Here is a 60,291-nt window from a genome sequence, read left to right on the forward strand (position 1 = left end):
TGTACAAAATGAGAGGCCTTCCAGGTACTGGTGGCATAAGCACAGGAGGATTCATTAGGCACTTTTTGATCCTTCCAAAAGCCTCTTGGCAATCCTCATTCCACCGATCAGTTTGGTTTTTGCGCAAGAGTTTAAACAACGGCTCACAAATGGCTGTGAGCTGCGATATGAATCTGGCAATATAATTCAAGCGCCCCAGGAAACCTCGGACTTGCCTCTCTGTACGGGGTTCCGGCATCTCAAGGATAGCCTTCACTTTTTCGGGGTCTACCTCTATCCCTTTCTGGCTTACAACGAAACCAAGCAATTTCCCTGATTTGACCCCAAAGGTGCACTTAGCGGGGTTCAACCTTAATTGATATTTCTTAAGCCTTTCGAACAACTTCCGCAGGTTGACAAGGTGTTCTTCCTCAGATTTAGATTTAGCAATTATGTCGTCCACGTAGACCTCGATCTCTTGATGCATCATATCATGGAACAAAGCTACCATGGCCCGCTGATAAGTTGCCCCGGCATTCTTGAGTCCAAAGGACATCACCTTGTAACAGAACGTTCCCCACAGGGTGACGAAAGTAGTCTTTTCCATATCCTCGGGTGCCATCTTTATCTGATTGTAACCAGAGAAACCATCCATGAAGGAAAATAAAGCGAAATTGGCCGTGTTATCTACGAGGATATCGATGTGTGGTAACGGAAAATTGTCCTTGGGACTGGCCCGATTCAGGTCCCGGTAATCTACACACATTCGTACTTTCCCACCCTTTTTAGGAACTGGTACGATGTTGGCAACCCATTCTGGATACCGAGCGACGGCCAGAAATCCAGCGTCAAACTGCTTCTTCACTTCTTCTTTTATCTTCAAGGACGTTTCGGGTTTCATCCTCCTCAATTTCTGTTTTACTGGGGAACACCCGGGATTCAGAGGCAATCGGTGCTGCACAATGTCAGAACTCAAACCGGGCATATCTTGGTATGACCAAGCAAAGATGTCTTGGTAGTCTTTTAGCAGGGTTATTAATTCTTCACGGATAGGTGCGGTAATGCCTGCACCTATCTTTACTTCCCTCTTTCCACTGCCAATTCCCAAGTCTACTAGCTCTGTTTCTTCTTGATGAGGCCCCATTTCTTGGTCCTCATGGGCAACCATCCTTTCTAGTTCCGAAGGAAGTCCCACCCCCTCATCTCCTTCATCTTCCGTTTGGTTCATTTCTTGCTCGAAATTGATAGACGGGTCCCAGGTATTAGTACCTTCGGGGGACTCGTCATCGGATCTGCCGTTTCAGAAAAAGAAGTAAACATGCAAATGAATGAGAATGGGTAGAGACTAGGAACAGATGAAGAAAGATCCTTGTATTATAAATTCAAAGACAAAAGACACAAAGCCTTAACAAAATGAAAAATCTAAAGCCTAGGCCCAACTATAGAGCTTTTAAAACCGTAAAGGTTTACATTATGCTTGTTGCGTAAATGCCGGGGCATTCCTCCACCCGCCAATTTCCCAGCTGGAAATCAGGAGGGCACGGTCGGACCAAATCCGAAGTACTTGGAACATCATCTTCACATATCGCGAACACTTGACCTTCGTCTCCCAGACCCGCACTTATAAAGCTTCTACTTATGTGGCAGGGCGGGCTTCCTTCACTTTCTTGTCTCCAACGCGAGCTCTGACCACTGTCCTTCCTTCCCGCGGTGCTTCTTTTCATGTCCGCCTGAGTGGGCTTATAGCCTAAACCATATTTCCCACGATTTCCTTGGGTTTTTATCAGGCTAGTTATGCCGCCATTGTCTTTGCCTAAACCCATCCCGGGTTCATAACCGTTCCCCAACATAACTCGGGCCATCATTACCGCCGCATCGGACAGACAAGGTTGCCCAAAGAGGGAGTCCACGGAGGAAATGCTGACCACCTCAAAAGACTGGAAAGCGGTTTCTAACGATTCTTCTGCGGCTTCCACATAAGGCATGGAGGATGGGCAGCTTACCAAGATATCTTCCTCGCCTGATACGATGACCAAGTGCCCCTCCACTACGAATTTCAGCTTTTGGTGGAGTGTAGAAGGCACAACTCCCACTGAGTGGATCCACGGGCGCCCCAACAGGCAGCTGTAGGGGGGGTTAATGTCCATTATCTGGAAAGTGACTTGACAGGTGTGAGGGCCTATTTGTACTGGGAGATCGATCTCTCCCCTAACCTCTCGGCGAGTGCCGTCGAAGGCCCGAACCACCATTGAACTTGGTTTTAAATGGGAAGCATTGAATGGTAACTTGTCCAAAGTGCTCTTAGGCATCACGTTTAAACTGGAACCATTATCGATGAGTACCTTGGCCACGATATGGTCCATACACTTGACTGATACGTGTAAAGCCTTATTATGCCCTCTCCCCTCGGCGGGGATTTCTTCTTCGGCGAAGGCAAGATAGTTGTTGGCAGTGATATTGTTGACCAGCCCTCCGAAACCTTCTACCGAAATATCTTGGGCCACGTGAGCCTCGTTCAGCACTTTTACTAGCAGAGCCCGATGAGGCTCGGAGCTCATAAGTAACTCTAGCAGCGAGACCCTAGCCGGGGTTTTGTTGAGCTGTTTGATAACCTTGAATTCGCTCTGCTGAATTATCCGAAGGAACTCGCTGGCTTCCTCTAGCGACACCTCCTTTCTACCATCCCTTTTCTCTGGGGGCCCCTTTGCCGGCATATCTTTACTCGAAGCGTGGGGTGCTTCGCCATCTTGTTCCTCCACCACTTTTCCTTTTCCTTTGACGTCGGCGGGTTGGACTGGTAGGTCCGGAGGTGCGAACACACGACCACTACGGGTCACACCGCTCAGCCCCGTGATATTTGTTACTTTAGCTGACAGCGAGCTGACGTCAGTGACTTCTTCTTCCTTCTTCCCCGGAGGTGTATATCTCCACGGGACCGCGTGACTATTTTGATACGGGAAAGGAACAGGTTTGGCCATTAAGGGGTGCCCGGGCTTTTGCGAGGCTGCACTTTTAGTGAAGTATATCACCAAGGGTTTGGGCTTCGCAATACCGATCCCCTCCGTAGATTGCATGCATATATGCGGCTCTTCTTTTCCTTTAATGCCGACTTCTAGTCGACCCTGGTCTATCATCCGTTGTAACAATTCCTCTACTTCCAAACACGTCTCCATGTCATGCATCTCGCCGGGATGTAGCAGACAGGAATCCTCCTTACACCCACTATGGGGAATTACACCTCCCTTTTGTAGGGCCTCAAAGATAAACCTCCTAGGGGTTGCCACATCTCTTAAAGGTTTAGACCTGTGGGGCCTATCGGATTCAACTGCATTAACTGCCCCCCCTCCATGATTGGCGAGCGGGTTGGTCCTCACATTGGGCCGATCCTCTTGGAAAGTCAGCCATCTGGCATCCATTAGATGTTGGACCTTGTATTTAAGGGCCAAGCATTTTTCGATGGAATGCCCCGGGGCACCCCCATGATACTTGCAAGTTGCATTAGGGTCATACCACCTCGGGAAAGGGGGTTCGAAGACCCTTCCGGGAGTTACCACGGCCAAATGATTGGCGATGAGGGATGGTAGAAGATCTTCGTACGTCATTGGGAGCGGGGTGAATTCCGGCAACGGCCTCGGAGGGAAGTTCTTTGTCGTGTTGGAATTACCGGCTGGTCGAGTCGCGTTCGGAGTTGGAACTTGGGGAGTTTCCCTCTGGGTGGGTGCCTTAGGCTGCACGGGTGTTGAGCTAGAGGCGTTCCCAGCATGAGCCGAGAAGCTTGGGTGATGTTGCGCGTACTGATGGGTACCATGAGGTGTTTGCTGGGGTTTGACCCATGCGGGTGTTGAAGAGACGGCATGGGCCTCTCCTTCCTTCCTTTTTGCCCCTGTTGCCCCGATTCTTTTGGCGTTCACGTTTGTGGAGGAAACGTAATCAAACTTTCCTCTCTTCAATCCCACCTCGATTCTTTCCCCGGCAAACACCAGATCCGCAAAGCTGGACGGCATGTAACCCACTAGCTTCTCATAGTAGAACACTGGCAGAGTGTCTACCATCATGGTGATCATCTCTCTCTCAACCATGGGAGGAGCTACTTGTGCCGCCAAATCCCTCCATCGCTGCGCATATTCTTTAAAGGTTTCACCCTCTTTCTTAAACATATTCTGCAGTTGAGTACGGTCAGGAGCCATATCAGAATTGTACTGATACTGCCTTAGGAAGGCGGTAATCAGATCCTTCCAAGTACGGATACGGGAAGCTTCCAAATTAGTGTACCACACTACCGCAGCTCCGGCCAAGCTATCCTGAAAGAAGTGTATCAACAGCTTTTCATCTTTAGAATGAGCGCCCATCTTACGGCAGTACATCTTGAGATGGTTTTTGGGACAAGTCGTCCCTTTATACTTGTCGAAGTCCGGCACTTTGAACTTCGGGGGAATAACAACATCGGGTACTAAGCAAAGATCCGTCATGTCTGCAAACGGATAGTCCCCAAATCCTTCCACAGCCCTCAATCTTTCCTCAAGGAGATCGAGCTTCCTCCTTTCTTCAGTTGCCGGGGGCGGCCCTTCCATAGACAAAACTATTGGCGATGCTGCGATGTTGGGTTGGGACAACGTGCCTGGTGCCGGCCCTTCGGGGATCGGGGGATAAAACTCGACATCCCTCCGAGCATAATCTTGAGGGTCTTTATGGGCTTCGTCGGGCTGCTGAGGAGGCTCTTTTTCATGGACGGGAGAAGCAATGTGGCCCGCATCTTCTTGCAAGATGGGTGGTGAATAGTTGGGCGGCAATCCATAAGGGTAAGCCGCTCGGTTGTATCCCAGGTGAGGGCTGCCATCGTGCCCCAGTGCGTCCCTTCCCCGTCCTACTATGCTTGGGGGAGGATGGTGCGTAGTTGCCAAGAGAGTCGGGTCTGCTTCGGCAGCCGAACTGACAGCGGCGGCAGTGGCCGCATTCTTCTCCATGAGCTGCTTCATACCTAACATGGCCTCCATCATGGAGGCCATTTGTTCTTTCAGAGCCGACATGTCGGCTTTCATCTGTTCCTGTGTCTCCTCTTGATCACCCATCGTTCTAGATTTGGATCTGGTGCGATAGGGATCCCTTGCGGCGCGTTTAGTTATGGTGTTTTCCCTAAAAAACCAAACGTGAGGAGTGGGTAAAGAAAGAAAATGCATGCTAGAGATGAGATGTAGGAGTGATTTGATTTGCACAAGCTTTTTGGAGTAGAAACATGGGACCAACTCATTTTATAAAAAAAGAAATCATATCTAGTCAAGGTCTGAGAGACCATACAAGTTTCTTAACGATTCCTAATTATGTGGGCCATTAAGTCTATCATATGCTGACAATAGCCGAGAAGCCCATGAATCTCTTCGGGGGCGGAGTAGGTGTCTGCCATCGCCTTGGCCTTGGCTAACAATCGGGGAAGTTCTTGACTCCCGTTCAAGGTAAGAGCAAACCGATCCATCCACATGGTTGCCTCTTGGTGTAAAGAGTCGATCACCCTTCCTCTAGCCTCTTTTTCCGCATATACTTGGGCATACTCATCCGCGATTCTATGCTCGTGGGCCGTGGCTAGACCCAACTCTTCTTGGTACTTGGCGATGATAGCTAACATGTTGGTTTCTGTCTCGCATAGACGCTGAGACAAGCTTCTTTTGGACCTTGAACAAGCAATCAACTCCTCTTTCAGAACCATGCTATGTGCTCGCGACTGGTCCCTTTCTTCCCTTCGCAACTTGAGTTCATTATTGCTACCCCATAGAGCTCCGCGAAATTTGTTCCGACCATACTCTTCCTTGCGAACCCTCTTGGTCTCTTGTTTAAGGGCTTTTGCGGTAATTGCATTCTCTTCCCGTAACCCAGCGCACTCCTTCCGAACGTGTGTAGCAGCCAACTTGAACTTCTCCTTGGCGAGTTTTGCCTTTCCTAACTCGCTTTTGAGAGCTTGGACTTCCTCGTCCTCTTCCGGTACTTCAAAATTCTCTTCGCTGACGACTTTTAACTTGGCGAGCCAATCTAAACCTCGTATGCGAACTTTCAGCCATTCGTGGTACCCACCAATGATGCCATTACGAATGCCTCTAAGCTCTTGATTTTTCCTTAACGGGGTTTCCCATGCCTTATGGATTCTTTGTATAGTCTTGGAATTTTGTGCGCCGAGATCCCTCACAAGGAAAGGAGACATGCTTTCTTCTGTTGGTGCTCCCCTCATGGGGTACCCTAGTTGTCTTATAGCGAGCGTGGGATTGTAATTAATACAACCCCTCGTTCCTACCAGCGGAATGTTTGGGTATCTTCCACATGAGAAAAGGACTCCTTCTTTCCCTTCCTTCCATCGGGGGAACCAACTGATTGTTCTACCTCCTATCCCGGCCAAGAGCTGGTCCCAATCTATTCTTCTCTTTTCAGTACATGAGCGATGGCTCAGGAGCGGACATGGATGTCTTGTGTTTTGTTGGAACAAGTGTGAAACCAACCAAACACAGAGGGCGGGTAAGCAACAGATGATCCGTGCGCTACTCTTTTCGCACCTTCGGTCAAATGTGTCAAATAGATCTGCCAAGATAGCTACCACCGGACTTTCCTTGCTATGGTGGTAGGCAAGGAAAGCGTCGATTGCCGCTAGGTCTATCAAACCATCCACGTTTGGAAAGAGGACGACCCCAAAAATTAGCAAAGCTAACACATCCATAAACGGGACCCAGTCTCCTTGATTGGCCATACCCCTCGCCTTGTCTTCTAGGTACTTCTGTGGCAGGCCCGCTATGCCGTTTCGAGTCTGTTTTATGCGGTCCAAACCTCTGGCTGAATCCTTGACCACAGCTGCAATTCTGCTCAAAGAGGGGAGACACCCGGAGGAAAGATATGGTTTCCTTCCCCCGAGAGGACATCCTAGAATTTCCTCAAATTCTTCAATGGTTGGTACTAATTGGAAGTCCCCGAATGTGAAGCATCTCAAGGGCTGGTCGTAGTATTGGGTAAGTGATGCAATGGCTTCTATGGACACCTCTGCTATGGTCAACTCTAAGATCTTTCCGTAAGTCTTGCGGAAGGCTTGCATTTGGAGGGGTTCCATCAACCGCCCTAATTCCTTGATGCTGGTGGTATCTGGGCTTTTGACCTTGACTTGGTAGAACCTCTTGCCGGTTTGATTTGTTCCCATGCTTACTAAAGTGAGATAAAAGCTGGTGCAAATCAAAACTCCGATATCTCATGGGTGGAATGGATGAATGCATGATGGAATGCATATGACACAGATGCAATCTAGGAATGCGGGGGTCCGGGGAATTTGTCCCCTTCTTAGATACGACGTCTAGGGGTAGCAAAATGCCCCAACGCACGTTTTTAAGAAGGCGACACGGACCCTCCGTTGGATCAAGACAGAACCCATATGCAATGCCTATGCAAAAGACACAATGCGGGAACGTACACAGTATGACAATATTTACTGAACATAAGCAAAAGGGTATATGATACTCATGCATGGCAGTGTGAAAAATGGCACGCAGCGTGTTTGCTTCGTGCCCCTATTTAAGGGACCTATAAGGGAGAGAACTAACTAGGCTTTTAGCAATAATCCCCAAGGTAGTTATATCTCTCTTGATGGTTTCTAGAGGTATCATCCCCTTTGAAGAACATATCGTAGCAGTAGGGACTACTAGCAACAATAGGTTTTCAAAGAGAAAAGCTCTAGATGAGGGTTCACTGTAATCAAGCAAGTCGGAGACCTAGCATGATCACAGATTCACCTCCACTCCTTATGTTCCCACGAACCCGGGTATAGGGCCCTTTTTTCACTCACAGTGTGTGCAAATAGTGTTGGTGTTTGTGTGCATCAAATGAATAAATATTTACCTCATGCATACATTTTAAAATACACTAAAAGCAACAAATAGTTTATATACACAAGAACATAAGACAAATAAAGGGAAACCAACAAAGGAGAAAGTCATGATAAAACATTGCACAAGATTAAATGGCCTAACTCTCTAAAAAAAGTCCCCAGTGGAGTCGCCAACTGTCGCAACCTACCCTTCGGCGGGAGGGCGACGCGAGACTCGCGGGATGCGTGTTCCACGAAAGGAATACGCGCGGAGTCGCCACCAACGTTTATTTGAGGAAAACGTCGGAAAAACCGGAAAAGACGCGATCTACGAACTTTTTTTTGAAAGGTTCGGGAGTTGTATTTACGCACGGGGAAGGTATTAGCACCCCACACGCCCGTCCCAAGGGACGGCAGCCTTTAATCGAATGTGCAAACATGACTTTGATTTTTATGTTCCCTTTTATGTTCTTATATCCTTTATACCCTTTTTATATTTTTCCTTTTTTGTGGTCGACAAGGGTGTTTCCCTTTGCTCCTACGTATTCCTCAATTTGGGATGAGAAAATCAGACCTACGTAGTTCTTTCTTATCAAATGATTCTTTTTTACTTAGTGAGAAATTGAAATGACAAACTTCAAAAGCCTATTTTTGTGGACGAGCTTGACTAGGCGAGTTGATTTTAGCCTTAGTTTCACTTTAGTTATTAATCAATTCGATTAAGAATGAGAAATCCCAAAGAGAAAACGTCCGATTGATTTTCCGCTTTATTTTACTAAAAAGATGTTTTTTTTATTATTATATTATTTTTTACTTCTTTTTGATTTCCAACGTGGTTACGGCATGACCGAACGGTCGGAATTTATTTTAACCGAAGTTAATGGATAATACAATTCAAACGTTCGGTGGAAATTTATTTTATTTTTAAGTTGAGCGAGAAACGACTTAAGTAAAATGGCTTAAGCACGTCAACAGGGGGTATAAAAAGTAAACAAAACGAGAATAGAAATGCACGAAACACAATGTGGACCTCTATGGGTGCATAGAATGAATCGAAAAGCTTGGTTCGAGGTACTTACCCGTTGAAGATCGAAGAACGATGAAGAACGAATGAAGAACGTCGAAGAACGGTTGAAACCTTTGCGAGATTCCTCACGGAAAACGTTACGGAAACGTTTCGGAAGCGCCTCGGCTTAGATTTTCTTCACGGAAACAATTTTTCCAAGCAAATTCGAAAGAGAGAGAAGTGCCTAAAGGGCTGGGGTCCTTTCCTTCTTCATTTCCTCCCCTATTTATAGCAAAATAGGGGAGGTGGTTGCCGCCCAGCTCGCCCAGGCGAGCAAGGTTGCTTCCTCCAGAAGCAACCGCCTTCTGGAGGAATCTTCTGGAGGGCCCAAGTGGGCCTGGGTGCTATTTGCACCCCCATTTTTACTAAGTACACCCCCCTCTGCTATTTTTTGGTGATTCTTTTTTCGTAAAGTTACGGAAACTTACGAATTTCGTAACGATACTTGTTTTCTTTCCGTAATGTTACGGAACCTTGCGGATTACATAATCATCCCCTTTTTGACTTACGGAATGTTACGGAACCTCACTTAATTATGCAACGATGCTTCCATTTGATTTCCGGTGTGTCACGGAAACTTACGGATTGTGCATCAATATTTTTTTGGTTTTTCGGCATGTCCTGGAATTTCACAAATCGCCTAATGATGGGTGCCAAGCACCTCACGAGGACCAAAGAATGGTCGCATGTCATCAAGCAAAGGTTCCCGGACGAAATTAGGGTATGACAATATGCAAGGATGTGTTCGTATGGACTTCGGTCTCTCAATCTTGTTTTGAGCAACTCAAACTGGCCATGACTCAAGCCTTGTTTTGGCTCTCCCAGATTTTAATGCACCATTCATCATTGTAATAGCTGCTTTTGGTACCGCCATAGGAGCTGTTTTAATGCAACAGGGCCACCCAATTGCATTCTTCAACAAACCTTTTGGACCCTGATTACTCCATGCTTCCACTTATGTAAGAGAACTTCACGCTATTGTTACGACCGTTCGCAAATGGCGACAATATTTGTTCGGGCATTCATTCACAATCTTGACTGGCCATAAGAGCCTCCGGGAACTCATGTCCCAGGTAATTAAGACTCCAGAACAATATTACTATCTGTCCAAGCTTTTGGGGTATGATTATTCAATCCAATATAAGTCAAGTGCCTCCAATGTTGTCACATATGCTCTTTCTCGATCTGCCCCTGCTACTCCTGGCCAGCTCCTCTTACTTTATGTTCCCAATTTTGACTTTATCGACGACCTTCGTCGTACCTTGCATGCAAGCCCCGCCTTTCAGGCTCAGCTATCTAAGGTCCGGGACACTCCTTAAGACTACCCCGACTTTTGCATTCATAATGAGCTTCTGTTCTTTCACAGACGCATTTGGTTAGACACAACAGATTCCTTTATCCCCAATCTCTTGCTCGAGTTTCATGCTACTCCCTTGAGGAGCCATTTGGGAATAGCCAAGACCATCCACAGACTCCAATCCAGTTTTTATTGGGTCACCATGTGTCAAGATGTTACGAAGTTCATTAATTTTTATATAAATTATTTGTAATTTAATATTTCAAAATGTTAATTATATTAATTATTTATCAAAAGATATAATTGTTTTTTATGTCACGAAAATAAATTATAATTGAGTTTACACTAAATTTTCAATACTTTTATTTTCAATATACACTAACAAACAATCATTTAAAAAATTATCTTTTATATCATGGTAAAAAACACAAGGTTTAATAGTCATGCAATAGTATAAAATATTTTTACATTATGGTTGAATCTCACTTCACCTTAATATGACTTTTAGAATAACTATTATTAAAGTCAACAAACTTACCTAATAATAAATAATAGTAAATACCTAATTTCATGCTTAAAAATTTATTTTGTTAATATATTAGTCCTGAAAAATGAAAAACTATTTTTTATACTTGAATGAGTAAAAAATGAAGGCTAGTCTTGGAAAAATGAAAAACTATATTTTGCTAACAAAATCAAATCAAGGCTAGTTACTTGGTTTCTATTATTGAAATTAGTACATAACAACAAAATCGAATGACTAACTAAAATCTTATACTTAATTTGTGGGCTTAATATCATAAGTCATATAGGTATAATTTTTCATGATGTATTGAGAGAAAATTCACGACAAATTGACAATAGAAGATAATTATGTTCATCTATATTTATATTAAAATTAGGTGAGGATTAATTTTTTAATTTATAATACACAATAAACAAGTTTTTTTTTAAAGATATAATAAAATTATTTGATTTCAAAACAAATATAATTATTTGAAATTTCAATGTTTATCTGAGTAAATAGTTATTTTTGTCCATGAATGTGTAGAGCTTTAATAAATTCATCTTTGAAAGATGAAAATTCAAATTTTAGACCCTAAAAGTGAAAAAAATATGATAAATTCATCTATCCATTAACTTTCTTTTGCTGTCCTTAATGAAAGAGTCTGCGTGTTACATTCAAGGAAGAATTTGTTAGCACTCTAGGAATGAAAATGGTTATTTATCCAACATATAATTTAATCTTCGTCTTCACTCCTTTCTTTTAATCGTTGTAAGTATAACATTATAATAAATACTTAAAAAATAGGAAAACAAACATAAATTAAAACAAACATAATAATAAACATATTATTGATTAATAAGCATAATTTGTTTATTGCTTTGAAATTTATAATGTGACAATACTTTACTTAAAATATTAGCCTCAAACAAAAATGCACAATCATTAAGTTAATCCTTAAAAAAAATGAGACCCAACTTAATTTTGTCACAATAGAAATTTTAAAGCAATAGATAAATTATATTTATTAATCAATATGATGTTTATTGTAATATTACGCTTGCAACGATTACAAAAAATGAAGATTAAATTATATTTTGGATAAATAGTTATTTTCGTCTCTGAATGTGTAAATGACTCACAAATTTATCCTTGATTATGGTAGGTTCTTTTGTTAATTTTATTGGACGAAAGTTAATGAATGAATTTGTTGCACTTTTTTTATCTTTGAGGATTAAAATTTGAATTTTTATCTTTTGGAGATAAATTATTTAATCATCTAAGCATTTAAAATGAAAATAATTATTTATCCTATTTATCTCGATAGATATTTTTTTTAGTTAATTTAAAATTATAGAATTATCATTATTAATTAAAATATATTAAGAATTTGAAATCAGAATGATAGTAATAATTAACCTAGGGAGTAGTAACATTGTTTAAAAAAAAGATTAAAGAGTTGTAAAGTGGGAGAAATTGATTGGACGAGAGAAAAAGGCATGAAGATAATTGGTGGATTCCCGCCAAACCCAAAAATCTCAAATCACAGTTAGTGACAGTAAATTAAAATAATTAAAGCGACAGGTTTACTTCAATTTATTCAAAATCACTGTTGCGGGGACATAAACCCTGGCCTATCATCATTCACCACTGTCAACAGTCGACACCATAAACCCTAGCAAAGGGAAGCACTTGGCAGCCTCCATCACTCCCTCCCCAGACAGAAAAAATGGACCCCAAAAACGTGAAATCGGACCTGGTTCTCATTCTCGACTACGGTTCCCAATACACCCACCTCATCACTCGCCGCATCCGTAGCCTCTCCGTCTTCTCCCTCTGCATCTCCGGCACCTCCTCTCTCTCCACCATCGCCGACCTCAACCCCTCCGTCGTCATTCTCTCCGGCGGGCCCCACTCCGTCCACACCCCCGACTCCCCCTCCTTCCCCGACGGCTTCCTCCAGTGGGCCCAGTCCAATGGCGTCACCGTCCTCGGCATCTGCTACGGCCTCCAGCTCCTCGTCCAGCGCCTAGGCGGCGACGTCCGCGTCGGAGACAAGCAGGAGTATGGCCGCATGGAAATCTGTGCCGATAAACCCTCCGCGCTCTTTGGCCCTGAGAAAGTCGGTAAACGACAGGTCGTTTGGATGAGCCATGGCGACGAGGCCGTCGCGCTGCCCGATGGATTCCACGTCGTCGCCCGCAGCGACCAGGGCGCTGTTGCCGCTATTGAAAACCCCCCCGCCAAGCTCTACGGCCTCCAGTATCACCCTGAGGTAGTTTTATCATAACTTCAAATTTAATCATTAACAAGGTTTTTTTTTTTTTGTCAGCATCATTAACAAAGTCTTGTCTCATTAAAAGTGGATTACATGAATAGGGCTTTTAATCAATGTCCCAAAAAGTTTGACATTACCTTAATTTGCATCACCCTGATAAAATATGTTTTTGGCCCTGTCAACATGTCTTGAAATCCGGTTCTCTTGATAGATACAATAGGCTAGAAGCAATTGTGTTTGAGTTAGAATAAGACTACTGAGTGACAAAACGCTCCTTCAGTATTTAATGCAATTGCGTGCGTATTATAAAAAAAAAAAAAAAAGCAGCTGCATGCGCATGACTTGAGCTCTCTCAGAGTATTTAGTGCAACTTCATACTCAGGACTTGAACTTGTTACCATTATTTAAGCTGGAATAATACTGAACTAGTTGATCCAGCGGTTCGAAATCTGGCTTTAATTTATTAAAATTAATTTAATACGATTTTAAAATCACGTCACTTTTGGGGAATATAGAAACTAGAAATCTATTAAACTTTTATAAAACTAAAACCGGATTTCGAGATGTTTTGAAGAACCAAATGCATATTTTATCCTATTTAATTTTATGTGCTGTATGTTCGGGATTAATGTTGGTTGTGGTTTTGTGTAGGTGACCCATACGGAGGATGGAATGGAGACATTGCGGCGTTTTCTGTTTGATGTTTGTGGTGTGGGAGCAGGGTGGAAGATGGAGGATGTGATGGAGGAGGAGATAAAGGTGATTAAAGAAACGGTGGGGCCTGATGAGCATGTGATTTGTGCTTTGTCTGGTGGTGTGGATTCCACTGTTGCTGCTACTCTGGTGCATAAGGCTATTGGGGATAGGCTTCATTGTGTGTTTGTGGATAATGGGTTGCTTAGGTATAAGGAGAGGGAGCGTGTGATGGAGACTTTTGAGAAGGATCTTCATTTGCCGGTTGTGTGTGTTGATGCCGTAAATCAGTTTCTTACGAAGTTGAAAGGTGTGGTGGATCCAGAGACCAAGAGGAAGATTATTGGGAAGGAGTTTATTTGTATTTTTGATGCTTTTGCTCAGGAGCTTGAGGGGAAGCTGGGGAAGAAGCCTTCTTATTTGGTTCAGGGGACGTTGTATCCTGATGTGATTGAATCTTGTCCTCCACCTGGGACCGGGAGAACCCATTCCCATACCATTAAGAGTCATCATAACGTTGGAGGCCTTCCAAAAGATATGAAGTTGAAGCTTATTGAACCACTTAAGCTTCTGTTCAAGGATGAGGTTTTGCTTTGGATCTATTGGCTTGTTTAAATGTGCTTGGATTCTCAGATTATGTTATGCATTGTTTTTGTTGCGGTTTGTGTAGGTTCGTCAATTAGGGAGGATCTTGGATGTTCCTGTGGCCTTTCTAAGACGTCACCCATTCCCAGGGCCTGGTCTTGCAGTGAGAGTCTTGGGTGATGTGACTGAAGGAAATGCTTTAGATATTCTCCGACAGGTATGTAGATCTTTTGTGCTTTTGTATGTTTGTGATGCTGATTGATGATTACCCTTTAGTATTTATGTCTAAGAATTGTTTTTTCCAGGTTGATGAGATCTTCATTCAGTCAATCAAGGATGCTGGGCTCTATGATTCAATATGGCAAGCTTTTGCAGTTTTCTTGCCTGTTCGATCGGTTGGAGTTCAAGGTGATCAAAGAACACACTCCCATGTTGTTGCTCTCAGAGCTGTTACAAGTCAAGATGGAATGACTGCTGACTGGTAAGATTTCAACTGTAGTATGTTTGGCTATGCTACTGAATAATGTTTTTTTTTTCTCCTTATTACCGCTGAATGTGCTCCATTTGTAGAATATACTTGTAAAAAGCATATCTGGTTATGCTGTGCTGCTGCTGCAGTACCATATTTTGTTTTCTTTTTCTTTTAATGGTACCAAATTACCAATAGTAGGTCGAACATGTTTCTAGTAAACTATAGAATGGACCAAATAAAGTTTGATAAGCATGTGATGGGTTCCCAGTACATGACATGATATTCTGCTTTTCTTGTTGATGTAGCATGTCTATTTGATAAAGGGGAAGGTGTCAGTACTGGTGCTTGTAACAGAGTATAAGAACTTCTACACCTGCTTGGGACTATAAACCATACATAAACACATAAGAAAATTTTGAAATATTCCAGAGAAAGTGATGCCACCTTATCTTGTCATTAGTCAATCATGATCTTAGTTAAATACTAGGGGCATTAAATTCTTTGCAAAAAATACATTAGTTTCAGAGCATTTTTGTTATACAAATACTTTTAAATTATTCTATTGGCTTCAAATAGGCTTTCCCTATTAAATCATAATAACTGTTGTTTATCATCCTTTGCTGCTCTCTGGTAACTACATTTTCAAATAAATTTCAGGTACTACTTTGAGCACAAGTTCCTTGACGATGTTTCCCGAAAGATCTGTAATGGTGTCCGTGGTGTAAACCGTGTTGTGCAAGATATTACCTCAAAGCCACCATCAACAATTGAATGGGAATAACATCACATTTTATGGGTTTTACTTCACAAAAGTAGCGAGGTACTTTGAAGTTGTATATGTGCTAAGGCACTGACTATTTTCTTTTTGTCTTTCATGTCTTCTTCCTTGCATGCCTACAATGGCTTGGAGGGGAGCGGGAATTTCTAGTGGAATTAATATGATTCTTGTGATTGGAGTAGGAGTTGAGAGGTCCATAACCAAAAATTTAACTAATGATTTTTTTGCCCCCATGAATCAATTTTATTAATATTTTAATTTTTGAAGTCGAAGATCATGAACAGTGTAATTGGATTGGTGAGGAAAAAAATCTGAGACGCGAGATGCTCGTACTATCTTTAAGGATTTATTTGCATGGTGTACAAGTTTCTTATTTTATAACAAGTTCTTCTCGATAATTGCTGGGTAGCAAAATGGACAATCTTTTGTAATTTAGTACTAGTAACCTTTAATTTGAAATGAGAAAAAGAGGTAGAAGGGGTTCTGATCAACTTGATCTAGATAATAGTTTAAATAAATTTATAAATCTAAGTAAAATGTTCATCTAGTGGATAAAAACTGAACATTTAGTGAGAGTCTCTAACCCATGTTTTGATAAGAACAATCTCATAAAAATGAACGCTTTTAAAAATAGATTTCATGTAAGCTCAATTTTGAAATTTAATTTAATTTGTAAAAATCATTTATGGGGCCTATTATTGGGCATGTAGTGGAGGGGAGATTGAAAGATATGCATTGCACTAGACTTACTTACTAGGCGTAATTTCATTTATGCAAGTCTCATGCCTTTTGGGTTTTGAAAGTTTTAAACAATAGTTTAATTATTCTATGTACTCTTTATATTTTTATCATTTATACTTTTTAATTCTTATAGTTTTAAAGTGGTTGTTTTACTCTCTATAGTTTATTTTTTAATTTTTTTTATCCCTATAATTTGAAGGTGATTTTTTTAATCCTTATAATGTATTTTTTTTTAGTTCTTATAGTTTAAAAATAGTTTTTTTAGTCTTTATATTTTATATTTTAATTTCCTTTTAGTCCTTACCATCAAAATATAAGTAATATTATCAATTACAATTAACTAAAAAAATATTAACAAGTAATTCGTAACTAATTTATCAGAAGTAATTTGTAATAAAAAATAGTTAATAATTTATAACTAATTATTTGTATATATTTTTTAATAACGACTAAAAGGTAATTAAAATATAAATTATAGGAACTAAAAATATCATTTTCAAATTATAGGGATTAAAAAAGAATTAAAATACAAACTAGAAGGACTAAAAATATCTTAAAATGTAAACGACAAAGACTTAAAAAAATTAATTTCAAACTATAAAAACTAAAAGACACAGAGACTATAGAAATTAAATGAGTAATTTAACTTTAAATAATTATTAATATATAAAGACTTGTAAACACTATAATTCAACAACCTCGATCAACTTATATTGTTGACTTTCACAAACTGGTACTGGTCATGCAGACTTGTTTTGAATAAAAAAATAATTAAAAAGAGATGCATGTAAAGGCATCAAATATAGAATATTTGGACTGCATATTAAAAATACAAAAAATAATTTGTCATGGCATCAAAAGATTCTAAAATAAAACCTATTAGGTACGCATAGTAACGGAGAATTTAGTTAGTTTGCATGAGAATTTAAATTCAAACTTTATTATTGTCATTGTACACGAACAAAAAATAATGAGAAAATGAAAATTTCATATTGTTGTGTATAAAAAATCATGTTGTACTGATACAAGTGTAATTTAGGAAGCGTAATGCCTGGACCAAATTTATGATTTATTCAGAAAATGGTAGCTTGATAATCTTTCCATAGTGCTTTATCATCCCACGAGTAATAAGTAGACATACTTCTGACATCCATCTCAGATGCAATTTCCAATACCATTTTTTCAAGAACATCTTTCTCCACCTCTATTGCAATATCTTCTGTAACAACTTGGATATTTAGCCACGAACCACGTCTTGCCAAGTCCTTTTCAGCAAGTTGTTCTAACGTTAAAGGTGATGGACGAGGGTGAAAGTGCAACTTAACTAGTTCTGTAATCTCTTTAACCAGAAGTTTCTTCACAACATATGCTTGGACATTTGGATTTTTTGTTGAAACATGAGGTGGGAATCCACAGTTCTGATATACCTGCATGAAAATTTCGATGACACAGTCATGCAAGATTCTACCACCAGAAAGTTGGCTAGTTAGTTCCTTCAGTTCAACAAAGGTGGATGGATCCAACAATTGGTCACATGATCTCTTCAGAGTAAGTTCATCCCATTTTAAGCTGAGAGCATGCAGAATTTCTCTTACATTGTGTAAGATGTCCTTGGAGAAGGTTAAATTGTTCATTGGATCCAAAGAGAGTCTTATAAGGTCTTCAAAATGGCTCTCTTCAAATTTGTCTTGCATTACTTGTATCGGTGACTCATCTGTGGAAGTCCGAAACTGTCATCCTTAGTAAATTGCTCAACAATAGAGTGAACATGAAAAAAAACTCGAATATGTCCAGGTTTAAAACCATACCTTGTTGAAAGGTGGTGATTTGTGGGTTGGTAACATCATCCTTAGTAAATTGCTGAACAACAGATTCAGCACTGGTGTGTTCAACTTTGTTTCCCATGTTTACATAATCATCTGTTCTCTGACGGGATGAAATAACATCTTGTGAAAAAGGAAAAGTCTGGATCTCTGGATGCAAATCCTAATCAACACCAAATTCCATTATTCACATCAAGGATAAAAAAGATAACAAATAATTTTGATGAATTTCACTAACGAGAAGTGTGAAAGCACTGTTAATTGGAAAACAATAGTTGAGATGGTGATAAAATACATATACATTTATACTATAATAAACTACAAAGTTGTAGAAAACTACTACATTGATTTTAAAAGGTAGCCAAATCCATATTTGATAAAAGTAAAAGATAGATCTCTATGTCACTTCAGAGTTCAGAGTAAATGCCAAAAACTATTTACCAGAAACGATCTACTTCCTCCGGTTATATCATTCATGTCTATGTTCCTAGTAGGGCTGTCCCTGTATCTGCCATCTGGTTCTGAAAACATATCCATATATTCTCTCATGTATATATATTATAACAATATTTTACAAGTTTCTTAGACCATGCTAAAGAATTGATGGATTACATAGATGATAAATGAGACATATTTATTATACAGAGCATACCTCTAGGAATATCATAATGTGCAAATAGACTGTCGCCAGGAACGCTATTTCTGATTCTAATATCTTCACCAAAAAGTTGCAACTTATCAGTATGCATGTTAACAATGGCCAATGGTGAATCCTTGATTTTCGGTTCCAAAAAGTTATAGGAGCCATTTTCCCCTTCTTTTGGAAGCCCCAACCTGGTTCTGTGGACCATTTGATAGTTGCTGTAATGTCTCATCCTTTCAGTAATGGAACTGTGCTTGCAGTACCTATGCATGCTTGGCAAGTACAAAGAGTCAGGACGAGGAATTGATCTCCCTAGAGAGTTTGTGCACTGTTCACATTCCTCACTTCCACAGTTTAACATCTGAGATGGGCCTTTCCTACCTTCAACATGTATATTTTCCTCAGAATGGCCAACTGAAGTATTGTATGAGTTCTTACTACGACTTTCACCAAATGAAGCAGTTTCCAGCCCCATACATAACTCAGAATCCTCCAACTTGATAATATTGTCCCTCTTCTTCAGATCAAGATATGAATTCAACCTTTTTCCAGCATTAGGATGGGCATTAATTGGTGAATTTCTCTCAGCAATTTCCAATTGTTTTACTTTTTGACCATCTTCCAAGCCCTGGGAACTGCAGGAAAATTTACTTGACATTTCATCATCTGTCCTCCACTGCTGTTCTTGTCTCCTTACTCTCATGACATGCTTCAATTTTCTCTTTATGCAACTAAAGGGAAAATATGAAGGCATAATATTTTGTGCATGAGATCTGAAGCTATCAGGCGAATGGGGAGGACTAGCAAAGCTTGTTTCCACATTAACAGTGCCAGGCTTCAAAACTACTATTCTGTTGGAGGACTGAGGCTTAACACTTAACCTCAAATCAGATCTATCAAAGGGCTTAAAAGGTTTTACACATTGTGTAGCATTACCATCTTGAGGCTTTTTTAATTTAGTCATCATTTTTTGCCTTGCCTGCTGATATGGTTCTTTCACTTGAGTACTTTGTAAGTCATGAATCTGTTTTACTAACAAAGAGTTGGGATCTTGCAAAAGTTTTATGAAAAGCTCCTTGTTTGAAAATAAAATCTGTAAAGCATCCAAGAACTGATTAGGCTCACAGTCTGCCCCATCTTTTCCCTGATAATTTTTATTCACAAATCTCGGGTCAACAATCATCTTTGTTACTTCTTCTCTCCAATCTGCTACCTGTTCATTCTCTATGCCGCTGATACTTTTACAACTATAATCTCTTCTTCTTCTGGAACTTACCTGTAGTTAGAATTCTTCCATGAGTGCTACTAAGCTATCATTGTAATAGGGTGAGAAGAATGCATGACACCATTTTTGCGGCATCTTGCCAACTATATGTGGCAATTTTAAAGCTTAATTAAAACTTCTAGATTTATAATTTATTATGCATGTATTTTATTTTTCATGAAACTAGTCAATAGATCATCAAAACAAGCCACTGATTTTTGAGACCAAGGCTGAAGGTGATTATTTTTTAAATATATTTGTAGGATGGAGTAATGGATGGGTTTCAGTGTTGTTTCTCTTCTGCTCATCATCACAGTACAAATAATAATTGAGGTCTTTAAGATTTAAATTTTAAAGTGCTACGTTATTAAGCAAAATTAAAAAGATTTCTTCACTTCGCAAAATCCTACGCCCTACCCCTACACCAATGTATTTGTGTGTGGGAAGAATTGAGAGAAAAACTAAGATAATAAAAGAAAAGAGTGGTTTATGTCAATAGTCAAGACAAAAATAAGATGGCTTATGTCAAGGGAGATGCTTTCCTCTAGGTACATTAGAGAGATAGTTAACAAATTTCTTTGACGTTTAAATTGAAATAACACGTACACTTCATAATTAATAATTAATTAGATACAAAGCACACTACAAGCAACTTAGACTACACGTAAACAGATTTAGGAAGAGGTAGGATGTGTGGCCGTGTAAAAAGGGTAAAACAGCATGCATTATGATAAATTTCATTAAGCAGAATTTTAAAAGCAAGGCTCATGTTATAACATCAATCTTAGAGAAGGAAGTGCGTTTGATCAGAACTTACACCAATTTGAAGGTACTTCTCATCAAATGTGCTAAGCACATCTGATCTACTTCTAGAATTTCCATTTCCTGCAGTTTGGAAAAAAAATTCACAAGTTCCAAATTATATCGGGACCAAATTGATTACATGTAATTTCCTCACCTTCAGAAAATTAAAATTGATTTAATGTGTAGCAGGTTTAAGTAAAAATATGGTAAATGGAGGCACGGGTTTTTGGCCCAGAAGACTTTAACTAAATGCAATATGCATCCAAGACTAAGAAACTCGCAACCTTTTTGGATGAAAATTCTACCACCCAGTAAGTTTAAGCAGTAAAAAACAAAAAAGTCTCACCATTAGCATGAGCATTCAGCCTCCTATTGGAAACCAATCTTCTGTCAGAATTACCTTCACGAAAATTGAAGATTCTTAACATTCGCCACGTACAACCTGTCTCGTACGTTTGGCTAACCCGAGGAGGAGATCTTCTCGCCATGATAAAGTGGAAAGCTACTATCTGTGATCTTTTAGTCAAATTTAATTGGAAAAACACAAAATTCTGTGCAGGCACAGAAAAAAGGAAAGGTTAATCCTTGTAAATGGGAAGTAATCAAACAATGTTCGGCTTCAGAATTCCATCCAAATGACAATAAAAAGTATCAGAATCTGAAGTACTAATTGATAATCAGTTTCAAACCCCACAAAAACCTTAAAACTTAAAAAGAGTTACAATTGAATGATCATACTTTCTAAAACTAAACAACTATACTAATATCTATAACCAATTGACAATTTTGACATATTCACCCAACCCCCGAACAAAAGTGAAATAAAACAATGAAAAAGTATCCACCTTGTCTGTAAAACACAAACACGTGAAGAGCAAAGTAAGTTACTTTCTGAATACCTAATGTGACTGAGGCCCAACCCTGACTGCAATCATTAAATTCAATAGTCCTTTTTTTTGCCTAGTTAATTCTAACAAGTATCATTGGTAAAATACGAAGTCTAACAAGTATCAATGGAAATAGCAAGTCTATAACAATTATACGTGAGAGATACCTGGATATAATACCCAAATTAAAGTCCTCCTGCAGCTTAAACAAGTGCATGATGAAGTAGATCTAGAATGGAATTTGAAAATGTGAAAGTGAAACACAAAAACACAGGGAATGTGTGTGTGTCTAAATAGTCAATCGGATTCTGATAGGGACATAAAATATTATGACAATGACAAGTAAATTGTAAAATATTTAGTGGTTGAGGAAAGCTTTTAGCTGAAGGCAACTTGGCTTGCTTTTGTTTTGTTATCCAATGTCTTTCTCTACGTGTCTATCACTTCCGAGCAATTGCAATTACAAATCCAAATCCACCCTCCTTTGCCAGTCTTTCTTAAGGTGAATTCGGGGGTGATATTCATTTAAAGAGTCGACTTCTTCCAACAGATACTCTTTTATATACACCAACCTAGAGATGAAACTTGTGACTACATGTTCAAGGAGCATGATTATCTGTCAATCATGGGCATCCTTTTCCTGTCTAGTGAGAGTTCTGTTCAGACCCACTATTTGTTGAATCCAGCTCTTTGGTTTTAAGGAATCTTCCGTCTTCCTAAGCTTGTCGTAGAGTGAGGTCTTTTGCTCGATGGGACGTCTTTCCATTCATTCATGTTTAGTATGGAACACCCCCTGGCCCCTGCACCTTGTTGTGCTACCAATGTGAACCGTTCATGTTGGTGGCTATGGTCCCGCACTCACTTATTATGTAGACTCATGTTAACGCTAACGTGAACAAGATTTTTTTATGACGGCTGTCACTTTTAATTTAGGTGCAACAACAATAATAACACCATTCTGTTATCGTTGCCTGTCATGGGATTCTAATTCTATTATTAATGACTACACAACTAACTGACAATTGCATTCTATTATTAATTTACCCTTCTTCTATACTGAATTTTGCATATAAGGCCTCTTTTGCCTCTAAGGCACAAAGAGAATTTTGCATTGACAGACAAAAGAGGAAGCTCTAGTAGGAATCCCTATAGCAAAGCACAATACTGGGTCTTTGTAGTAATTCGTATATAGAACAAGGACAAATTATAAATTATGATAAAATATCTTCACTTATAATTCTTAATATCCTGAATAACATTTGTCATTTTTTCTTTTAAAAAAAACTACATATAGCCATTTAAAGACAATTCCACTAAAGTGAATAATACACGTAAAATGATAAGACAAGTCCCCAATCCAATCTTATCTTCTCACGTACAATACTACATGATAGTTTGCCAACCTCATTTGATGCTACACAAATAGAAAGAAATTTGGGCCGAGCCCAAATGTGTATCAGGCAATGGCATAGCCCGTATGAGACACAAACCCCTATTGACTCTACTCGGCAGTAGCAGTGTCTTTGATGGCTTTATCATTTGTTGGTGTTCCACACTGGCTTTGTCCTACTCCTACAGCTGCAAAACTGCAACACTTTCACAAGCCTTCTACTTCCACTCTTACACCCTTCTTTCCTTCTTTTTCATATCCCTTTGTTGTTTTCGTTCGGGCTCCGCGGGCCATTGGGCCTGATGGGAAGTTCTACCCAAGCCCAGCCGACGACGACCCTCCGGAAGCCGACGAGGATTCCTCCCACGGCTTTTCCACCTTCCAACAAATCCAGCGCCAAGCCCAACGCGCTCGCCAAATCGAAGAAGAAGACTACAAGAACAACCAGTCCACGTACCTCGCCGCCATCGCCGACGTCGAAGACGCCCCCGACAACGCCCCCTTCGACTCCTCCGAGGATGACCTCTTCGGCGAAATCGACAAAGCTTTAGCTCTCAAGCGCAAAGAATTCGTCTCCCAAGGCCTTCTCCAACCCAATCCCCCCAAGCAGGACCAACTCCCCGTCGCCGCCGTCGACGAGCTCCAACCGGACGAGCTCGGCGACTTGGAGGAAATCGAACGCCTCCAGGGACTCACCGGTGACGGTAACGGAAGCTCAACCGATTCTCCGTTTGAATTCGATTTTGACAGTTATGGTAAAAGTAAGGTTAGGATTGTAGAAGGGAAATTTAAGATGACTCTGGCTGAGCTTCTTGACGAGAGTAAGGTCGTGCCGGTGTCGGTTTCCGGTGATTTGGAGATTGAAATCACCGGAATTCAGCACGATTCGAGGATTGTTAGTTCTGGTGATTTGTTTGTGTGTTGTGTGGGGAGAAAAACCGATGGGCATTTGTTTCTGTCTGAGGCTGATAAGAGAGGTGCCGTTGCGGTTGTGGCTAGTAAAGAGATTGATATTGAGGACACTTTGGGGTGCAAGGCTTTGGTTATTGTGGAAGATACTAATGCTGTTCTTCCTGCTTTGGCTGCCTCGTTTTTTAAACAACCTTCCACCAAAATGGCTGTGATCGGGATAACTGGGACTTATGGCAAAACGACCACCACCTGTTTGATTAAAAGTTTGTATGAGGCGATGGGGCTGCGCACCGGTATGTTGAACTCGGTTGCTTCATATGTACATGGGGATAATAAGATGGACCTGGGTAACATGGTGCCGGATTCTGTTTTGGTTCAGAATTTGATGGCCAAGATGATTCACAATGGGACTGAGGCGGTGGTCATGGAGGCGGGTGGTCATGGGTTGGGGGATGGGAAGTATGATGAGGTTGATTTTGATATTGCGGTTTTCACTAATTTGAGTAAGGAGGAGGAGGGGGATAGGGACGCGCAGGCTAAGTTGTTCTCGAGAATGGTGGATCCGGAGAGGCACAGGAAGGTTGTTAACATTGATGATCCAAATGCGTCATTTTTTGTGTCGCAGGGGAGCCAGGAAGTTCCTGTTGTGACGTTTGCAATGGAGAATAAGGAGGCAGATGTTCATCCCTTGAAGTTTGAGCTTTCTTTGTTTGAGACACAGGTTTTGGTTAATACTCCCACAGGGATACTGGAGATTTCATCCGGTTTGCTTGGGAAGCATAATATTTACAACATCCTTGCTGCTGTGGCAGTTGGGATTGCTGTTGGGGCACCCTTGGAGGACATTGTTAGAGGGATTGAAGAGGTTGATGCAGTTCCTGGGATGTGTGAGTTGATTGATGAGGAGCAAGCATTTGGGGTGATAGTGGACTATGCCAGTACTCCTGATGCATTGTCTAGATTGCTTGATTCTGTAAGAGAGCTTGGACCTCGCAGGGTTATAACTGGTATGTTTGTGTTGTGCTTCTCTTATTGCTGCAAAATATTTCCTTTCTAATTTTGGTTTGGACATGAAGAAATTAAACCAAAGCATTTTTCTGTTGGAAAGTTAAAACTCCATACTTATTTACATGCCTGGAGTGTGAAGACTTGTATTATTTAAGTCAAACATGCTTTCATTATTGTGCATGTCATAATTTCTTGTTCATTTTGAAGTCATTGGATGCTGTGGTGAGGGCGACAGGGGGAAGAGGCCTGTGATGACCAAGATAGCAACAGATAAAAGTGAAGTGACCATGCTGACATCTGACAATCCCAAGAATGAAGATCCATGTATGTATTTTGAACATAGAATAGAGCAATATATGAATATGCGTACTTTAACTAGCTGCTGCACTGCTTTGGAATCTAATTTTGACATGCTTCTTTGCTTTTTGCCCAGTGGATATATTGGATGATATGTTAGCTGGGGTAGGATGGACGATGCAGGACTACCTGAAATATGGAGAGAATGACTATTATCCACCTCTTCCTAATGGTCATAGACTTTTTCTCCATGACATTAGGAGGGTAGCTGTGCGAGCTGCAGTTGCAATGGGAGAGGAGGGTGATATGGTTGTAAGTTAATGAAGCCCTATTCTACATTTCACCTTCTAATATAGAATTGAGCTAAGTTGTGATGCCTGAGAAGTCACTTAATTGAAAGCATTTTGGTGCTTGTACTGCAAAAGAGATTTATAGTTTTTGGTTTTCTGAAAATTTTGATGGATATTTTAAGGTGTATGTCAAAGTGATATGTCAACGAAACTATACTGTTTAAGAGAAAAAAATAGGGAGAAGCTTAAATTTAAACACAATGAACAAACATTGCCACAATCCACAATAATAAATCTTATTGCAAGTGGATGATTATCCTCCAACAATCAACATTCAGTTTCATCATGGCACTTGGTGATCCTATGAAGTCATGACTTAGAGTTCCTACACAAATGTGGGAGTTCTAGTTTGTCTCAATTTGGTAGCCTTGCTTTAATTGAAGGCTTAACTGATCCTTTCCTTTTATTTTCTTGTGCGGTGATTGATGCGACACCATCCTAGTAGAGCATGTCCAAACTAATTTTTCTTTATGATTTGTGCTTATTGGAGTTGAGAAAACTTCATGTTTCCTGTCAGTCTATAAGCTTTAGATTGACTGTTTAAAAAAATAAACTACCGAAAGCATTACAACTGGAGTCTGATAACTTGTTTCCTCTTCTTGACATCTATATAAATTAATTCTTTAAGAGTATCATATCATCTATAAGTTGAAATAATGCACCAAAAAAATAATATAAACAAGGAATTGTTAATTTGTGGGTTGTGATTTGTGAAACAAGGTTGTACTTTTATATGCATGGTGCAGGTGGTTGCTGGCAAAGGCCATGAAACATATCAAGTAGAAGGTGATAAGAAGGAATTCTTTGATGATCGAGAAGAGTGCCGAGAGGCATTGCAGTATGTTGATGAGCTTCACCAAGCTGGAATAGATACAAGTGAATTTCCATGGCGGTAATATCAAATGTTTTCCTCTTCAATGCCCTTTTGTAACTTGACAAGGCTGGTTATTGGCAATTAAGACCACACCTGCAACAAAATAAATAAAAGAAAAACACAGAATTGTCATGTGTTACCCATGAAAAAGAATAACATGTTTATTTCGTTTTTGTCTTGTCGCAGGTTACCAGAGAGCCATTGATACAAAAGGCTGTTGTGATAAATATTGGATTGTTATCTTCGAGCAAGTATGAAGAAAAGGGCCTTTCCGTGGTTAGAGAGCTTTTCTTTGCAGGAGCTTGGAAAGCGCAAGCCCCAAAAATTAGGCGTCAGATTCCAGCCAAAAATAGGACGGTCGGCTTAGTACAGTTTATCCAACCATTTATTTTTGTTTATACAAATGTAGTCATAAGTTTTCTTCTCCCATTCTCCGTTGTCCTTTTCTACTGTAATTCTACGTCTTCTAACTAAATTATGGAGAGTAATGCAATAGTCAGCTTCCTCTTTCTTCGCTTTGTACAACAAATTCAGTCTTTATTCTTAGAATATGGATAAAATATTTTGAGAAGCATCAGGAATGTCCAACAGGCAACAATAGGTTTGAGAAGCTTTGGAGTATCACTATGAGCACTGACATCCAGCACCAAAACTCTTCTTGGGTGGGCTCTTAAGCGGAACCTATTAAAAGGGACCACTTTGTTTAAAAAACATTAGTCAACCTAAACTACTAGCTGATATGTTGACCAAAGTCAAATATAATTTATAAACAATCCAGATGCAAGGCGATTAATAGCATTTAAATTTAGTTTGGAATAGGTGAAAAATCTCCTCCAAAGAAGTCTGGGATCCCATGGCATGCAATCCAGCCCATTACGGATAGTTTACAAATGCATCGCACGTCAAAGTACTTCTAACTATTTTATTAACATAATTTGTATGACTAATGAAATCTCCTTACAAAAATTTTAACAGTCGAAGAAAAAGTGAAAATCAATTCACCAGTCAAAGTCAATTGAGTCTGCAAGAAAAACAAGGATATTTTGGGTCCAAAGAGAGTGATAGTTCCTAAAACATTTGAAGTAATTGCCATGCCTTTTAATCCGAATGAACTTTTCATATATGGTTGCCAAGACATTCACAAATGCAATTATATAAACCTAATGATATTTCTCGCTCGCAGAACAAATATTTGTCTGGAAGTACATAGCTAAGCCACTGTGACCTTTCAATATGTGCTGCTTTTGAATTACAATTCTAATGCGGAGTGAGGATAATTAAGCTATACTTGTGATGGGTGAACAGAAAGTTTTGTGATGTAATCTGTGGGGGGCAGAAAAAGAAAAGGTCAGACTTGGCTTTTAGTTCCTATATTTTAATTACTTGAGCCTTTTTAAGTCAGTCGTAGCTTTAATTTTTGTATGTTTGAAAGATGTTAGATTTTGATGATCTTTATTGTAATATTTTGATCTGTACAATAAGTGTATAAAATGTTTAGAATTATCTGATCCGGATGCTGTAATATCTTTTTTTCTTGATTCTTGAACGCCATATCTAAAAGGTGCTCCTTTTCATGTTTACTTGCATTTCAGCTTTTTCAAATTTATCTGCAAACATACTAGACAGACATATAATACGAAGTTTCTTTTTGATATCTATTCATAGCCTGCCTGGGAGAAGCTATCATGCATGTATTTATATACTATCAGGCAGCGTGCATTTAATCACCATTCTCTTTGGTTGGTTATTTTATGTAAAGGGAATTGCTCTGATAATCACAATTCACAGTTCTCCAGATAGTATATACCTAATCTCAAAGTATAGTTATTTTATTTGAGCTTACACTATTATCATTGGGAAATGGTTTTATGGCAGCAGACATGTGATATTCTTTAGTGGTGTCCATTTCATGAAACATTTTGATCTACTTGATACAATTTTTTCATACGTCTCTTGGAAGACAAAATGAACTAGCAATGGTTTCCATTTGTTCTGTGTTTCTTGTGTTTACTTTTTTTTTTTTGAAATCATGCTTAATGCAACCAATCCAGAATATTGAAACTAAAAAAATGTGCAAAGAATGCTGAAATTTCGCTTAAGTTCATTTTTGGAAAAGTTGCTTAGGAGAGTGAAGGAATTTTGGGTTCTAAAAATATCATTTTACTGGTTCCACTACCACTAATACAGTAGTGGTTATTGCTAAAAAGTATAAACTAGTAGAAAAGCAGAGCCTCTTATTGCAGTACCAGTTGATGAACCTTGGAGGTGGATACTTCTGGTCCACATTCACTGTAGTTAGTGTTTTTAGGTACTCATGCTGTAACTTTTAAATAATTAAACATTAGACAATTCAAATTTCGATATAAGTCGATTTATCGAGATAAAATGAGTCACTTTCTCCGACAATTCTGATTTGTTTACTGTGTGAATGCATGGAAATATTTACTGTATCCAACACGGGTGATGCTTCTCATGGCCAATGATTGCTCGTGGCTTTGGTGAGAATTAACTTGTACTTGTCTGTTATTGACTTTGGCAATTCTGCTCTTCAGACAGTGAAAACAAATTATTTTGTGACTGAAAAAAGCAACATGTTTGAAGCATGGTTTACTAAGATGATTTGTGGGAATACTTCTCTCTTTTTATTTTCTTTTAAGACTAAAATATGGTTTTAGTTTCTATAAATATCGAAAAGTTTGGAATCTCATCCTATAAAATTTTTGGTATGTTTTATATTTTTATAAAATTGAAATGTGTTATCTTTTTTACCCGAAGTTTGACTTGACCGAATCCGAGCCTATGTGACATTTTTTAAAACTTATATTATAAGTTAAAATATATTTTTTGTTCCTATAAATATTGAAATGTTCGGAATCCGATCGTGCAAAATTTTGAGTCTTTTTGTTGTCCGGGAAAACTTGAAATCTACTACTTTTTGGCCTGGATGTAGGTTCGGGTATCCGAACCTATGTCAATCTTTCATTGGTTCCATTAATGACTATGAGAGTGAGTGATTTTTTGGGGTTGAAAAGCACCAAAAAATGTATAAAAATATCGGATACCCAAAAATACCCACTCTTATAACTATCAATGGAACCAATAAAAGAGTGACACAATTTCGGATATCCAAACCTACCTTCAAGTTAAAAAGTAACATATTTTAATTTTTCGAGGAGAAAAAAAGATTCAATTTTAGAAGGATGAATTTCAAATATTTTGATAGTTATATAGACGAAAAACATATTTTAGCCTATAATTTTAAATTTTAAAAAATGTCATGTAAGTTCGGATTTGTCCAAACCTGACTTTAGACCAAAAAATAATATATTTAATTTTATGAGAACAAAAAATATATCAAAATTTTTATAAGAACGGATTCCAAACTTTTTGATATTTATAAGGACAAAAATATATTTTAACCTTCTTTTAATTTTTATTTTTGGAAGGTATGGCCAACCAGGCAACTATACAGCACAACTATACATTGTTCCATGCTTTCTTACTGGTTATAAATTTAATTGAGGAAAATAGTTTGAAAGAATTTTTTTTCCTGTGAAAAAGAAAATGATATCATCTACAAGTATAATATTGCAATGCAGCTAAATTATTAGTCAGTTAGGGATCAATGATAATGGTACACCTCATTTTTAGATTATATGAGTGGAAAGAAGAAAAGAGATTGAGAAAAACAAAATTAAAACAGAAAAATATAAATATGATAAATAATGTGATTTAAAATCAAAATAAATTATAGAAATAATGTGCTTGCTTTTACTTCATGTTTACGAAAAATTGATTAAAATCTTCGTGTTAAAAGCAAAGCAACAAAACATAGCCTTTACTTTTTTTCATGGTTTTATGCACGCTACGTGGTTTCAATGCAAAATCAAACCTAATGAAAGAAAAATGAAATGGGAGTGGGAAAATTATTAGGTAACCTTAGATTGTCATGTGTATGTAGTTTAGGTCAATCTCTACATAACATTAGTTAAATTTTTTTAATTTACAAGAAAAATAATAATACTTAAACATATGTCATATGAAAATTAGATGAAACTATAAAGATATGTTTGATCTGCTAAAAAATAAGGGACCGAACAATAAAAAAAATATTTGTTTAATGTTTGATTTAAAAAATGATTGAGAGACAATAAAAAATAAAAAATGATGGACTAAACAAATATACAAAAACTCGTAACTCACTAAATCTTATACAACTTTTTGTCAAGTTTTTAACAAAAGTAAAAATACAATATTATTCTTATTTTCTGACTTTTTATTATCTCACATCTTTTTTTCTTTTTCCACATGTGTCTCATTCTCTAAACTTCCCTCTTCAAATGTCAGACCTTGGCCGCTGGTGAGGATCGCCTTAGCCGACGACAAGAGTTGTATGAACTGTTGTTGTTTCCTTTTTGCTCAATGTTTCTTTCTTTTCATTATTAATTTATTCAAATGCTCTCATGGTCATCTTCCTTCTTCTTGCTATGTTTTTTTCTTCTTTTGGCTAACTCCAATGAGACCGCATTGCACTGTCGTGCCGTCGCTGCCATCGCATGATCCTATGGCGGCCTTGCGCCACCAGACCCTACACTCAGTGGCGTCAGGGGCTGTGCCTCCTCCATAGAAGTGTCTCTCCTTTATTGTGCCGTCAAAGTGCTCCCATTGCACCTAAGATTTTATAGTGAAATTTACATTATTTTGTTTAGTACATAAACATATTAAACAAGATAAAACACAACTTATATTATGTATCGACCACCAAATAGCGTACCCAAAAAATTGTCAGGTGACCGAACTGGTTCAATGATATTCTCTCTATCTTATTTTTAGTAAATTAGGCGCAACCTAATAATTATAGATCAATCAATAATTTCTGATGAAAGTTAGATGGAATAGGAATTAAAATGAGTTAATTAAGAGAATTTAATTCAATTGGTGAAATAGAAATGTGAAGTGTTATAAATTCTTTGATATCTTTATTTAATTCATATGAATAAAAAATATTAAATTGAGTTAAATATTGAAAAAGAGGATTTTGTCCTCGTTCATATATGCTGCTCTAGTTCTATTGAAACAAATTGTTTTATGTGAAAGATACATGTTATTTCTTAAAAAAATATTAAATATTTTACTTATTTATTAAACGATGATTGATAGTTTCATGCATGAGGACGTGGACATTTCTAATTCTGGTATTTCGTGGACTAGAGGAGAACCAGAGAGACGATCAATGTGCACATCTCATATCGGATTCCAACAACATAATGAAATTGATCGAAGAATGAAACTAGAAGGATAATGTACAGTGTACTAGTGACATAATTCATTGTATATTTTATTTTGGTACATAATTCGTTGTATGATCTTTTGGAATCGGGACCAAATCGTTGTATCAAATGAAACCAATCCTGCCAGCCTGCCCCACTTAGCCACCCACGTAGGAAAAGTCACTATATTTTTCTTTCTGGCAGAGAGATACCGTTAAGTTCAACGTCTAAATTGTTTTTTTTTTAATTTAAATGTTTGATTGGTTTAGACAAAAAAAAATGTTTCAAGAACACTCATTATGTTATAATACACTTAGAGAAAAAAATAAATAGAAAAATATAAATACTATAAAATTTATACTATGATAAGAGAAAAAAATAAAAAAAAAGTGTTAATGGATTGTTTAAAATAAGTAGATAATTGTGCATCATTGCTTTCTAAATAATTAAGGAAAAAATTCACCAATGAATTAGAATCATTCTCAACGTTTCGTCAAAACTGGAAAGTGTCCAAATTTATGGTTCATAGCCGATCTTATTATAAAACTATGTTATGCATTTCAAAGTAATTTTTAAAGTAAAATAAATTTAAAGAAGAGTAATGTTAAATCACTTAAAATGCACGGGTGGGTTTTATGTTAGATACTAATTTTTAAGGGCCTTGAAAATGTGAAAAGTAATTCATTCTATTTTTGAAAAAGTTACACTATCACAATGTAAAAGGAGTTTGTAAAAATAATCACAAATATTCAAGAGAAGAATATTATCCACAGTTAAGTTTAAAAATAAAAAATACATTTAATAATTAAATAAAATAATTATGAATTTATATATAAATGAGTTAATTAAACTAAGCAAACCAATAATCCCGTTAAAGTAGTAAATCGATATTTCCTGGGATGTATTTCCATAAATGTAACTAAAAGGTGCTAAATCTTGTAATTATTATTTTTTGTAGTATACTTAATCTTGTGTGTTCCATTTATTAGTCTTGTGTGCACAGAGTTGCCAACAAATTATCATGTGATGATGATATGTTTGAGTCTGTATGAAGATCATGGAACCAGTCTTAATTTTATCCATCTACTGAGTTATCCAGGTTAGAATATATACAGGACTTCCCAAAATTCCACAGGCTTACAGTTTAGAAACAACAGACAAGCTGTGACAATAATATAAATGTGCTGAATGTTTTAATATTTTTTATTGAATAATATTTCTCCGTATATATCCATTTGATGAATTATTACATTTGTTTATTATATATCTCGTTCAAATAAATTTATAATATTATTTTTATTGTTCTTGCCAGCGCTGAGCTCTAGGCATTTAGTCAGCCACAAAGCTTTATATTATTAAATGTCTTGTGTACATATCTTGAAACAGGTGGTTCACTGTTTAAGTAAAAAACCAATTAATTGTAAAAGAAAGTACAAAAAAAAAATAATTTGTTTCTCACATAGGATTCGATCGTATAAAAAAATTACAGTTTTTTTATATGAAAATAGTCTTTTCAAATCTAAATTTAATTCATTTCCTTAAATTGTTAAATGAAAAATATACTATATAAAATTATATATTTTAAAAAAATTATATTATAATTTTGTTTCTCTTGTCATTTCACGTTCATGATTCTAGTTCTCTTATTTTTATATTAAGATATTTAATTCTCTTATTTTTTATAATAAATAATAAACTATTAGACAACTAGTTTATTTTATTAATTTTATAAATATTATTTTAAATGTATCATTTGTTAATAATTATTAATTATTTCATATTATAAAAATTTATAAATTAAAATAAAATATTCAATATTTATTTATTAATTGATGTAATTATATTTATTTATATAATTAGAGTAAAAATAATTTTTATATTAAAATAAATTTATAAAATAATTTTTATAAATAATTTATATATTAATTTATGAATTTTAATTATAAATTGGTAAAATAAAAATAAAAATACATAAACTATTCAAAAATAAAAATGATATAAAATAAAATTTAAAAGATTTATATATTAATTTTTTTTAATTTATAAATTTTTATAATTAAAAATAATAATAACTCTCCACTAATGATATATAAAATAGTATTTATAAAATTAATTAAATAAAATAAATATTTTAATAATTTATTATTTTACTTTTAAATAAAAGTTCATTAATTTAACTCTTACCGATATGTAAAAAAATATTTCCTTACAAAAATTTGAAGTCTAAATTAAAATGGTGAGCATTTTTTCTCTAAGTTTTATATATTTTTTAAATAAGTATAATTAATTGTTCCATTCGACGGGATTTAGGATAATTTTATCTCTATCCTAATTAATGAGAAGTTTACACGCAGGTCCTCCAAGATATAATTTCTCCCAACAGGGCATCGCTTGAGAATGAGCTGTTACGCATAAGTTATATAATAAAGCTACTCTGGCTTTTCGTATACATGTTATGATAATAATGACAATGAAGATTTGTTCCATCATAATCAGATTCGTGGAATATTTGAAACACAGCTAAAACAATATAGCGCCACAACATTCCTCTTGTTCATCAAAATAATACAGATGTATGATCAAGGACAAGAATCCCTAAAATCATTGAAAATCTCCAAAAAAATAAATGCACTTGTGGATTATGATGCAAGTTATGCTTCCCTTTAATATCAGAATACTACCTTCGCTAATTAACAATTTACATGTATTCTAAAATGATTACTAGTAATATTTAATATTAATGTTATCTGCACTTGTTCGGCTGTTACTTGGCAGTCTAAAGAATGAGTAATTGAAAGGAATAGTCTGATGTTTAAGTAAGATCTCCATCAGAATAATAAATGAAAATATTAAATAAAAATAAATAATATATTATTTTGAGATTTTCATAATTATTTATATATACTTCAGTGAACTTTGAATCTCATATCTTATTATCTCATTAGGTAATATGTCCTTAAGCACCATTAAAAAGGTTAAATGATTGTTATTAAGATAATATTGACAATTTACTAGGTGAGATATTTGGGAGTTGTTTCAAGTTAGGAGAGCACTTGAGTATTCATCCCAGTAGAGTACCTAAACACTTTGAAAATTTATCTTTGATGTTTAGGCGAGGATAATACTAAGGTGTTCGATCTAATTGAGTATCTAAATATTTTAAGAGTTACATTTGGTGGTTAAATTAATTAAGAGTATGTTCAAATATTTGGCCCAATTAAGTACTCAAATACTACTTAAAAAAAGATGTTATCGGGTGTTCAGTTTGGTCAAATATACATATAATATATAAACTAAAGAATGATTAGTAGTAAGTATAAAATACTTTTAATTAATATAAAATATATAAATGTGATTTGTTATATGCTAAAGTATTTTTTTAAAAATAAGTTATAAGTAGTGCGGTATTTTTCGTAAAAACAAATTTAGTTATTTTAAGCGAGAGTATATATGAAAAAAAAATTAATTGTAATTAGAATTTATCAAAACATCAATAATTTTAGAATAGAAAAAAAGAGGCTAAAACATTGACACTACTATACTTTGGATCGAGAGTCGTAGTAGTTAACTTCATTTGATATTTTTAATCTCATTTAAACAATAAATTGTACAGTATTTATTAAACTATCTTTCACGCTAATTGACGAAAGATTTCAATTCTATTGATTTTTTTTTTAATTGAGAATATTCTTTTATTGTTGATCACGTGAGAATCAACCGGGGCTTGTTGAATTATGATGGAGTTTGATTAATGGAAGGGTCTTTTATCATTATTACAGGGAGAGATCCTAATGTAAAAGATAGAAGACATCTTTGGTGTAACGTACAGAACAGTAACACTAACGTGAACTGTTGCAACAGAACAGGCACAAGCACAATAACTACAAACGATAATGACCACAGAACAGAAAGCAAAACTACCATGTGCCTGTCACTTTCCCAACGGCCATTTCTTCTGCCCCTTCCGATTTCTTTCTTTTATCCTGTGCCTCTCATTTTCCTACCGTTAACATATATGCCCTTCGTCTTTTTGAAGTCAGAGAAAGTTAAACTTTAACCAAACCTCAATCAAACGCAACACTATGTTCATATTTAATGAGTATTGACTCACTCTGCATATAACCGGCGTTTTTTTGTCATCACAACTAACATGATATCATTATGTTTATAAGAGAAATATTACCAGTGCAAGTTAATTATATAACTCATTAATCATATTTAATAAATATTACTAGTCCGGTTCTTATTTTTTCCTAGTACAGTACTCACTAATATTTTACTGAATAAGGATTAGTTTTGATACAATTAATTTTAGATACTCATTAGCGAATTAATATATAAATAAATACTTAATTATTTATCTTAAATATACCATACCTGGTAAGACCCCATCGCATATGAATATATGATAATATAATTAAATCTTTACGTAGTCACAGACTTATTCACGTATACGTAGTTGTCCATGCTAATAGAAAAAATTAAATTGTGTATTTAAATTAATACTGGTATGAATTATATATTTACACGTCCTTTTTATTGAAAAGTGTAAAAAATAATATTATAAATACAAAACATTAAAAAGACAAAAATATTAGAGAGAAATCAGACATCCAGAAATCTGCTGTGGAAACAAAGGAACCAGCAAGTACCTGCTCACAAAAATTACACATATCTTTATTTTATTTTTATTTGACAGCTAAACTAAACCCACGTCTTATTAATATTTTAATCTGAAAAGTACAATAATCAAAATCAAAGCATAACAGTACAGTAGCTCTTTGCTAAAAACAAAAAAGAAACAGTCACAGTTAAGTTTATAATAATTATTATTACCCTGGACAGGACAGGAAATAAAGGATGGACTTGTGTTGCAGTTTTGAGTTTCCTCTTTCCACTGTATATATAATAAGACCATTCTCTCAGCCTAGCTAATAAGATTTGTGAGAGAAAGGGAGAAAGGGTGTGAGAATGGAGAGCAAAGAGGAAGATGTAAGGGTTGGAGCAACTAAGTTCTCAGAAAGGCAACCAATTGGTACAGCAGCTCAGGGTGACAAGGACTACAAAGAACCACCCCCAGCACCTTTGTTTGAGCCTGGTGAGCTAAAGTCATGGTCCTTCTACAGAGCTGGAATTGCTGAGTTTGTGGCCACTTTCTTGTTCCTCTACATTACCATCTTAACTGTCATGGGTGTCAACAGGTCACCCTCCAAGTGTGCCTCTGTTGGCATTCAAGGCATTGCTTGGGCCTTTGGTGGCATGATCTTTGCCCTTGTCTACTGCACTGCTGGAATTTCAGGTACCCCTCCTTTTCCTTAGAATTTTAGGTTGTCTTTCACTTATATACATAATTTTTAGCATTTTACTTGTGGATGTGGGATCTGAAACAAATTTTTTTGTTGAAAGGTTTTGAACTAAGCCAGATCTGTGTTTGTTGTTTCAGGGGGACACATCAACCCAGCTGTGACCTTTGGTCTCTTTTTGGCAAGGAAGCTGTCCCTCACAAGGGCGCTGTTCTACATTATCATGCAGTGTCTTGGAGCCATCTGTGGGGCTGGTGTGGTGAAGGGATTTGAGGGCAATGCTAGGTATGAGATGTTCAAAGGTGGAGCCAATTTTGTGAATTCTGGATACACCAAGGGTGATGGACTTGGAGCTGAGATTGTTGGCACTTTTGTTCTTGTCTACACCGTTTTCTCTGCCACTGATGCCAAGAGAAACGCTAGAGACTCACACGTTCCTGTATGCTATACTCTTTCCTTTTCCCCACTACAATATTGCATTCATTCCATTAATTTGGCTTATAAATGAGTATATATTCTGACTTTGTTATTAATGTGGTTAATTTATGATGGTATGATATAATAATTGTAGATTTTGGCTCCACTTCCCATCGGATTTGCTGTGTTCTTGGTCCACTTGGCTACCATTCCCATCACAGGAACTGGCATTAACCCAGCTAGGAGTCTCGGAGCTGCCATCATCTACAACAGAGACCATGCATGGGATGACCAAGTATGTTTCTTACTTCCTTTTTAAGACTTTAAATTTTGTTACATATATTCCCATTAGCATAGGAAAATAAGGTAAATAGTTATATTGATTTTTATAATAATTATGTTAGAAATATTACCAATACTGACTTTTGATTCCCTTAACAGTATAAAACATTTTACTAATAACACATTCTAATCATTAAACTCTATAAAAAAATATATATGCCTTAAATAATAATGTAATTTTTTTTATTTTGTGGTTTATAGTGGATTTTCTGGGTTGGACCTTTCATTGGAGCTGCCCTTGCTGCTGTGTATCACCAGATAGTCATCCGAGCCATCCCTTTCAAGACAAGGGCTTAGGCTCTTGTTTTTGTATGTGCTTGCTTGTATTAGTTGTTATTTATGTATCTGGAGTCTTCTTCATTTGGAAATTCATGTGAATCTTTTTGTTTTAATCCATTGTATGGATGTAAATTATGACATGATTAGTTCCTTGATTGTATTTGTGACACTCTGAATGGATTACTTGTTTTATTTTATTTGTTTACAATGGATTACTTCTTTTAGCTTCAATAGAAAGAAAATGATATACTTCGATTATTCTCAAACACCAGCACTATTAAAATCACGTGGAGTTTCTGATAGAAAATGCCTGGAAATTTTGCAATCAATCTTATTCGAAGGTTTAATTACTTATTTGATGGATAATCTTTACCTTCCACAGTCCCTGTAATTAGAAACTACTTTTTAGGTGATATGATTCATATGAACTAAAACAAAAATTAAAAATATACGTATAAAGACTAAAATTAGTAATTTTCAAGGGTAATGACTAAAAACGCAATATTCTTCTTTAAAGTATAAGTAGTTTTAGTACAAATTAAACTTGAGAAGTATTTAATAATTCTGCATTAAAAAAAATTTGTTGTGCCAAAGGAGTATCATAATTTTTTTTTATTTAATGTGTGCTCTTTTTTTCTTTTTTAATACTTCGAATACCAATGCTTCGAATCTAGGAATATACACTATATTACGTAAGAAATTATGCAAGTGACTACCATTAATAGGGTAATGTTTATTATTCTACATCGTGTGTCATTAGATTAAACACAATAAGTGGAATTTGTGTCAATTGATTAAACAAATATGATAAATGAATCATTATTTAAACAACTCCTACAACAACACTGTTCATCCCAAGTCACAGGTCGACATTGTCTCGCCATGAGTCAAGGTACCAATGTCCACATTGCGATATGTGTAAATTGAACCCTAATTTATATAATACATAATTTGCCTAATGATTTGTGAAGTCATATGTACAACTCTAATTGAGTAACAATTTTTTTCACCAAATATTTATTATATAAGGTCAAATTCAACGTTTATGTATGACCACCTCTCATTATTTTATTTTTCTTCCACTCTAATTGAGATCTCCCATTTTGCCGTCTGAAAATTTCACTGTCTCTGGCTCACAGTTTCACCACTCAACATGCACAATGCTTACATGTTTAATGTGAAAAAAATGTTGTTCCTGATGCAAACCATGAAAATAGGAAGCTAATGACTCTATCTGATCATTCATAAGCATGAAAATCACTAATGTCGTCCAAATAAGATTTTTGTGAGTCACGGTCCTTGAAATTAATTTACTTTGGTATTGTTCATACAAAATTATTTTATTTTAAACAATATAATTATGTCAAAATTACTTTTCATAGATGTTAAACTACATATATTTTTATAATTTAATTATTGAAAATCAATTTTATAAACTTATCACTCGAATATACACTAATTTCACATAAAAAAATGCACTAGTATATTTTAACTTTTTGGTATGAGATCACATATATCCTTTATAAGACGAGATTATTTTATTCGAGTTAGTTAAAATTTAACAAGCAATTATTTGATTAAGTAGAAACAAGAAAGAAAAGGGTAAAAAGCTATGAATAATTAGTATTTTTTTTATATGATTGTAAAAGAAAAATAAAGAAAAAAAAAACAATAGAAAAACACATAACAAAACAAAGGTATTTTCCTTAAATGGGGTGTAGGTTTAGTTTTTTTCCTTAAAAATGTGATAATATGGATAGTCCGCAATTCAACGAGTCCATAAAGTATTAATACAAATTTAAATATATTATCTGAAACAGTATCTGTCACAAACTTACCCTGATTAATTAGTGTTTTGACTTGTTTGGTGTGCAAAAGTAAAAATGTGGTTTCTTGGTTGGAAAGGGGCATCAGGGTTCTCAGCCTCTTCCACAGCCGAACAAGTCACTCAAGGGATTGATGGAACCGCCCTCACCGCCATCGTCACAGGTCTTTCTTCCCTTTTCTTTTATTTTCTGAAAAAAATATAAAAAAATCCTATCATGTGTTTTTGGGTGCTGAGAAAATTGGGTTGTGTGTGTTTGCATAAAAAGCTTTACCACTTGAAGCAAGTTTAAATCTTTAAAGGGCGTGTGTCCGAGGATGCCATAGTCTACTTGGAACACTTATGTGGGATGAAATGAAAGATGACAGAAGTTATTTTCCTTATGTTGTTTTATAGTTTAATGATGATGCATCACTTATGGCTTATTCAATGATGACATGAGTTTTGTTGAATTATTGAACAAATCAGATCCCATGTAACCTGTTATAATTCAGATGGGAGTTTGAATTTTGTACTGGTTTCAACTATACCATGATTCAGTACTTATTTAGTCCATTTTTAGGAGCAACAAGTGGCCTTGGTCTGGAGACCACCCGGGTTCTTGCATTGCGCGGTGTCCATGTTGTTATGGCAGTAAGGAGTCTGGACAGTGGTAAGAATGTCAAAGAAACAATACTTAAGGAAATCCCCTCGGCTAAAATTGATGTCATGGAGTTAGATCTAAGCTCTATGGCATCGGTAAGGAAATTTGCAGCAGATTTTAATTCTTCTGGTCTTCCACTCAATATCCTAATGTAAGAACTTTTAACTCTATCTGTTTTAGATATCTTAGGTGATATTTTTTGTCTCTGTGTCTCCAAGTGGTTGAATATGACTGGCTGATGTCATATCTTTCTGGAAAGGTGGTTGTTGCCAACTTTTACTACTTTCTTTTTTGACTGGGTTTGATAAACTATACCTGTAAGATTATTCCCTTGTTCCCTTTCACTCTGAACTCTAGTTGGCATATTGCATGGAAAGAAACTCCTGTCTGTTTTAATGTGTTGATTGCAGATTCCTCATTTGAAGTTGAAACAAATAATATTCCTTTTCTTTTTTTGAAAGTTGAAAGAAATAATACTCTTTCTTTCCTTTGAAGTAACAATGCAGGGGTGATGGCGACTCCATTCACACTTTCCCAAGACAATATTGAATTGCAGTTCGCAACCAATCATTTAGGTATTATATTGCATGTTTACCTCACATAAATGTGAGATTTCTCTGACCTCATTTCTGCAACATGTCTTTCTAAATGATGTATAACTGAAAGTTGTTATTCTCTAATAATATACAAAATTACTTTGAAGATTAATAATTTAATACTATTTTTGCAGGCCATTTTCTCTTGACAAACCTTTTATTAGAAACTATGAAAAAAACAGTAGGGGTATGCAACCAGGAAGGAAGAATAGTTATTCTATCATCAGAGGCACACAGATTTGCTTATCGTGAAGGGATTCAATTTGATAAGATCAATGATGAATCAGGGTAATGGTCTGGTTGGAATGATAAATCAATGATAAACCTTTTCCCTATTTGGCTATTTTCTACTAAGCTCTTGCTATAAAAATTCATAATAAATGTATATTATTCATGTCCAATGTTTTGAGTCCCCAAAATTGCATAATTTCCTTCTCTATCTGAGTTTTATACAGGTATAGCAGTTATTTTGCTTATGGACAATCAAAGCTTGCTAATATCTTACATGCAAATGAGCTTGCAAGGCGCTTGAAGGTATTATATTCATGAAAAATCATCTCTAATTTATGGAATTTCATTGATTCCACTTTATAATGGTGAACAACTTGTTGGTCAAGTTTGATGTAGAATCGTTGCATATTCCTTTGTTTGACAGGAAGAAGGAGTGGAAATCACTGTCAACTCCCTTCATCCTGGATCAATTATTACAAATATTCTGCGATACCATGATTATATTAATGGTGAGTATCTATACCATTTAATTAGAGTGCAAGTGTGTTTATTGAAGTATCCTTGCTTTTGGAAATAAGGTTTGATGACCGGTTCAATAGAGGTTAGGCATAGGTAACATTGACTGATCTACATAATGCATATCAATAGGCTTACCATGCTATGTATATCTTGTAAAAAGACAAAGAGAAGCAAAACTGATGTACTAGCTGGTAATTCTTATACACAATTGGTTGCATAATCTTTTGAATTTACATTCATGTATCTACTACTACTTGGTTTGTGCAGCCCTTGCTAACATGGTGGGCAAGTACTTCCTTAAAAATGTGCAACAGGTATTTTGTACATACAAAAATATATTAAAGCAACGTGAGGGTTGCATGCCTTCTACTGTTGCTAATCTAAATGTTACACCAGATTTTTAGTAGTAATTGAATTGTTGGGGCATGTTTGTAGGGAGCTGCAACTCAATGTTATGTGGCATTGCATCCACAAGTCAAGGGAATATCTGGTGAATACTTTATGGATAGCAATAAGGGAAACCCGGCCTCTCTGGCTAAAGATTCAGAGCTGGCAAAAAAACTATGGGAATTCAGCTTAAGCCTGACTAATCCAAAGTAGCTTAAAGGTTTGACTAGAGGAAGCTTCATAAATGCCAACATTATTGTATTGGAAAACAAGTTTCAGCGAATTAGAAATTTATAGTGGTGTAAGCTTACAACTTGAAGGTTTTTATTAATTATTACAGCTCAGACTACTATCCATTACAGTATTGTTTTGGTACCGTTATTGTTGAAAATCAAGCAGTATACATAATTAGTTTCAAACTTGACTCCATAAGTCCCTTCTGCATTGATATCGAAATCATTACGGAAGAATTGTATTAATGTAATCGCTACATATTATTACCACATTGCGGCCATACTTTTTTACTTGTGAATACTATCCACTCGGCAAATTTGACTGTGTGTTTGATTAAGAGTGTGTTTGGTAAAGAAGGATCAGAAGGAATGAAAGTGTGAAGAATAAAAAGAAATGAAAGAATGTAAAGTAAAATGATTTGATAGAGATCAAAATGATTTGATAAAGATCAATGTAAAAAAGATGAAATATTTGAATCAAAGTAATTTGATAGGTAAAAAAGAAGGAAAAAAAATAAACAAGGAAGGATAATTGATTATATATTTTTCATAATCAGTTAGGCATCCGTCAGAATGTGAGAAACTCAGTTTCCTATCTCCTCTCTCCCGTCACTCTTCTCTCCGACAACATTTGCAGTCTCTTTTCTTTCTATTTTCACCTCATTTCAATTTTGGGTGAAAGTTTTATCCAGTGGGATCCATATTTTTAAAAAAAATTACAGTTGTAATTAATTCCTAATAAACACCCATCTCACAACATTTATTCCTAAATCAACTCAATTTAATTGTGTCTCTCATTTATTTCTTTAAACCAAATACCCCTTAAAAGGAGAAAAAGAGAAGTGTTACCTTCTGCTTGGCCCTTCCTCTTAGTGATTGTTGTGTAACAAGTGCATAATGCCCACGGAAACGTCCATGTATCTTATCATCTTGAATTAATTTCAAAATATAAGGTTTGGTTGGCGAGAGAAAAGAAAGCATGGATAGTTCTTCGTCAAAGATTCAAAATTTATTAAACTTTTATGAGAGTTGAAACTAACATTTTAAATATTTTGAAGAAAAAATCATATTTTACTTAAATTATAAACTACTTTTCTTCCTCTCCAATTTCTCCAAAACCTTATCAAAGTTCGCAAGCATTTAAACAAGTATTTAAACAAGTATTCTCCTAAATCTTTTATTCAAACGAAATAAATCTAAATAATTATTTTCCTTTTACTTCTCTTGGATTAAACACTATAAAGTTCGCAAGCATTTAAACAAGTAGCCGCATTTCCAATGAATTAAAAAAAAAGTAGACACATTAATCTGAGTATACAAAATTGAATTGTTTTGAAAATAAAAGCATGGGGTGATTTAATTATAAAATTTTGATTGATCCAAAATTATGCTGCTTCTTCCAAGTTGCTGCAACATTTTCAGCAGTTAAGCCCGGAGATGCTGACAAATCCAGAGAGTATATATAACATGAAAAGAGTTGAACAACCCCCTTGATTAAATCAACTATAACTGGGTTTCTGCAATATTTACAATAGACATTTGTTTCTAATTTCTATAGGCTGTGGCACCACCCCCATTTTCAGCTAGGATGACGATAAACCACGAAATGACAGCAATAAAATTTATAATGTACACACATTTCCTTAAAGGGCTAAAATGTTTTACGCATGGCTGGGACTGAATGTTGCGTCTCCAAAGAAAACGCAGACTTCAGAACAGCTTCTGAAACTCCAAACAAAAATGACATTATGGTTAGTACTCGAATGTAGCCATATTCCATGATTATGTAAATTTACACTTTCCGAAAACGCTAACCTTCAAATCTTCAATGCCACGTGTTACCATCTGATCACAGGCATGCAGATCATAAGCCATTAATGCAATCAGGATTTGGGGCATGGAGCTTATTATCCAGGCATGCATTTAGGCGTACATGATCCCTCAACAGCTGTCGTGACACACAATCAGCCAAATATGACTTCTCATCACGAAATTCTATCGGGTCTCCCTGGACAGCCCTCCTAGAATGGTTTGGAAGAGCATCATTATCAGATGAAACTACACCCCGGCAAGCATGTGTAGTTTGCAAGTTTCTTCCAAATCCCTGAGACTTTTGGATCATACCCAAAACTTCATGTGAGAATATCTGTTGCTTTGATGAAATGGAATAGCACCACCACCACTGGTTAGTGGCGAAGATGAGCCAGATGCAGTATGAGGGCTGGGTATTGGAGAAGGAGACATCCTTCCACTTGTATGCAATGATTTATAAGGCTAAGAGGGAGAAACGGGACAAGAGATGTTCCTTGGTGTATGAGCATTGCTGGAAACAAAGGGCACAAAAAAACGTTAATAGCTTCCCTTTGATATCAAAGTATGTTGAATTAAAAAAAAAATTAAAAATAGCATAGGACAATTTGACCAATTTTTCTCCGCAGCCAATTAAAAATAGCTTTTAAATATTCATATGTACATGTCAGCACTACAAATATTCATATGCGCAAGTAGACCATTGTATTTTATCATTGCAATCTTTCTCATGCTTAAGTGTGTGCATTTGAGTTTGAGAGAAACCTTGATCCAGAACCAGTTCTCAAGCTTCTGTGTGGATAGATCCCAGCCACTTCTGAGTCTAAGCATAAATTATGTTTTGCAGGTCCAATAGCCTAAAAGAAATTCAAAGTGATGAATAGTGAGCACTCGTAGACAACATAGATATGCACAACCTCAGAAAAATAATGCAGCTGTGCAGAGAATGATTGTACGAAAGACATACCAGAGATCTCACTGCATTTGTTATGGCAGTTGGATCTTCTGAAGGAACGGCAGCTAAAATGGATCTTTCCAGCATAGCATTTTTAACAAATGGATGCTCTAGAAGTTGAGAAGCTGAGGGACGATTTAGAGGATTCCTTTGCAAACAAAGCCTGACAAAATCTTTTCCATCTGGAATTTAGGAAGCTCCTTGCTATTCCCAATCTTAAACAAAGCAGCAACCTTGAAACATGTAGTGTAAAACAGCAGAAACAAGTTAAGCAATCAATGTTTCTAGACAAACATGTGCTCTAAGTTTCCAACTAAGATTCATATATTTGAGTCAGAAAATTTCAAATGTACATACAACAATGTTCAAGATGCTTTTAGTCTGTCTACAAACTCACCCCTTGATATTGGCTCCAAGGAGGTTTTGTTGTCGCCATCTCCAAAACAGTGCATCCTAGACACCATATATATATCAACCGCAAGATTAGAACCATTTGAATTTTTTACGTGTAATTGAGGCATTGACACAGATAAGAATATACTACACACAAAGCATCAGCAACAAAAATGTTGAATGCAATTGCTATTCCTGACCTCAGGTGCCATCCAGTAAGGAATTCCTTTGAAAGAAAATAGACATGACCCGCTTATCTGCATCAAATTATTCCAGATAGGAAATATTTGGAGCTCTAAAATAAATATTATTTATTTGTGTAGAATGAATGTTAGATTGCGCTCGGTCTTTGTGTTTATTTTTTATTTTTATTTTCTGAAAATAATTTTTATTTTTAAATTTTCAAGATTTATAAAAATACTTATGGAGAAGAAAGTACTTTAAGATCCTATAATGTTTTCACTTTTTTATAAAATGTTTTCACTTTTTTATAAAAAAACTGAAAATGTTGATTTGTTATTTTGAGTTTGGGTCTACTTTTTAAAATATTTTCAGAAAATATTCTTTAAATTTTAAATAAATATATTTTCACTCTTATTTTTTATTTTATTTGAAAATAAAAACAGAAAACATGTTAAAGAAATAAAAGATGAAAAATAAAGAATCAATTTTATAGTAACTAAAATTAAAATTCACACATTTTATTAAGATAAAAATGAATAATTTCAAATGTTAGAGAAATAAACTCTAGAAAGAAATATTTTAGGCCCTGTTTGGGGTATTTTTAGTTTCAAGTTTTTAAAAACTAAAATCAACTTTTAGTTTGTAGTTTTTTTTTTAGTTTTAAAAACTTGTTGTTGTGGATCAACTTATAATTTTCCTTTTGAAAGTTCACAAAAAAGATATGATGTTGCTCACATGGATGATGAAACTGTGATGAAAGTATTTAGATTGAGAGCACCTCCCCGTTGTCCGAAAAGAAGACTTCTATAAGGGGTTATTTTTTTTAGTTTCCCACATGCATTTTTTCTTAGAGATAAATCTTATTAACATAGTACTAAATATGTGTGGACAATTTTTTAAATAGAAATTTGAACCTTAATTCACTAGAGACTGAATGCTTTCACTAGATCCAACACATACGGTGAAGTTGTATGCTGCCATGCATCTGTGTGGGGTTTTTTTTTTTTTTTTTTGTATAAGCCAAACATGCAATTTAATAGCTTAAACAAAAACTTGGCCATTATTAAATTCGAGATTTTGGCCCCTTACATACATGTACGATAATTCTGCATTATATTGGTCGAGGGGGGTTTAGTTTAGACTTTTGACTGCTCATTTCTACAAGACTACAACAAACACAATATCTTCTGTTACAATTATTGCATTGCATGTGTTACAAGAAGACAAATTAAACTTGTCAAGATGTTAATGACTATCTAGAGTGCGACACTCTGTGTTTGATTAATTTTGTAGATTGAGGGAACATGACCTCAATTTGGGGTTACTAAATTTCTTTGCCATGAAAATGACTTGCATGGTATATAATATGTAGAACTAGTTATGCAATTTGCGTATTGCACGGGATTACTGTGTATATTTATTAATTACATATATAATATGAATCCTTTTATGTTTTCAAATTATTATTATTTATTTAAATCTATATATGAATATAATAAATGCCGTTGTTTTCAAGTGACATGTTGCCATCAAGGATAACCATCAAGTTCTGGGTGCATGAATGTCAACCATCAAATTCTTTGGCTAATATTAACGGATAGAAAAGTTCCTTGTCAACCGGATGTAATAAATTAATTATATGTAAAATTAAATTCTTATTTGGTGGAATAAAGGAGGCTGCTATATATGCCGCTAACAGACTAGGTATAACTAAATAAGGCTAAATCATCTTTTTTTTTTCGGTTTACATCTTTATTTTTTAAAAAGTTTAATTTGATAATTTAGTTTATTTTATTTCTTTATTTTTAAAAATATTTATTTAATCTTTTATCTTCTTTTTTTTTCATTTTAGAAAGTTGATTTCTGACACTATTGATTCCATTAAAAACGGATATTATAAAACTATTGTCTACACGATGTTAAAATCTAATTGAAATACACATATTAAAGAATTTTTAACATCGATTTCTTCTACAATCAATATCAAATTTTGTTTTTAACATCAGTTTAAAAATAGATGTTAAAAGTGTTTACTTTCAATATTGCTCGATTTAAAATTGATGTTAAATATCTTTCTAATCGATGTTAAATTCTTTTTTTAATAGTGTTATATACAATCAACAATTATCTATCACAATCTATTAATGCATAGGTAAATTGATATGCAGTTATTTTTATTTAATTACCCCATAACTTTGAGTTCAAGTTTATAATTGTATTAAATATTCAAAAATAAAAAATGTAGAAATTTGCTTAAGAATCACGTATTCTTAACTAATTTTGTTTTTAGATAAATGTGATATAAAATAAGTAACATGATAGGAAAAAAAAGAAGTTATATAAATTATTGTAAAAACTCATCATAATTACGTATAATTTTTTACATATTTGGTGTATGAGACAGAATGATAATTGTTAGATAAAAACATGTTTTCCAGGGGTGGATATGCTAAATTGAAAGGGCAGGTTAGTTTGTAAAAATAGTTTAATTTGAATTTTAAAATGGCAAACTTAATAATATCAATTTGAGTATTGAATCTTGATACAAGGAACCTAAAAATTAATCATTGAAAAAACTAATAAATATTTTATACTAATAACATGATAATTAAAAAAATCGATTTGAGTATTGAATCTTGACACAAGAACCTAAAAATGGCCCAAACATGCTATTTTTTTTCCTACTATTTCATTAATAGATATAATTGCTAGCCAGACCTGACACAGAGTTCAAATGTGATCGAGTTAATTTGGTTTTCCTTTTTAAAAATAAAAATAAAAATACAAAACCTTAACCAAACTAAACATATTAATATTTATCAGTTTAAATCTAAAAATCTCTTAAATCCAACCTAACTTGACTGTGTCCACTCTAATGTTTCTTACTGATGATGATATATACTGCTTTCGATCCTAGTTATAAGATATAGTTGATTAACTTTTACTCATTAAAAAGTTAATTAATTTAATTATTAATATTAAATTTATCAACAATTTTAATATTTTTAAAATTTATCCTTGACTTTAATTTATTGAGAACTTATTCATTTTTTAAATCCTCATGGGGGAGAGAACAGGATAATTTAGGATATTTTTGTTAAAAAAATAATTAATACACAAGAGAGATGAGACAAAGTCTTACGGTAAGAAATACATTTTTTTATTAATTATGTTTTATAAATAAGGATGTAGAAAATATATAAATTGGCACTCAAACCACAGGATCTAATTTTATTTTCACCAATCGCGTAAGAAGTTATATATTACATGAATTTATATACATAACTAATATAAGAAAATGAAATTGGAAAAGCTAACAAATTTTGGGTAGGATTGTTCATGATTTGGATTAGTTCAAGTTAATTAAGAGGTAAAATAGAAAAAGAAAAATTCGTATTTAATTGAGTTGATTAGGTTTAGGTTTTTAGCCAATATATGAAGCAAACCAATCTATTAAGATTTAGTTGGTTTGGTTCATTATTAGGTTACAATAAATTAAAAGTTACAGTATAAACACAAATCTAAGATTATTACAATATTTGATTCAAATATGAAGTGGAAAAACGAATTAACTGAATCAATCTACATTAATGTAAATAATTCTCAAATAAATCCGATTGGATAAATAGGCTTCTTTGTGCTAAAGAAACAAAAACTATATAAGAAAGTTTTAATTAAATGCAACTAAAGTTATCCGTGTTTCTATACCTTCTACCAAATCTAAGTGTACAACTCACGTGCAACCGTATGACTTAGTCATTTTTTATTACTGGAAATCCAAATATCCCAAATCTGGAAATGTGGCAGTTACGAATGTGATCTCAGTGACCTGTATTACATTATAGTGACAGAGACCACAAGCTAGGGCTTTAACTGTGCAAGTATGCCAGAGTCCCAAAATAACAAAACTACATCTACATCGGTGTCACCAAATAGTTCCCGTGCCATGATAAATTACAGCACAAATATAGCTTTCAGAACTGCAGCAGCATTACTTTTTAATCATCAAAATGTTTACATGCAAAACATATATAGTATTCATCATCAAATGAGAAACTTGTGAGTAAAGGGAAATTTCATCTATACAGCCAGCGTAAATTAAACTAACACAAGTGAAATGATACACCATCATTCTATATTAAGTAATATATAAAATTCTTATAATTATTTCTTTATTTAAACCGATGATGTATCTATCTGTTTTAATTAACCAAATCAAAATCACTTTTGACCAACAGTAACACTCTTGATGGTGGTTAATTTTTCCAGCACGGGTTTGAGATCCCTTGGGTACACATTCACCTTGAGACCGTACTTCATGAACAGTGTGAGTGACATCTTCTGCTCGACGCGGTGGCCCGGCGCGACAGCGAGGCGGTGGCGCAGGAGCACCGCGGCGGCGATTGACTTCATCTGCAAGTAAGCCAAGTCCTTCCCCAAACAAAGCCTAGGTCCCGCATTGAACGAAACAAACTTGTAAGAGTCTTGCACCTGAATTTTGTCCCCTTCAGGAGAGAGCCACCGCTCAGGCTTGAACTCGAGGCAGTCCTCTCCCCAAATGAACTTCATCCTCCCAACAGAGTAAATTGAATAGGTCACCGCGGAACCTGCCGGAACGAAGGTTCCATTAGGCAAAACATCATCCTTCACAACATGTTTGGAGTCCTCCGGCACGGAGGGATAAAGCCGCAGTGTCTCAGACAATGCTGCCTTGAGGTAGACCAAACGGTCTACCTCATCGAACACAAGAGGCTCGTTCAGCCACGTGGAGATGTTATCTCCACGCGTGGACAGAAGAACAGTACAGAGTTCGTTTAGGATGTTTTCCTCCACGCGCGGGTTCTTGACGCAGAGCCAGAAGAACCAGCTGAGCGCGACCGATGACGTGTCGCGCCCAGCGAGGATGAAGTTGAGTGCCACGTGTTGGAGGAACTCCTCCGAGTAGGATTCTTTCTTCCTCATGAAGCGGGACAAGAGGTCGTCGTGGTGGTGGGACCCATTACCATTCAGCAGCTCCAGCTTGCGGTTCTTGATGATGTGGGAGAGGTACTGGTCGATGTGTTTGAGGCTCCGGCTCAGGCTCACTTCCATTCCGAGCCTGAGCCATCGCTTCAGCTTCCACAAGATCTCCGGCAGAATAAAGCGTTGTAGAGTGGCTTCAGTGGCTCGGTCGAAGGAGAGAGCGAAAGCGTTATCTGGAAGCCCCGCGGCTAGGGTTTGCGGGTCTTGGCCGAAAGCCAAGCCGCATATGTTGTCAAAAGTGAGCCGAAGCAAGAGGTCTTGAAGATCCACTGATTGGTTTTCTTTCTGAGCCGTGGCTAGGATGGGGCAGAACCTGTGCTTTATGGCTCGGTTCACCCAGCGCGCCATGGCTTGGCGCAGGGTGCGAGTGGTGAATTCCAGTGCGGCAGTCTTACGCTGGAAGAGCCACGTGTCGCCGTCGGAGTTGAAGATGCCTTCGCCGAGCAAATCGTGGAAGGCGGACTGCCACGTGGGGCCTTTTGGGTAGTTGTCGAAGCGAAGCTTGAGGATGTGCTCGAGGTTTTTGGGGTCGCACGTGACAGTCACCAGGCACTGTTTTCGGGCGAGGAAGGGGAGGGCGCAGATGCAGGTCTGGTACGTGCCGCCGCACGCGCGGAGGTTGTCAGCGATCCAGTCGTGCATGCGGTTGGCGTGTTGGATGAGGCCAGGGAGGCTGCCCAATAGGGGCCAGACACGTGGACCTTTGAGGGAGCGAGTGACCAAGGTGAACCATATTAAATAGGCCGCTATTGCTGATAGGATCATTAAAGCCGTTGCTGCGTCCATGTGAGTGCTGGGCCCAACTCCCAAAACAAAAAATTAAACCTTTATTGCTTGCACCTTCCCTCACCGGAGGAGCTAGAGGCTGCTATTACCATCACCACGCAAATTCAATTGGATCCATTGCAGCTTAAATGAGGAAAGTAAACCCTAGCTGTGTAGTATTCAAGTGGGGGCTAAAACGGGAGTGATAGATGAAATTATTGTGTTCAACTAAAAAATGTGCAAGTGGTTTTGATTGGTGAATAATTGAGATCTGTTGCATGCAAATATTGTGAGAGTGAACAATGTGTGTCGAAACTTGAAGGGTTCAAGGGCAATCAGCATAAAAAGTACAAGAGGCAATATTGGGGAGAGTAATAAGAGAAGCAAGTAGTAATTTGGTGTTGAGAGATGGATGCACGTACGATGAGAGAGAGAGGAGTGAACGAGAGAACCTTGGTAGGAGTTTATGCTGTGTGAGCCAAAGGGAAACGAGAAAAAAAAGTGTTTTATAGCAGTGAAGCCCAGAGAAGGACAATTAATAAGGAATGGAGATGCTAGGTGTTGCTGATGATTTCAATGGTTTAAGCTGCATTTTCTTCCCTTGTCAGTAGGCTCCAGTGGCTTATGAATCCACCCTCATTAATGTCCACCGAGGTCGTTGGGCATATTGAGAGTTAAAGATAAATTATTCTTTTTTTTAATTTTTTTATTTTCATGTCAAGGATAGGGCAGAAGAAGAAAAATTACATACAATTTTAAAGGTATTTTTTGTGTGTTGTTTTTTTAATTAGAATAAGAGTTTCACTTTAGTAATATACTTAATCATTGATACAGTTTTTTTTATTTTGGATATTACTGAAATTCTAATTAAAGAATAGTACAAACAATATCTATGAAGCTCTATGTAAGTTTTGTTCCAAGGCAAACTATTCTTATAAGACAAATGCTGATGAGTGTTGAAGGGAAAATATTTTATTGATGTAATCCCCTTTAAAATTTAAATGCACTCTCATATTATTTTATCAGTCCATCCATTTGTCTCACCCCATTTTAACTTGCTAAAAAAAATATTTGGAATACGATAGGGTAGATAAGTTTGTTACGTTAGATTGTTTTAACTATGTAAAAGACAATAAAAAATAGTGTTGAATTTCGGGTTTTAGTTTATTTTTTGTGTGAAGTTGACACTTTAGGACCGCAGATTTTAAGTTATAACTTATAAGAAGATAATAAAGATATATAGATTTGTTAGTCTATTGATTTTATGTTGTTATAATTAGTTTTGAAGACAAAATAGTTGGAAGAGTTAAACTATTAAGATAAAATAATATAGTTAAGACTTATTAACTGGACAGCTAGATAGGATAGTAGCTAACAAATGTCTAAAACTATATTTTTTAAAATAATTTTTAAGTAACGATTCATTTGAATGTTTATTTTATGTTTTCATTTTGTAAAAATAATTTTCTTCTTCTAATTTTTAAGATTCATAAGACATGTATCAAGAAGAAGATATTTTTAGGTGTCATTACATTTTTACTTAAAAAAAGATTAAAAAAAACGTTGATTTGTTATTTTCTTTGAACTTATTTTCAAAATTTATTTTTTAATTCTTATTTTTAATTTTCTTTGAAATTGAAAAAAAAAAAAAACACCAATCATACGTCTTAATTTTTTATAAGTTTTCCGTTTTCAATTTCTTCCATTTATTTTTTGGCAAGCCCAAGAGATAGCGTCGAGATGCATGCTTTTTGCAGATGACATAGTCCTCCTTGGAGAGTCGAGGGAGGAGTTGAATGAGAGGTTGGAAACTTGGAGACGAGCTCTAGAAACACATGGCTTTCGCCTAAGCAGAAGCAAATCGGAGTATATGGAATGTAAGTTCAACAAAAGTAGGAGGGTATCTAACTCAGAGGTGAAAATAGGAGACCATATTATCCCTCAAGTCACACGGTTTAAATATCTTGAGTCTGTAATACAGGATGATGGAGAAATTGAAGGGGATGTGAATCATCGCATTCAAGCAGGATGGATGAAATGGAGAAAAGCATCGGGGGTGTTATGTGATGCAAAGGTACCGATCAAGCTAAAGGGAAAGTTTTATCGGACTGCGGTAAGACCGGCGATTTTGTACGGAACAGAATGTTGGGCGGTCAAGAGCTAACATGAGACTAAAGTTGGTGTAGCGGAGATGAGGATATTGCGGTGGATGTGTGGTAAGACTCGACAGGATAAAATTAGAAACGGAGCTATTAGAGAGAGGGTTGGAGTAGCGCCTATTGTAGAGAAGATGGTGGAAAATAGACTTAGGTGGTTTGGGCATGTAGAGAGAAGATCGGTAGACTCTGTAGTGAGGAGAGTAGACCAGATGGAGAGAAGGCAAACAATTCGAGACAGAGAAAGACCCAAAAAGACTATAAGAGAGGTTCTCAAAAAGGATCTCGAACTTAATGATTTGGATAGAAGTATGGTACTTGATAGAACATTATGGCGGAAGTTGATCCATGTAGCCGATCCCACCTAGTGGGATAAGGTGTTGTTGTTGTTGTATTTTTTGGCAAGCCCATCCGGCAGTCCACCAATAAATAAGATGACTTAGTTAGAGGAGCAACATTTTTTCAATCAGTCACATTCTCAGAAAGAGTAAGTTTGCCATAACGTATTTTTGACTTGCTAATGGTAGGACATGACAAGCCAAACTGAATTGGACTAACTCATCTTAGCATTCCTACTTATAAATATAATATTTAATGTAAAAGTCTTCCTTGATTTAAAACTTACAAAAAAAAATGCTTTTATCTTAACATTTATATTTTACGTATTTTGTATTGTTAGATAAATTTTATTAAAGAACTACAGTTCACCTAAATAAACAAGTTTATTATATTGTGGCCTTTTTAAGTATTCTCTTTGGAAAATAGTTAAAGAATTAAAAATAATTTCTTATTAAAAATAGTATTCTTAAGAAAATGGTTAGTAAAACCATGGAAGTAATTTGTGAAAATATTTAAATATTTTTTAGTAAACATATAATAGATAATATATTTTTAAAAATTATTATTAATTAATTTTAGCAAGTATATTAAAAACATGTAATATCTTAGTCACAAAGTCCATCACAATTAATAAGTACGTTGATCAAAGATTTCATTATTGATTATATATATAAAGGACTTTTTTTGTAAAAAAAATTAATTTCAATAATTTTTACGTTTCAAAATAATAAATTATATATAGCTATTGAGTACTATATTGACTGAAAAATACCTTAATTTGAAGAAGAAGAAATACATATATAGTACCTGAGAATATATACCGTAATTTGAAAGGAAAAGAATCATCATCACACATGCTTAGTCATCAAAAACTTTCGTCCACGTCTTAACATTTAATTATTAGGTTCAAATAAATTGTTAGTGTTTATACCAAAATAAATAAATTGATACAGTAGTATTTCTTGAATAAGAGCTCCCACCCACTAATTTTATAAAGTGTTGGTTTGCCTTTAATTCTAGCATTCAATGAAAGAAATACAAGTGAATAAGATTGGTTGAGAAAACTATAATTTCGTGCTTAACAATAGTGTGGAAGATTGGCTAAAAAAAAGTGTGGAAGATTGGACGTGCTGGTGCCAACTGCAGAGTAGACCTATGGGTATGGAATAGGCGTGGTCAAATGGGAGAGATTCTATTCTATTATTAAAAAATAGAAAAATAAAAAATTTTAAAATCATGTAAATATACTCCTATGTTCCTTTTATTTATCTTTTAATGTTGTTATATAAAAATTAAGAAATGCAATATTTTTTTTAATTATAATAAAATAGTCAAAAAGTGGAGTTGTTGTTTTACCACTTTTACTTTCCACTCCAACATGTGTAGATTAATTAAAAGATTAAGACATAAATAAAAATATAATTAATAAAAGAATAATTCATGTTTGAACTTTACAAATCACATATACAATAAATATAAATATTTTAATAAAAAAATCAATAATTAAAAAGAAATAGAGGTAATATTTCGCATGAGATAATCTATTATTTAATTTTCCCCTTCACCGGAGGCTAAAATTTCCCTTTCTTTGGTTGATAAATGCCTGATGGCTCGGTGCTCTCACGTGATTGGGTTCAAATTCAAATTAGTGACCGACAGCAACATTTATTTGCCACAAAAGCACATCTGTTTTGATGGTATGCTATCTCTGGTTAACTCTAAACAATTCTGACTTTTGAAATTTAATTGGAGTACTTGTTATATTTAAATTTATTGAAACTATTTTTTTTTCATTTCAAAGATGTTTTTTTAATTTATGTGAAATTTATAAATTAAAATATTTTTATGTAATTAACTTATATATTTTTTAATAATATTATTTTATAAAAAATAGACAGCGAAACTAAGATTGATGCTAACAAACCAACAACGGTTATATACCAAAAATATAATCTATAAAAAATCTAACAATAATTTATTCAAGTGGCTGGATCTTTAACTTCCTAAGTACTTGGTTAGGGGTTTAAATTTTAACTAGTATGTTTGAAAAAATCATCATTAGAAGGGAATACACATTTGCAATTTTTTTTAAATCTAAAATTTTCATCTTTCTAACCATTATTGATTGTTAGTTGATAATTATAACATATTTTTATGTTGATATGAACAATTGACATGACACTTACTTTGACTAGTGAAATGGTAAAGTGGTTAATAGTTTATAAAATATTATAAAAACAAGACTAGCTATGCAACTTAAGTTTTTTCTTTCACCACTTAATACACCGAACCATTTCACTTAAGTTATATTGAAAACACTGTATATTATATTTTTTGGACTGAAATATAAGCAAAAAATTCTATGTGATGAACTAAAATATAAAAAATATAACTAATTTTTTTATTTAATAATATTATCTCCCAAATATCATTAATTTAATTAAAGTTTTATTTTCACCAATATTTTTTCCTATGCAATTAAATGTAAAGGGAAGTTTAAGAAACAAAATATTTTTTTTATTGGGACTATCAACGTTAAATAATGTAAATTAATTTTCTTAATGTACGTGAATTAATTTTTTATATATATTTTAGTTTGGATTTTTTGAAATATTTATTTAATGTTAATTTTTTTTTATAAATAATAAATTTAAAAATATTGTTCCTAAAAAAACCCTCATTGAAACTTATAACAACAAAATAATCATTGAAAATAGAATTTTAAATAATTGATGAGTATTTTTGAGATTATATTATTAGATAGAATAGAAGTAGATAAAATTTATTTATATTTAAGTTTATTAAAAATTCAAATAATTGAGTTTTGAGAAAGTATATGATTATATAAAAGAAACAAAATAATGAGCAATATAATATCAATAAACTAAACATATGACATTTGAATAAATATAAGAAAAAGTAGTAAAAAAAAAGTTTAATTATTTATTTGGTTCCTATAGTTTTAGGATTAGTACTATTTTTTTAGTTTCTATAGTTTGAAAGTGGTTTTTTTAGTTCCTATCATTTATATTTTAATTCTCTTTTAGTCCCTATATTTTACATCTTTAATTCTATTTTAGTCTTTGTAGTTGTGGTTTTTTTAGTCCTTATCATTTACATTTTAATTTATTTTTAGTCCCTATAATTTGAAAGTGGTATTTTTAGTCTCTATACTTCATATTTTAATTCCCTCTTAGTCTTTACCATCAAAATATGAATAATATTATCAATTATAATTAACTACAAAAATATTAGTAAGTAATTCGTAACTAATTTATTGTGAGATAATTTGTAATAAAAAATAGTTGATAATTTATAATTAATTTGTAACTAATTATTTTTATATATAGTTTTGTAGTAAGGACTAAAAGGTAATTAAAATACAAATTATAGGGACTAAAAAAATCACTTTCAAACTATAGGGACTAAAAGAAAATCAAAATACAAACTATAAAGACTAAAAAGATCACTTTTAAATTATGAGGATTAAAAATATCACTTTTAAAATATAATGACTAAAAATATCACTTTTAAACTATAAGGATTAAAAGAGAATTAAAATGTAAATTATAGGAACTAAAAAAACCACTTTTAAACTATTGGAACTAAAAAGATATAAATCGTGAAACTATAGAAATCAAATGAGTAATTTAACAAAAAAGAATAATCACTAATTTGTTTAAATTAGTAAGAAAATAGATTGAAAGATAGATAAATTTATATTCTTTTACTAAAAAATAATTTTAAAAAAATATTTAAAGAAACTAGAATTTTTAAAATAATTTTTTTTTTTGTTTTTTTTTATATATTTTTATATCATGTAAGTATTGTTAAATATTAAAAGTTAGGCTTAAATGTAACTTTGGTTTTCCATTTTTAAAATCCATAATTTTAATTTTTTATTTGAAATAAAAATATTTAATCTTTTTATTTTTTAAAATCTACAATTTTAGTCTTCTATTTTTAGAAGTTACATTTAGTCAAGTTTTGTAAAAAGTACAATTTTAACATTCCACAAAATTGAAAGTGTTAACTTTTGAGAAATTAACATTGATTATAATATGAATCAAATAAATAATGTTGTATCATGTCACTGAATTTGAGTCACATTAAATTAATATTTTTGTGTATTAATATTTTGAATTTGATGAAAGAATTAAAATCATGAATTTTACAAAGTTAAAAGATTAAATAAATATATTTTAAAATAAACAAACTAAAATTATGGATTTTGAACAATAAAAAGAGACTAAATATCTTTATTTTAAAATGAAAAAATGAACATTACATATTTTTTTTAAAAAAAATAAAATTACATTTAAGTCTAATTTTTTTTATAAAAAAAAACTTAGTCATCTTGTCCTATTTTTCCCTCTGAGTAATGTTTTGGCCCAGAATAGCTCGTCCATAATTGCTTTCCCTCCTCCCCCATGCAAACACAAAACCTTCCTCGCTTTTATTTTCTCCTTCCCCAGCTGTTCTACTTTTTTCTCCTCAACTGAACATACCATCAGGGATGGTGATCATTGAGAATCCAACCCTTCCGCAAGGCACTCAGCATGCATGCATATAACGAATTCCATTATAGGGTATCTAGTGTTTCGTGTGCTCTTAAATCAACAACAACAACACGCGCATTTTGGCATATATAGAAAATATTTCTTAGACGCCCCATATGTTAATGCACATCTAGTGAGAGAAAAAACAGTAATAAAAAAATAATAAATAGATGGATGTAGCAGGAAAAGAAAAATGAGAGAGTTTATATGATAACTCTTACTAATCTTGAGAGTTTTGATATTATTGCTTTTCGAACCAATGGTTATTAAGTTACATTATCAAGTTATTATGTTGATATTTAGTAATAATTTTATTATAAATTACATTTTAGTCCCTGTTTGATTTAAATGATTTTTAAAATAAACATTCTAATAACACGTAATCAAACTTCTGCAAACATAACAAATCCTTTGTTATCTTTTTCCCAAAACGTGAAGCCCTTTTACTTGGCTCATTGCCCTAAGATTTTTCCCACAACACAGGTATTATATATTCTCTCTTCTTCTTCTTCTTCTAAAGATTGAAATTGAATGAAAATACCTTGACCCTATAAGAACTTCCCAATTCCAAGAAATTCGCATCTTTCGGATTGCAATAATTGAATTGGTTGACAGAAAAATAACCTACCAAATAGTACCAATTGATTGAATGCAAATAAGTTTTATTTAATTTTTACATAATTCCATATTTTATCTTTGAAAGTGGAAGTTCTCACAGATTCATTCAAGATTTTTTATAACTAGAATAAGTTAAAGATTATGACAATCACGATTGTATTTAGGATTTCGACAATGTCACAACTAATGTTTTGAGATTTTGGGAGAAGAGAGGAAAGACAATTTGATATTATTTGTTGTGAAAATTTCAATCTTCAACTTAAGGGCTTCAAATGGAATAACATAGAGAAAGATACATATGAGAGTTGTAATGTTAAAAAGTTCATTTAAAATGAAATAATATTTTAATTATACAAGGACTAGATTAAAATATAAAATAAATTTATTACTAAATATCAAAATAATGACAATGTAACTTAATAACTATTACTTAAAAAACTGAAAATATATCAAAATCCTCAAAATTAATGGAGATATCTTAAAAACCCTCAAGAAAAATAAACAAATAAAATATATCAACGAGGTGTCTAAAATATTAGGTATCGAAGTATCACTGCTATTTTGTATTTTGTACATGGAGATTGTAATATCTTTCCTTGTCTATATTCCATCAATTTCAGTTTGTATTTGATCGATAAGTTTTTTGTCTTTTTGGTTCACGCTCCAGTTGATAAAACGAGTAAGGGAGATATTTAATTTCCTTTTCTTGTGATGCATCTCAAAGGAACAACGTATATCAACAAAGGGAAAGGAATGATATATGATCTGGTCAGAAAATACGATCCTAGTGGAACTAATACTAATTACAACAAGGATGTCGTTATATACCGTTTCCTGAAAGCAAAAATAATGGGACAAGAATACAAATACGAGTAAACCACCCTTTAGTGCCTGACCATCATTTATATTAGTCCAAAATTCAAAAGAATTATTAGACACTTTCAGAAACTAAAATAATGGTATACTAATCAAA

At 34.9% G+C, this 60,291-nt stretch overlaps 6 protein-coding genes and 1 long non-coding RNA gene across 8 annotated transcripts; 4 read left to right on the forward strand and 3 right to left on the reverse strand.

Annotated features, from left to right (window-relative positions):
* Positions 1–12,290: 12,290 nt before the first annotated feature.
* On the forward strand, positions 12,291–15,718 carry LOC114413383 (GMP synthase [glutamine-hydrolyzing]-like). The gene is made up of 5 exons (XM_028377762.1): positions 12,291–12,950; positions 13,605–14,231; positions 14,317–14,448; positions 14,537–14,712; positions 15,361–15,718. Exons 1-5 carry the CDS (start codon positions 12,405–12,407, stop codon positions 15,482–15,484), a joined length of 1,605 nt encoding a protein of 534 aa, XP_028233563.1. The 5' UTR covers positions 12,291–12,404; the 3' UTR covers positions 15,485–15,718.
* Positions 15,719–17,115: 1,397 nt separating this feature from the next.
* On the reverse strand, positions 17,116–22,473 carry LOC114413384. Of its 2 annotated transcripts, none has more exons than XM_028377764.1 (7): positions 21,811–22,473; positions 21,157–21,307; positions 20,770–20,837; positions 18,698–19,964; positions 18,487–18,566; positions 18,031–18,208; positions 17,116–17,936 (listed from the first exon to the last, which is right to left on the reverse strand). In XM_028377764.1, exons 2-7 carry the CDS (start codon positions 21,242–21,244, stop codon positions 17,296–17,298), a joined length of 2,322 nt encoding a protein of 773 aa, XP_028233565.1. In that variant the 5' UTR covers positions 21,245–21,307; positions 21,811–22,473; the 3' UTR covers positions 17,116–17,295. The 2 variants fall into 2 exon arrangements, with proteins under 2 accessions (XP_028233565.1, XP_028233564.1); XM_028377763.1 differs by having other exon boundaries at positions 21,103–21,307.
* A 608-nt stretch (positions 22,474–23,081) lies between these two features.
* LOC114413385 (UDP-N-acetylmuramoyl-L-alanyl-D-glutamate--2,6-diaminopimelate ligase MurE homolog, chloroplastic-like) lies at positions 23,082–27,003 on the forward strand. Its single transcript, XM_028377765.1, has 5 exons — positions 23,082–24,952; positions 25,161–25,277; positions 25,387–25,562; positions 26,347–26,492; positions 26,661–27,003. The coding sequence occupies exons 1-5, from the start codon at positions 23,170–23,172 to the stop codon at positions 26,677–26,679; spliced, it is 2,241 nt and encodes a 746-aa protein (XP_028233566.1). The 5' UTR covers positions 23,082–23,169; the 3' UTR covers positions 26,680–27,003.
* A 9,630-nt stretch (positions 27,004–36,633) lies between these two features.
* Positions 36,634–38,290, forward strand: LOC114413386 (probable aquaporin PIP1-2). The gene is made up of 4 exons (XM_028377766.1): positions 36,634–37,043; positions 37,188–37,486; positions 37,619–37,759; positions 38,008–38,290. Exons 1-4 carry the CDS (start codon positions 36,716–36,718, stop codon positions 38,101–38,103), a joined length of 864 nt encoding a protein of 287 aa, XP_028233567.1. The 5' UTR covers positions 36,634–36,715; the 3' UTR covers positions 38,104–38,290.
* Positions 38,291–39,916: 1,626 nt separating this feature from the next.
* LOC114413387 (short-chain dehydrogenase TIC 32, chloroplastic-like) lies at positions 39,917–42,818 on the forward strand. Its single transcript, XM_028377767.1, has 8 exons — positions 39,917–40,074; positions 40,473–40,704; positions 41,049–41,128; positions 41,284–41,437; positions 41,605–41,683; positions 41,805–41,889; positions 42,167–42,213; positions 42,335–42,818. Exons 1-8 carry the CDS (start codon positions 39,969–39,971, stop codon positions 42,497–42,499), a joined length of 948 nt encoding a protein of 315 aa, XP_028233568.1. The 5' UTR covers positions 39,917–39,968; the 3' UTR covers positions 42,500–42,818.
* Positions 42,819–43,928: 1,110 nt separating this feature from the next.
* Positions 43,929–45,537, reverse strand: LOC114411569. Its single transcript, XR_003666487.1, has 3 exons — positions 45,296–45,537; positions 45,094–45,185; positions 43,929–44,842 (listed from the first exon to the last, which is right to left on the reverse strand). It is a non-coding gene; the product is annotated as an uncharacterized LOC114411569 (long non-coding RNA).
* Positions 45,538–49,792: 4,255 nt separating this feature from the next.
* Positions 49,793–52,278, reverse strand: LOC114413388 (cytochrome P450 86A22-like). Its single transcript, XM_028377768.1, has one exon. It carries the CDS (start codon positions 51,665–51,667, stop codon positions 50,081–50,083), a length of 1,587 nt encoding a protein of 528 aa, XP_028233569.1. The 5' UTR covers positions 51,668–52,278; the 3' UTR covers positions 49,793–50,080.
* Positions 52,279–60,291: the final 8,013 nt, after the last annotated feature.

Source organism: Glycine soja, chromosome 5 (genome assembly GCF_004193775.1).
Source record: "Glycine soja cultivar W05 chromosome 5, ASM419377v2, whole genome shotgun sequence".
In the NCBI taxonomy this organism is placed as follows: Eukaryota; Viridiplantae; Streptophyta; class Magnoliopsida; order Fabales; family Fabaceae; genus Glycine; species Glycine soja.

Coding starts and splice junctions, on each gene's coding strand:
- LOC114413383 (XM_028377762.1), top strand. CDS start 12,405: ATGGACCCCAAAAACGTGAAATCGGACCTGGTTCTCATTCTCGACTAC. Junction 14,232..14,316: donor AGCTTCTGTTCAAGGATGAG/GTTTTGCTTTGG, acceptor CGGTTTGTGTAG/GTTCGTCAATTAGGGAGGAT. Junction 14,713..15,360: donor GATGGAATGACTGCTGACTG/GTAAGATTTCAA, acceptor AATAAATTTCAG/GTACTACTTTGAGCACAAGT.
- LOC114413384 (XM_028377763.1), bottom strand. CDS start 21,244: ATGGCGAGAAGATCTCCTCCTCGGGTTAGCCAAACGTACGAGACAGGT. Junction 19,965..20,769: donor AGAAGTACCTTCAAATTGGT/GTAAGTTCTGAT, acceptor TTCTAACTACAG/GTAAGTTCCAGAAGAAGAAG. Junction 18,567..18,697: donor ACATTATGATATTCCTAGAG/GTATGCTCTGTA, acceptor ATATGTTTTCAG/AACCAGATGGCAGATACAGG.
- LOC114413385 (XM_028377765.1), top strand. CDS start 23,170: ATGGCTTTATCATTTGTTGGTGTTCCACACTGGCTTTGTCCTACTCCT. Junction 24,953..25,160: donor ACCTCGCAGGGTTATAACTG/GTATGTTTGTGT, acceptor TTCATTTTGAAG/TCATTGGATGCTGTGGTGAG. Junction 25,278..25,386: donor TCCCAAGAATGAAGATCCAT/GTATGTATTTTG, acceptor CTTTTTGCCCAG/TGGATATATTGGATGATATG.
- LOC114413386 (XM_028377766.1), top strand. CDS start 36,716: ATGGAGAGCAAAGAGGAAGATGTAAGGGTTGGAGCAACTAAGTTCTCA. Junction 37,487..37,618: donor CTAGAGACTCACACGTTCCT/GTATGCTATACT, acceptor TAATAATTGTAG/ATTTTGGCTCCACTTCCCAT. Junction 37,760..38,007: donor ACCATGCATGGGATGACCAA/GTATGTTTCTTA, acceptor TGTGGTTTATAG/TGGATTTTCTGGGTTGGACC.
- LOC114413387 (XM_028377767.1), top strand. CDS start 39,969: ATGTGGTTTCTTGGTTGGAAAGGGGCATCAGGGTTCTCAGCCTCTTCC. Junction 41,438..41,604: donor AAGATCAATGATGAATCAGG/GTAATGGTCTGG, acceptor AGTTTTATACAG/GTATAGCAGTTATTTTGCTT. Junction 41,684..41,804: donor AGCTTGCAAGGCGCTTGAAG/GTATTATATTCA, acceptor TTTGTTTGACAG/GAAGAAGGAGTGGAAATCAC.
- LOC114413388 (XM_028377768.1), bottom strand. CDS start 51,667: ATGGACGCAGCAACGGCTTTAATGATCCTATCAGCAATAGCGGCCTAT.